At 44.3% G+C, this 68,660-nt stretch overlaps 9 protein-coding genes across 11 annotated transcripts; 4 read left to right on the forward strand and 5 right to left on the reverse strand.

The window, feature by feature from the left end:
• Window positions 1-3,015: 3,015 nt before the first annotated feature.
• Window positions 3,016-5,294, reverse strand: LOC120671590 (putative wall-associated receptor kinase-like 16). The gene is made up of 3 exons (XM_039951964.1): window positions 4,747-5,294; window positions 4,514-4,642; window positions 3,016-4,434 (listed from the first exon to the last, which is right to left on the reverse strand). The coding sequence occupies exons 1-3, from the start codon at window positions 5,195-5,197 to the stop codon at window positions 3,257-3,259; spliced, it is 1,758 nt and encodes a 585-aa protein (XP_039807898.1). The 5' UTR covers window positions 5,198-5,294; the 3' UTR covers window positions 3,016-3,256.
• Window positions 5,295-7,473: 2,179 nt separating this feature from the next.
• On the reverse strand, window positions 7,474-12,822 carry LOC120669857 (zinc finger CCCH domain-containing protein 40-like). Its single transcript, XM_039949727.1, has 4 exons — window positions 12,563-12,822; window positions 9,795-10,064; window positions 9,223-9,446; window positions 7,474-8,583 (listed from the first exon to the last, which is right to left on the reverse strand). Exons 1-4 carry the CDS (start codon window positions 12,665-12,667, stop codon window positions 7,692-7,694), a joined length of 1,491 nt encoding a protein of 496 aa, XP_039805661.1. The 5' UTR covers window positions 12,668-12,822; the 3' UTR covers window positions 7,474-7,691.
• A 128-nt stretch (window positions 12,823-12,950) lies between these two features.
• Window positions 12,951-17,105, forward strand: LOC120670329 (adenylyltransferase and sulfurtransferase MOCS3-1). Its single transcript, XM_039950417.1, has 11 exons — window positions 12,951-13,310; window positions 13,532-13,624; window positions 13,834-13,889; window positions 14,156-14,220; window positions 14,327-14,401; window positions 14,495-14,573; window positions 14,719-14,757; window positions 14,838-14,946; window positions 15,406-15,524; window positions 16,264-16,383; window positions 16,461-17,105. Exons 1-11 carry the CDS (start codon window positions 13,010-13,012, stop codon window positions 16,845-16,847), a joined length of 1,443 nt encoding a protein of 480 aa, XP_039806351.1. The 5' UTR covers window positions 12,951-13,009; the 3' UTR covers window positions 16,848-17,105.
• LOC120670328 (fanconi-associated nuclease 1 homolog) lies at window positions 17,105-35,234 on the reverse strand. 3 transcript variants are annotated; one of them, XM_039950414.1, is made up of 18 exons: window positions 35,059-35,234; window positions 34,828-34,984; window positions 33,808-34,343; window positions 33,627-33,731; window positions 32,545-32,794; window positions 32,392-32,454; window positions 31,780-31,854; window positions 31,584-31,702; window positions 30,628-30,698; window positions 30,465-30,552; window positions 30,204-30,344; window positions 29,898-30,121; window positions 29,278-29,551; window positions 28,942-29,175; window positions 28,328-28,750; window positions 28,074-28,136; window positions 24,315-24,421; window positions 23,823-23,950 (listed from the first exon to the last, which is right to left on the reverse strand). In XM_039950414.1, the coding sequence occupies exons 1-17, from the start codon at window positions 35,179-35,181 to the stop codon at window positions 24,338-24,340; spliced, it is 3,030 nt and encodes a 1,009-aa protein (XP_039806348.1). In that variant the 5' UTR covers window positions 35,182-35,234; the 3' UTR covers window positions 23,823-23,950; window positions 24,315-24,337. The 3 variants fall into 3 exon arrangements, with proteins under 3 accessions (XP_039806350.1, XP_039806348.1, XP_039806349.1); XM_039950415.1 differs by lacking the exon at window positions 35,059-35,234 and having other exon boundaries at window positions 33,808-33,991; window positions 34,828-34,954; XM_039950416.1 differs by lacking the exons at window positions 28,074-28,136; window positions 28,328-28,750; window positions 28,942-29,175; ... (11 more) ...; window positions 34,828-34,984; window positions 35,059-35,234 and adding exons at window positions 17,105-17,736; window positions 17,952-18,061; window positions 18,149-18,214; ... (8 more) ...; window positions 23,468-23,539; window positions 24,616-25,097.
• On the forward strand, window positions 25,203-27,929 carry LOC120670330. The gene is made up of 5 exons (XM_039950418.1): window positions 25,203-25,419; window positions 25,522-25,595; window positions 25,684-25,787; window positions 25,908-25,976; window positions 27,271-27,929. Exons 1-5 carry the CDS (start codon window positions 25,346-25,348, stop codon window positions 27,529-27,531), a joined length of 582 nt encoding a protein of 193 aa, XP_039806352.1. The 5' UTR covers window positions 25,203-25,345; the 3' UTR covers window positions 27,532-27,929.
• A 1,707-nt stretch (window positions 35,235-36,941) lies between the features above and the next one.
• LOC120669251 (uncharacterized WD repeat-containing protein C2A9.03-like) lies at window positions 36,942-42,677 on the forward strand. The gene is made up of 10 exons (XM_039949032.1): window positions 36,942-37,263; window positions 37,392-37,578; window positions 38,667-38,834; window positions 38,928-39,014; window positions 40,135-40,269; window positions 40,398-40,508; window positions 41,261-41,349; window positions 41,434-41,539; window positions 41,628-41,714; window positions 41,988-42,677. Exons 2-10 carry the CDS (start codon window positions 37,426-37,428, stop codon window positions 42,399-42,401), a joined length of 1,350 nt encoding a protein of 449 aa, XP_039804966.1. The 5' UTR covers window positions 36,942-37,263; window positions 37,392-37,425; the 3' UTR covers window positions 42,402-42,677.
• A 689-nt stretch (window positions 42,678-43,366) lies between these two features.
• Window positions 43,367-46,093, forward strand: LOC120669250 (pentatricopeptide repeat-containing protein At5g48730, chloroplastic-like). The gene is made up of 3 exons (XM_039949031.1): window positions 43,367-43,901; window positions 44,009-44,415; window positions 44,497-46,093. The coding sequence occupies exons 1-3, from the start codon at window positions 43,521-43,523 to the stop codon at window positions 45,188-45,190; spliced, it is 1,482 nt and encodes a 493-aa protein (XP_039804965.1). The 5' UTR covers window positions 43,367-43,520; the 3' UTR covers window positions 45,191-46,093.
• A 10,872-nt stretch (window positions 46,094-56,965) lies between these two features.
• LOC120670176 (dirigent protein 1-like) lies at window positions 56,966-58,049 on the reverse strand. The gene has a single exon (XM_039950243.1). It carries the CDS (start codon window positions 57,959-57,961, stop codon window positions 57,329-57,331), a length of 633 nt encoding a protein of 210 aa, XP_039806177.1. The 5' UTR covers window positions 57,962-58,049; the 3' UTR covers window positions 56,966-57,328.
• Window positions 58,050-65,056: 7,007 nt separating this feature from the next.
• On the reverse strand, window positions 65,057-66,125 carry LOC120670249 (dirigent protein 1-like). Its single transcript, XM_039950321.1, has one exon. It carries the CDS (start codon window positions 66,053-66,055, stop codon window positions 65,420-65,422), a length of 636 nt encoding a protein of 211 aa, XP_039806255.1. The 5' UTR covers window positions 66,056-66,125; the 3' UTR covers window positions 65,057-65,419.
• Window positions 66,126-68,660: the final 2,535 nt, after the last annotated feature.

Raw genomic sequence — 68,660 nt, forward strand, 5'->3', positions numbered from 1 at the left:
TTTTGTAACTATTTGTTTTATTTTTATTATATTGTTGTTTTTACACAACAACATAAAAATAATATACAAATAGTGATAAAATAGTATAAAGAACATTTTAAAAGATAAAGCTCACCATTACGAACGCGTGACCGCAAGAATGACCTAAATCGGAGGTACGGACAAAAAGTAATAATTATTTTAAGATCTAAGGACTTAATTGTAAATAAAAAATAAAATCACCCATCAAAACAGCCCCGATGGTCAAATTTGAACGGTTTTGATAGTTCGATGGCAAAGATAATCGGTTTTGGAGTTCGATGGCCAAAATCAAACTGAGACAAAAGTTGGATGGTCAAAAATGGACTTATTCCAGAAATCAAAGCCCTGTTCTTTCTCATCATGGGCTGCAGTGGACGGTCAGTATTGAACGAATTAGCTTTGTGTAATATTTAACCATTTACGCTGGAAAGATCAACAAATCAATGGAATGAGTGATGCTGAAGATGAAAGGTAGGTCATCGTATCATAAATCCCATTTGAGTGTGGAAATGTTTTTTTCACACGGGATAAAAAGGATGATAATTTGATTTTTTTCCCAAAAAACATTATGGATAGTTCTTTTTATAATTATGGAAATGTAAATATTGATAAGATTATGTATGTGTCAACTCATAAAGCTATGGCGGTGTGATCAATGAGAATCTGTCACTGGTAACGAAAACTCATCTTTAGAATATGCTTTATTTAAATCTCGAAAATCCCCACATGCGTATTTGTCCTTTCTTCTTCACTGAAACACTGCTGGCCACCCAATCAGGATTCTCTTCTTCTTGTATGAAACCAGCTTAATTGAGCTTTTTGTCTCGATGACAACCTTTTCTTCAAGCTCTCTATCCTCATAGGGTGAGGTGCCTGTTTAAAAGGCTGCACATTTGGATCAATCTTAATTTGATTAAGTAACACTGAGTCGATATACAATAAAATAGAAAGTTATGATTTTTTGTACCCTATAATATCTATCCAAATTCTGAGTTTTGCACAAAAAATGAAAATATAAATGGTGTTGCATATAATTTTGAGAACATGCAGTGCATATATTTCTATGAGAATAGATCAGCATTACATATATCTTTATACCAACCTGATTCAAACTTTCAGCGGCATCACACCAAGATGAAAGGTTACTCTAAGTACAGTAAATAACCTACGAGCAACTACATAGACAACAAAATTCTACTAGTTATCATATAGCGTACGACCTACAATCAACAATCTAGACAACAAACTAATACAACAGTAAAGCTATCCATTCGTGCAGTCTGCAAGACACTTCGAGGAGCCCTCCATGTCTGAGACGAGCACTTTGATGGAGTCTCATTTTCATGTGCAGGCAAACCTCCTTGCACCCCTACTTGTTCAGAATAAAGTTTGAATGGTAAGATGAACAATGGAAGATAAACACACGAGCAATCAATGTGTAGACCATAGTTTTTTTGTTATCTTAGCGTGAGGTTGTGGCTCCTTGACAACCCCAGATTGGCGATCCAACTTTTGCTCTTTTCTTATGCAGATAGCCTCAAACAATTTTCTTGTGTTATAGTGTTGCTCTATGTAGCTACTGATAGAACCTCTATTGTCCAGAAGAATTTCATTTAGCTGGAAGTGAGGAAGCTGAAAGCATGAAATGTGCTTTTAAGAAGCGTCTAAAAAGGAGTGCTGCCACTGCTTGAAATGGCAAATTAAGGGAACTGAAATCAGTCTCAGATGCGAATCAAAGATATCCAAACATAAAAGGTAGCCAGTTGGTTCAGAGATGGCCTTATCTGGGGAAAAAATGAGTGCATCAAAATGTACTACAGTTGGAGAATAAGAAACAGGAAAACTGCTGTGAATTTTAATACACTATAAGGAACTCTTAACAGGAAACTCAAGATACAGATGCATATCTCCTCACAACACGACTTTGTGAGGCCTGTAAGTTCAAGAAGAGTCAAGCTTATTAATCTCTAGTGAAAATTTGCAGCTTGAATGCATTGTAACTGTTGGTGTATATTGAGCCCATGTATAGAGGCCCGTCTAGAGGCCCATGTATAGGAACTATATATCCCACCCTTATAGGGTTTGGAGGAATAGATGGCAATTATTCTCTCCAACATGGTATCTATCATTCTTCCTCCTCTCCCACCCTCCCTCTAGCCGCCGCAGCCGGCACCACCTCCCCTCTCTTACTTCCCTCCCCTCTCCTCCCTCTCCTCTGCTCTGGGCGCTGCGGCTGCCACTCCCTCCTCTGCTCTGTGCGCAGGTGCGTCTGGCGCTCCCTCCTCTGCTCTGGGCGCGAGTGCTCTGGATCTGGGCCTGGGCGCCGCAGGACCCGGCTTGCGGCGGCCGCCGCCCGCATCCTCTGCCTGGGCCGCCCGCGGGGCGGTGGCGCTGCTCCTGCCGCAGCCGCCATTTTCTTCCCCACCGCCGGCCGCCCTCGATTCATCGTTTCCGGTGAGGCTCTCTTCAATTCCTTGCAAAGAGAGCTTCTCCTTCCTCTCCTCGATCGATTCTGGTCCTCACCCGATCGATTCCCCTTTCGCAGGTCCTCTCGGCGGAGCTCCATCGCCACCGTCGCCGGACATCGTCGCCCCGCCTCCTCGCCGCCGCTCCCCAGCTGCACTTGGCCGGTGAGCTTCGCCGCGCCCTTGGGCAGCTGGTGCGCGCGCGCGGCCGGCCTCCACTCGCCTCCTGGCCGCCTACCCCCGCCGAGCCGCCGCGGCGTCGTGCGGTGCGCGCCGGGTCAACGCAGCGGGCCGGACACGAACGAGGGCGGCGAGGCAGGGGCGGGCAAGCGGCAGAGCAGGAGCGGCGATAAAGGCAGGGGGCGGAGCGCGTGGTGGGGCTCGGGCGGGGGCGGAGCGTTGTGGCGGCGAAGGCGGGCGTGGGAGGAGGCAGGCGATTCCGTGGCCGTTGGATGGCCCGATCCGACGGCTGCTGTTTTTCTGGGTGACGTGGTCCTGTGAGGTGCCAGAGAATCCCCTAGGGTCGGCCGGCGTTTCGTGTCTTAAAGATTGCACTTTCGCAATATTTGTTCAGGCCTACTATACATATACTTTCTAGGAGTACAGAACAAGGGGACACGAAGTCCAGCAAAAAGCTAATAAGATTGGGCTACACATATTTCTCCTAGAAAGAGTGAAAGGACAAAACTAGACTAACCGAGCAAACCGAAACAATCAACTTTGCCTCTCAAAAGCAAATGGATAATCAACAAAATTTTATGGGTTCAAATCTACCGCCCAAACTCCAGTAAACCAACGCTCTTCTCCATGACAAACATAGTGCTGACCATCTCCACACCGGCCACCGCCGGCTCCCTGACTCCGAGCAAGCTCTCCATCTCCTCGGGGTCACGCTGCATCCACGGGTGCTGCATCACTTTCCTTAACCTGTCAAGCCTCTCAGCGACGTCTCTCATCGCCGGCCGGTTCTCACCGGCCATCTCCAGGCATTGCCTCGCAAGGTCGGCGACCTCCTCGAGAAGCCCATCGTTCTCCTCACCCTTGATGTGGTCATCTATCACGTCCACGAGCCTTCCCTCCTTCATAGCGCACAAGAACCTCATGGAAAGGCTCCTCTCGCTCTCAGGCCCTTCGAGGTTGAGAGCCTTCTTGCCCGTAATCAGCTCCAGGAGAACGACGCCGAAGCTGTAGACGTCGCTCTTATCTGTCAGTTGGCACGTCTGCATGTACTCCGGGTCCAGGTACCCACAGGTCCCTTGCACCAGAGTGACAAATTGGGACTCATCAGTTGGTGCCACTATCGATGCTCCGAAGTCTGATACCTTAGCGGAGTAATTATTGTCAAGAAGTATGTTGGAGGATTTTACATCACCATGAAGGATTGGCGGAGACGCACATGAGTGTAGGTAATCCAAGGCTAGGGCAGATTCATGGGCAATCCTCAAACGAGTGGAGAAGGGGATGTTATGGCTGCCATTGCTGCCATGGATGAAGTGAAACAGTGTGCCGTTGGGGATGAACTCATAGACTAGCATTGGCACCTCTACCTCGAGGCAGCAGCCAAGGAGCTTGACGATGTTCTTGTGGTTGACCTGGGATAGAATGAGCATCTCCTTGCCGAACTCTTTCTTGCGCTGCTCATCAGTCATAGATATGCACCTTTTGATCGCAACTGCACTGCCGTTCTTGAGAGTGCCTTTGTAAACAGTACCATGGCCACCACGGCCAAGAACATTCTTTTCATCAAACTGGTCCGTTGCCTCCATGAGCTCTGCTTCTGTGAAGATTGTGAATGTAGTGCCTTGCCCTGAGCTTATCTGCTCCAGCAGTAGCAGGCCCCCATGTTGTCGGAAGTATTTCTCCTTGATGTTGGCCAGTTTCCTCCTTTCACGGATCAAATACGAGCAGGTGATGGCAATGACCAGTGTGACAACTGTAACACTTAGGCCTGCATGTTTTCAGATTGTTAATGATACATTTTCTGTGTAAGAGAAAATCGTTAAGCCCACTGTACAAGAGGGATTTACCAACAGATATTATCGCTGCGCCAGAGTGTGAGAAGCTTTGATTCTTTGTGTTCTGGCAGTAGAAACCGCCTTGTGTGTTGATGCAACGCCCAGGGCATGGAGGTGTGCTAAGGGCACACTCATTGATGTCTGTGAAAATCATAATAGGGGTAGCACAATCTCAGAAATCAACAATTCAATTAGCTCCACAGAGATTGAATTATGTATGGATCAGTAATGTTTGTAATACAGACCTTGACATCCGCCATCACCAGGAAGGTAAGGATTGCCTTGGTAGCCTTCAGAGCAGTTGCAGAGATAACCAGAATGACTGGTTGAATTGATGCAGTAACTGTTGCTGCTACGGCAGGCGTAGGAAGCCGTATCGTTCTGGGCAACATCGCAAGTCTCATTGCCAACGGACCAGTTTAGAATCATCGGAACTTCACCTCTGTGCTCATCCCAGAAGGTTGTCGCGTTCAGATATGCTGTGTGGAAACTAAATTTGTTGGCCTCCACCACCATGGCATATCTGCACTGCCTTTCGCCATCCATGTCACTTGCATTAGCATCGCTGAAGGAAATATTGTGGTAGGACAGGCTGCTACTGAGTGCAACCTGGCAGCAGCCAACGCCAGTGCACAAGCCCTCTTGTGCTGCGAGGTAAGGTGAGGACTGCGTCAAGCACCCGATCACATACTGCATAATCAGGAAAGTACAACTGAGTTGTTAACAATGTATTGTATAAAATTATTTTAGTGCATCACATTGAAATCTATCTTTTGGGAACAGGGAATAGAACCATGTGTATTGAAGATGACCTGAACCCAACAATAACTTAGTGTGCGAGTGTGAGAGAGGAGGGGAGTTGCTCACGATGGCAGATTGCCTTGAGCCGGCCATGAGAGCGAGTGTGTCCGCTCCAATAACTGTGAACAAGTTCTCCTTCTCTGAGACCGTAAATGGCGTGCCCCGGAAGTCCAGGAGGTATGTGGTTGACCAGTTATGGCACATGGAAGCAATGTGACTCATCACCCGAACATGGCCTTGGAGCAGAGATATGTCAGCCACCGGCAGGTTAGAGAAGTAAGTCACATTCCTTTGGCCATCCTGAGACTTGTTGCAGTGAAGCTCAAATCCTTCTTCCATCGCACAGCCAGGGCCAATCCCAAACGGGTACACAATGTCTACGTCGCCACACTTGTCCGGGCAACCAGGGTGGGGCAACGACGAAGCACCCCTGACCACAGACTGCAATACAATCGCAAAGATGAAGAACAGCAGCAGATGCATGGGCAGCATCTTATGGTAGTCCATAAGAGTAGTCGACAGAGAGTTTGCTGTAGAACTTTCTGTATTGATGTGCGCACATCTGTGCATCTATATACATCAGTTGGCCCCTTAAAAGTCTGTTTGCGCGCTGAATTTTCTATGCAGATTAGGTGATGAATTTGACAATTTCTGAATGACTAGGCCAACACACGGGTTCCGTGCTGCTCCTCCATATGGCTGTTTCTACCAAACTGAAACTTGTACCGCGTATCAGTACATATTGTTTTGAGTTAAGCCTGTGAATCCTGACATTGACATTTTAGCTAACTATCCGAAAAAAATTGGTTTTGATTCGATGCGTTGAAGAAATAAAAGAATAACACCTTTCATCCAGCTATATACTATGCATTTGACTGGATCCGAAAAGAGGCCGGCATTTGCTTATTATGGACTACTGAGTGCACTGAAAGGGTCAATGGGGGAAAATTTCTTACTCCCTCCATGTTGGTAAAAGAAGTCGTTTTGAGTTTGTCTGAAGTCAAATATTTTAAACTTTGACTATAAATAATTTTTTTTTGGGTTGAGTTTGAAAATATAAATATAAAAGCGATGTAAATAGATTCATCTTAAAATGTAGTTTCGTAAAAATATATATTGATTATATTTTATAAATTTTTTATAGCAAAAATATAGTGGTCAAAGTTGTTTTTGGAGACTGTGTCGATGTCCTAAACGACTTCTTTTACCATTGAGAAGTTAGGTCAACGTGGAATGCTACAGTTTAGCACGAGACTCTAACCGGAGGATCAATCGCGCAGACGCTCCTAATCGGCGGACCATTTCGATCCCTGCTGCATCACACATTCACACCAAGGGCACCGAGAGATCACAGATCAGAGATGTGGGACATGGGACATGGGAGCGCTCTGACCCGTACCTTGCTGCTAGGTCTCGATGGTTCCACGGATGCCACCAGCGCGAGCCAGCGGCGGCGTCCATAGCCTCTTCGCTGCGTAGCGGACCTTTCCCCCTCTTGGTCTTCCTCCACCCGCTGCCATGACGCACCCTAGCGTAATTAGGGTACTGAGGGGAAATTACAAACTACTGTCTCTGTACCAAATTATAGATCGCTTGGAATTTTCTAGATGCATCATCTCTAGATACATCATTTATATATATATATATATATATATATATATATATATCTAGATATATTGTATATCTAAAAACATAACAGGTGCTAGTATTTATTTAGAAAAGGCAAATGATTTATAATTTGAAACAGAGGAAATACCTCTTATTATCCTTAATTGTAGTGACGTTATGAAACACTTTCTTCTAAGACTGAATAAACATGAGTACATAACTTGTCTCATAGCTAGTTAGACATCTCACTCTCATCTGCAGAGACTGATATTCTCTAGCCTCATAGCTAGTTGGAGATGGCAGCTACTAGAACGCTAAAAAAAAAACTAGGGGCTGCGCTTCCGCAAATTCCATTCAAATTTGTCAGCTCCTGCTTCCGCTGCCAGCACCGGGGCTGCGCTTTCCATCGAATAGTCATCTGAGGAGATTCCGTTAAGCAAGCCCAAGAGGTGTCCGTATCCAAAATCATTTTATACATTCGTGCTAGTAGGCAGTAGCTCAAACCGAAAAGGATTCTTGATGTTCGCATGCCAGAAGGCACGCTTTTACTGGATCTCCACAATAAACACAATGCCCGGGTGCCAGAAGGCTCGGTAGACAACAAAATCTTATGCTGGATAGATCCAGTATATCTCCGTTTTCAAAGTAAGATAAGCAATAACACGATGTGTTACTGTTAATCACAGATTAAGAAATTACAAAAGTTGGCGACCAACGAGGGTTTCATCCTCCCTCAGAGAGGAATTACAACAGTAGCAATATCCAATATCTTGCAAGTACCTCAGTTCTGGGATGGCTGCTGCTGCACTGAAGGGCCGGGCGCCGGCTGCTGTGACTGAGCGGGAGGGCCTTGAGGTGGCTGCTGTCCTGCTTGCACTGGTTGCTGAGATGAACTTGCGTGAGCTTGTGCTGGTGGTGCTAGCATCGGCTGGTATGGTGGATACTGGGGTGGGTAGGGCATGCGAGGTGGATGCATGTAGCTACCATATGGTGGAGGTGGATAGTATGGTGGATACTGACCATGGTAGTATGGTGGTGGCGCAGGATGGCCGCCCTGTCCTGAGCTGCTTGATGGCTGAGCTTGTCCAGCTTGCTGCGGCCCTGGGTTGCCTTCTCCATCCTGTGACTTAACTATAGCACCCATCCTCTGAGGATCCATGGACGGGTACAGAGTCCGCTCTGCTGCTGGTGGAGCTGGAATGTTGAAGTAGTATGATGCTGGTGCTGGTGGTTGATGCTGGCCCTCCATACCAGGAGGCTGAGGCTGGTCACTGCCTTGCTGCTGAGATATGACAGCCCTAGGGAGAAGTCCTCCGTGGGAAACCTGCCCCTGCCTTCCCGATTCATCCTCTTCGGGCTTTGGAGCCTGAGGCTTGCCCCACATGAGCTTCAGTCGCACACCCTTGATGACTAGTTTGTTAGCAAGCTCCTCTGCAGCCTTCTCAGCGCCTTCTCTTGTAGTGTATGTCACAAATGCACATGCACGCTGAAGCACCATCCTTACGGACTCGATCTCACCATGGGCATAAAACTGGTCCCTCAAATCCTGTTCAGTTACTCTGCTATCGAGTCCACCAATGTATAGTGTCCTTATAGTCTCATCATCTGGTGGTGTCAGGGATGGCATCTCACCTGCTTTACTCAAAAGTTTCATTGCAACTGGATCATTAACTCTGCATATAGTAAGAAGAGACTGTCAGAAACCAAGGCAGAGGGAAGAATTGAAAATTAAGGAAGGTGAATAGATACATTCACCCAACAATATGTAACAAGGTATTTCAGTTCAGCTCGTTAATTCAACCTAAAAAAGCATCACAGTTTAGCTTAACTAGACCAGAAGTTTGCCTGGGAAACTGCTTTGCAAGAAACAGATGTGAGAACCAGGTTAGGATGGTTTTTCATGCTAGAGCAATTCAGGTGCAAGCGCTAACTCTGCAAATGCTGCCTGATCACCGGAACATAGAGCAACTTAATTTTGGTGGTCACAATAAAGTAAAGTAAAAACTATAACAGAGAAAAAACAAAAGGTAACATGCATATTACATGCAATCTACAATTATTAAGAATAATACAGGGAGAGCATCGCATATTAGATAACTATCTGCTAGCTTCTGCTAGAAGAACATGAATGATGAGTAAAATAAAAGTATGCCACAATGTAACAATTGGCAAGCACTGAGACAAATTCAACCAGAGCCAAGACCATAGAAACAAAGCAATTCAATTCAATCATAATTTCGAAATGTTAAGCCAAGCTTTAAGTTGAATACAATAATATCTTTGACTGTATATGCATTGTCACCATCACATACCCATAGTAACGATCTTTGATGTTCTGTTGAGATAGCTCCCCGGTTTCAGGCATCTCATGTCGATATGGGCACTCAGCACCTCTAGTACATTCACCACGTACATAGAAACTGCAAACGTGAGCCCTGTTCCTCTTGTAATATGGTGCTGTCCTCTGAAGCTTCAGAATGGTATCATTTGGACGGGCCTTCCCATAGGAAGAATCATAGTCTATGCCAGCTCTGGCCTACATTTATAAACTTACTCTAGTTAGGAACAACTACTCATAGATAAAAGAGGAATTAGCGAGAATAAGTTTAACACTGGACCATATAAGCAGAGAATAAGTACAAAATATTTCAACTATGGGAGATCAGGCAAGTTACATATACAAATAGGGCATCAAAGAAATGACATTCTATTAGTATTTCCTAAGCACAATATGGTAGAACTGACCATCAATTTATTTACTATGTCATCATAGAAATGGTATTTGAATACATATGATAACTTCAGTATAAATGAAAAAAAATCTAAGAAATACAGTATTTGGATCCCAGCATTCAAATTTCAATGATGAAGAAACAAAACATACCCTTCGATCATGCTCTTCTGCAAAATATTCACGATTGACATCACTCCTTGGAATTGCATCGTTCGAATTGATGGCGAGCGCTGTATCCCGGACCTGAACTGGTAGACCATATTCAAGATCCAGCAGGCAAACCTGGCAGACATTTTTCAGCTTGCAACATGTCTGGCAGATCTCTGTTTTCTTGTACCTTGCATCCCGACCAGGTCTCCATCGGAAGACAGTAAAAGGACGTGCACATATTTTGCACTCTTTGTCATATTCTGCTCTTAACTGCCAGTAAAACAAGATCCTGTAAGACACTTAATCAAATATTTACATGAAGTACTGAAAGTGGTCGGGTGCTCTAGACTAAGAGGGGGAGGAGGTGAATTAGGCACTATTAAAACCTTAACCTATGGCACCAACTAGTTTGCACAAAACTTAAACTAAAACAAGCTAACTAGATGTGCAACTACGGTTCACCTTAGTGTGTTCATCCCAAAAGAGTTTTACAACCTATAGCCAATCCTAGCATGATACAACACTAAGAAAGTAAAGACATACAAGTTGCAATAAGAAATGCAGAAGCTTTAAAGAGAAGGATGAGAGGAAGCGAACTCTCGACACGAGGATTTATCCCGTGGTTCGGTTTGCCACAAAGGCGCCCCTACGTCCACGTTGTTGAAGCACTCACTAAGAGTATCGCTTCCCGGCAATCAAGTCTCTTCCGTGAACACAATCACGGTCACCTTGATCCCGATCTTCACTAAGGGAGATTGCCCACGAAGGAGGGGTCTCCGTCCCCCGCACAATGTCGTCGACGCCGCTCCACACCAAGCCGGAGGGTCGTTGACTTGCCGGCGAGCCACCAATTGCTCCAAGGGGCCGGCGCACCGTAATACAAGTGTGGTTCACTCTAGAACCAGCCACAAGGATCTCAACCTTGCTTGTTCACTCACTCAAGAGCTAATCTAGCACTCACACTTTACAAAACTAGTGCTAAAACCTAAGAATATGATCAATGAGCTCTTGTATGGCTTGGAGGTGTTCTTGAGTGTGTATGAGATGTATTGGGACTCCAACAATCTTCAAATGGCCGGGGGAGCACATATATATGGGCCTCCAAGTCGAACTAGCCGTTTGTAGCCGTTGGCAGAATTCTGCGTAGGCATCGAAACTTCCGGTGAAGAGGCGTCGGAACTTCCGGTCACTCACAGCAACTGAAGTAGCCGTTGTCTTGCTAACACAGTTGCAGCTACTCCAGAGACCATCGGATGAACCGATGCTATGGGCGTCGGTTCAACTGGTCACACCAGCAACTGGACTAGCCGTTGGACTTCTCTCTTCTGCTGACGTCATTATACCGGTGCTCTGCTCCGATGGACCACCGATTCAACCGGTGCTGAAGACTTGGCTCTTGCATGCTTGAAATCGTCTCTGAAACATAGTACATCCAATGCACCGATGCCTAGCTTGACGCCGTCGGTTCAACCGGTGACTTGGCTATCTTGATTTGGTTTTCGCTTGATCTCTATTTGGTGCTCAGATTTGCACCGATGCCAGGGCGTCGGAACTTCCGACAACCATCGGATGCACCGATGCAGCATGCATCGGTTCTTCCGGTGCTCCTGTTTTCTGCAGAACTCATCCAATTCAGCGTTTCTTTGAGTTCTTTCTTCGTGTATTGATTTGCATGGCCTTTTTACTTCATCCCTGGGATCTAGAAATGTTCACTTAATAAAACTATTAGTCCCATTGATTGCGTTGTCATACGATCACCAAAATCACTCGAAATGGCATAAATGGTGCCATGTTCGTTACAAGTACTATACTAAAGGAAACTACTAAAGGCAAATACTGAACATTCCACTCCAAGGGTATGCCCATCCATGTCCTTTTTTTTGCTCAATCTTCTACCTTGGGCCTCACCTCATACATCTCAATTTCCTTGCCAGTGTTTTTAAGGCGTCGCCTAGGCGACAAGGCAGTGATTGCTCGCCTCGCCTAAGGTGTCGCCTTAGTCCGCCTTACCCCGCCTTAGCCCACCTAGGCGTCGCCAAGGCAATAAGGAGGTGGTGGCTCGCCTTGCCTCGCCTTAACGCTTTAAAAACCATGTCCCTTGCTTTGCTACCTACTATAAATTCCATAAATCGAAGGTCTCATCTTGCTAACTATGGCCCAGTTTGTTTCATTCAGGCTTTCAGCCTGTAGGTTCTAACAATCCACAAGCTAGGGTGCAGCATATTGTTGGATTGTAACAATCTGACCTGTGAATTGTTACAACCCAATCCTTGTTTGTTTCAGCTTGTGATTGTAAAAGCAATACCACATTCAAAGATAAAACAAATGGCCTACACGATGGTAAAACCAAGCAAATCAACTCATATGCTTCTCTTGTAGAACCATGAACAAACAGAGAACTTTTACAAAATGGTACTTAGTCAAATTATTGATTATAAAACGTTCATGCACACTCCCAAAGCTAGTAACCGCCTTCATCGCGATCCATTCACAAACTCCCTGTCACATTGATCGAAGCTAACTAGTACAGAGCAGCAGCGACTTCAACTACAAGTGAAAACAGCTGACGCCATGCGTTCAAAAAACGCGACACGTAAGCAGATGCGCAACCTAGCCACCTAGGCCTTGATTCCATTCAGCATACGAAAATCACAAGTAAAAACCGAATCAAGCATGCCGCCGCGGCACACACCGCATCACGACGCCCCCGCCACGCCAACGAGAAGGCACACGAATCGGTCAGGTAGGGTTAGGGTTTGATGCGTTACCATCCGGACGTAGGGGTTGTCGCCGAGGCATGACTCGCAGATGATGGGGAAGTCCGACCGCTCCCACCCATCCGCCTGCGCGTCCCGCAGCAGCCGGTGTGCCATCCCCCTCCTGCTCTCCGGCAACGCCGCCGCCGCCGCCGCCGCCGACAAGCCGAGAGGTACGAGGCGAAGGGGGGCCGACGCAGGAAGACGAGACCGGATTGACAACGCGCAATCACTAGCAGGCTTGGATACCTCGCCTCTTAACCCAAGTGGTCTCTTACTGGGCCGGGCTTTAAAACACGTCGGCCTCGCCAGGCCTTTATTTATTTATGTAAGCGTCTACGTGGGCCGTGCTTTACGTATGTGCCTACGTTGGCCGGGCCCACGCGCGGTTGGTTAATTTCGGCGGCTGAGGCGAGACGGCAGCGGTGAGCAAAGGGCAAAGCGTCCAGGTGCGGCGGGATGGACGGCGGGCGCCGCGGCGGCGGGAGGAGGGAGGCGATAGAGAGGGAGCTGAAGAAGCTACGGGCGGAGCGGGAGGAGCTCGACGGCCGGATACGGCTGCTAGAATCGCAGCTCGAGGTGGGGCCTGAGGGAGTGGACGGTGCGGCGGCGGTGGAAGGAGTAGTGGACGGCTCGTGCGACGGAAGCGTCGCGTGCCGGCGACGCAGCGCGAACGGGTTTGCGCCGGACGATGGTCTCCCGGCGGACATGATCTACCGGTACAGCCGTCACCTCCTCCTCCCGGACTTCGGGGTCGAAGGTCAGTTGTTTCGTTTCCAATGTTTTAGACTTGCTTGTTGCTTCCATAGTTCCATTACTATGGCTGCCTGCGCCTGGTTATTTCATGAACTGCCTCCTTCTGCTTCGAATGTATTATCACAATTCACAAACTCGTATGCTCAGTTCAGTGGTGCGGTGTATTGCTCAAAAAAGGTGCAGCGCTTCGACTGAACCTCTGATGCTTTGTCATCTATCTGGCAGGCCAGCGGAAGCTGTCACAGTCTTCGATTTTAGTGGTCGGCGCCGGAGGTTTGGGCTCTCCCGCGGCACTGTACCTAGCAGCCTGTGGTGTCGGTAATGTTCACCTCTGCTGTGAAGTTGTGTTTAACACTTTAACTTTAGTTTCACAAGGAAGCAGTTAGATTTCTGAAACTCGAAGTTGATTCTTAGGCGTCACCCATCTCCTTTGGAGGAGTCTTTATGTAGCTTATATGTAAATTGAACATGTTATTGGGTTCAACCCTGATATTTTTGCATTTGCAATGCATTTGTTATCTTATTAGGTTGCTTGGGCATTGTGGATGGTGATGATGTTGAACTGAATAACCTTCATCGACAGGTAGAAATAATTTTGCGTGTTTTTTCTCCCTCTTATCTAGTGTTCTCAGTTTCTTGGGTTATTCTGATGTCTGAATTATCTGAATGATGCATACTTATTGGTAACAGAATTATAAGGGAAATCTATTCGTGCAATCATAAGCGACAAATGTAGTCAATTGGGAGAGAACAATCTTGAAAATAATTCACAATGAAAATCGGTAATTTCAATCTGTAACAGTCATATGGCGTATCAATGCTTATCTTGTTTTCTGTTCTTACTCTCAGATAATCCACAAAGAAGCATATCTTGGACAACCAAAAGTAAAGTCAGCAGCTGATGCTTGCCGTGAGTAAGAGTCCAACCTTTCAGCTGTTTCTCTACATTGATTACCAAGCAAATGTTGTAATATTTGATTCTATTATTTCACTAGTACCACATATGTTTCCTTAAATCAGGATTAATTCCTCTATCAAGGTGGTAGACCATCACCATACTCTGAAGCCGTGCAACGCTTTGGGGATTGTGCGGAAGTATCCTTACAGACTCTGATATCAGTGACATGACATGATTTTTTTTTCTGAAATGATATCCTCTTGCTTTCATCATTAACTAAACAACTACAGATATGATATAGTTGTTGATGCAACTGACAACCTTCCTACTAGGTATATGATCAGTGATTGTTGTGTTCTACTGAACAAGGTAACTTTCTTTTTTGTTTTTGTGAGTAATGCATGCTATACTTTGATATGGAATTCTGTCCTCAGTCCTCTGTCATGTTAGCCTTTTGTTGATTTCATGGCATCATTCAATGATCAATTGCTGGGATTTTACCTATTTTTTGCAGCCACTTGTATCCGGTGCAGCATTAGGTTTAGAAGGGCAGGTAAACATCTTCCTTATCAAAGATATTGTACTTTTTAACTTAACCTTATATTTTAATTCATTAATTGACTTCTCTAACAGTTGACTGTTTATCATCACAATGGAAGTCCATGCTATCGGTGCCTCTTTCCAAGTCCACCACCTGTGGCAGCCTGCCAGAGATGCTCAGACAGTGGCGTTCTTGGGGTTGGTAGGTGACTCTGTAAGCACCCTTCATCGCCATAACATATACTTTGCAGCAGACAAATATGAATAGAATATTTTTTGTCAACCTTCTTCAAATTCATACACAAACTTGTTTTTATGACGTGGACTTCAACCTAAATAGGAAATTAAATCATGAGTAAGGAGATCCAATGTTGTGCAATTTATTGTTTTTTTCATGTCCATATTCATCCTTAACTAATAAATGACTACAGGTTTTGGTAGGTTCACTCAATGATGTAACTCCTACAGTCGGTTCTTCTTCAAGATGTTCTTACTAAATATTGTGATATTATTGTGCATTTACCACAGATCAGTGTAGACACCTCATTTCCAGCTTCTTAGTTTATATAGTTAGCTGCTAGTTATTGTAATTAGCACCTTGTCAATTACTTTCTTAGACATAGTTTCGCACTGGTGGACTAACTACTCTTTTGTTGACTAGTTCCGGGAGTAATTGGCTGTCTACAAGCTCTGGAGGCTATAAAGGTTGCAACTGCCTTTGGTGAACCCCTCTGTGGAAGGATGCTACTCTTTGACGCACTTTCTGCCCGTATTAGAATTGTATGTGATATGTGACTTACTCTAAATTAGTTGTCATAAAATCACAACAGTCCAACACTGTGATGCATCCCACTCCTTGCACCATGTGGGGGGTGGCACCAATGTTGCATCCGCCTTTTCCTATCTACCTTTAACTTGCACGTTCTTTTTAGTATATTTACCGCAGAACCAGTAGCATGAATTACAATAGTGGTATGGCGTCAGTTTGTCATGTACTCATGTTGCCAATCATGTTTGAGCATAAAAGAAATTTAATTGGTCCTGAATGGAATGTAATTTTTACAGGATTATTCTCAGATTAATGAGAAACATTGACTCTTCTTGTTCTAGTTGGAAGAACCTTTACATTCTAATCTGTGGTATCTTCGCGATGGTCATGTCTTGGGTGTGTTTGCATTTTTTTTTTGCTTTTGATTAACAATTGAAATTCTGGGAACATAGCAATTGTTCGCAGGGTTTCAAGACTTCCCTCTTTTAATGTTTTCAGGACCTTTGCTGAGAGCTGGTACCTTGCCTATTCCTGTAGTAAATTTTCAGTTACCAGACCAACAGACAGTCAAATTCCACTGTTTCTTATCCTTACAAACCTTTTAACTTAAAAGAGAGTTCAATTGTTAAGTAGTGACCAAATGATTGGAAAAATAACCTTAGAACTTGTTTGTGTTGGTTGATTGCATAACTATACAATTCAGTATCTTAATATAGCTCATTTCAAGTCTGACTCTATGTATGTTTGCAGGTTAAGCTTCGTGGAAGCTTGCCAGATTGCACCATTTGCGGTGAAAATTCAATTTTCACAGAGCAAGATTTTCAGAAGTTTGACTATGAGCACTTCACACAATCACCAATGTCCGATAAGGTAATGTAAATGGATGCAATGCGCATCATAACAAGAATGATCTTGAATTTTTGTTGCCTCGTCTACTTTTACTGCAGACAGCGCCAAGTGTGAATCTGCTCCCCAAGAACGCCCGGATCACTAGTAGAGATTACAAAAGATTGGTTGATAATGGCGAACCTCATCTGTTATTGGACGTACGCCCCACGCACCACTTCCAAATCGCTTCTATTTCTCCGTCTCTGAACATCCCACTCCCCATGTTGGAAGAGAAGCTGCCCACACTCAAAACCTCGCTGAAGGAAACAGGAGCAGCATCAGCCTCGGGTAAAGAGCCTGCCTTGGTTGTTCTGTGCAGAAGGGGCAACGACTCTCAGAGAGCCGTCCAGCTTCTCCGCGAGAATGGGTTTGCCTCTGCGAAGGATATCATTGGTGGGTTGCAGGCATGGGGACAAGATGTTGATCCTGATTTCCCTGTGTACTAGCAAAATGGATGTAACAGTTAAGTGGTGTTTATGAGGCTTTACTTAAGGTCCAACCTTTACATAGTGCTGACCTTGTGGAGGTGAGTTTGAGAAGATTGTTTTGCCACACGATTAGCTGTCATTCTCAGCTTGGGAGCCATTGGCTTATTTGAGCTATCTTTGTAACAGTTTGAATGCAGCGAGAGATGCTGCTGTGCAAGAACAGTAATTCCAATTATTATCAATTGAGCAATAGCACTATTAAAAAATATTATGGAAGGGGTGAATGTTAAACAGTTCTCAAGACCTGTGATTGCTTACACCACAGAAAATAAATTTGGACTATAAAATAGCCTTTTGATCAATCAAATGGCAAAAATGTTCGGTAAATTGAGATCACGTGCATGGAAAATTTTGATATTGATCCCTAAGTCAATCACTGATATTCCTGCTGCATTTTACTTTACAAAATTTGAAGCGAGTATATTCTACACAAGAACAGAAGTAATAACTGCATCTGTTGGGACTTAGGGGCTCAAGCACACTGGATGGTGTGAAATGGACAGCAGATTTACGTGAGGTATCTTCAGACTTCAAAGGCGTGCAATCCAATTGTAACCCTCTGGTTTCTTATTCTTCTATGATCAAGTATGGTCTAGGATTTGCTGGCTTGCCATTCCAGTGTTTCATGTCAGACAAACTTGTGTCCCAAAACAATAGGCGGTATAGGTATGCTATCTCTGTTACTATGATCTTTTCAGGTCCAGCATGTCATTTTTCCTCTGACTTCGGTTGATCATCCATTCCTTCCTCGCATTCCTTCAGAAGTCTTTCTACAGTAGGATCATAAGCAATAGCCATCTGCAAATATTTGGCAGCCTCAGAGTTCCGGCCTTCTCTGGATAATATACTGCAAAAACCAATGTCAGCACCTTCAGAAACTTTCCAACATTATAAGAAAGCAGGGCTATGTAAATGAAATCAGTAATGGACTTGAATTACAATATGTATGTAGCTGTGTGTGGACCCGAGAGGACCCCTATCATAACTAATTGTAGGCTGTTGGTAGCTGTCGGGCGTCACACCAATGGAAGATTAACAAAATGATCTAAAAAGGACTATTACCTTCCCAAAATAACCATCCCTTGGAAGTAGCACGTTTTGTTAATGGGCTTTTCTGGTTCCTTGAGCTCTGCTATTCTCTGCAGGAGCTTGATTGCCATCTCATTATCCCCCTACATTGGTAAACGTCATGATGCTTATGCCGTTCACTGTTATTCCTAATGTTCTTATAAACTAAATCCAAATGTAGCACACTCTACCTGCCGCTCATGTGAAAGACCTGCCCCGAAAAGTGCAAGTACAAGAAGAGGGTCATCTTCTTGAATCTACACAAGGGATAGCATTAAGTCTTAAATTTCTGCCTCAGATCATAATTTTGAAGTGCTGAAAACCACCTGAGGTAACAACAGACCTTTTCTATAGCATGTTTAAAACATTCTGAGGCTTCAGGAAACAATCTGTTTGAGAACAGGGTTTGTCCCATTCCAATCAAAGCTGTAGACAGATCTGGGTTTCTCTCTACTGCTGTCCTGTGGGTAACATTGTTCATCAACTTCTCTTGTTTGCAAATGGAGATGGTACCCAACAAGTGAACAGACAAACCTTAACACAAACTTACCTGATCAGTGGAATAGCTTGATCTCGCCGACCAGTTCCCAGATACTGTAATGCTTGCTGATGATAAACATATAGGTATACGGTTCAGAATTCATTCTGGAATGACATTCCAAGATTAAAAAAATGTAAATATTCGTACTTCAAGTAGCTCTTCAGGTGAACTGGACATGGATATATTTTCTTCCATACTTTCCAGTACAAAATTAGGAGTTGTACTCTCAATGGCAGTTCCATTATCAGAAGGTGTCAATTCCGTTTGCAAGTCAGCGTCTTCAAGAAGTGACCGCTGTAAATTCATGTGTGAAAAGAGAATGAATGAAGGAAAAAAAAAGGAGGGCATTCCTCAGTGTCTTGTATTGTGGTGACGGTGAGTGCGTGGTTGGGTTTGTGGTGTGGGGGTGGGGAGTGTGGAGCATCATGATTCAATTGCACATAATGCAAATAACTAGGACATGTAAAGTAGATGGCTGTACCTGCATCGTCTTAGAGCCCTCAAGATGAGACTTTTCTGCTCTGCTACCAACCTGAGCTCTAATATATGGCAATCCCAATAGCTTGCGTACAGCACCATTTCTCAGGGACAATTGCTGCACTTTAATCATAAAATTAGAATTTAACATCAAGTACATAATGTTGGCTTCATCATATCAAGCTTGTTCAAATCAAAATACATGGAAGGTTTGCTCAAAGGATAAAAAACAGGAAAATACAAACAAAAAGGGGAATTCATAAGCATTTTTTTTTCTGTCGGAGCTTTATGTAAGAGCAATAGAGATTGGGATTCATCTATCCGTTCTAAGCAACCTCTTCTGAATTCTTGACAACCCATGCATTGTGATACCATCTGCTCTAGGTTATTTAATATCTCTTTCAAGGTGTTCTTAGGACCATTCAGGCCATACTTAGTCTACTTTAGCCTTTACTTATTGATTATTGCAACATAAGCATAAAAAAGGTGTTGCAACACATGCCTACTGGTCGATATTTGACTAATGGCAAACCAGGAAAAAGAAAAGGAATGAGATAATTCTACCGGGTCATGTGCCCTCATCTTCCCTATTTTTTCGATGAGGTGTATTATTACTTTACCATAAAATCATATTCAGATTTAGGCATAGAGTTACTACAAAAAGAATACAAGATTCTCACGATAACCCAAACTGAAATGACTTCATAATACAAGTAAAACAATTGCTCTAACCTGAGCTACAGAAAATAAACCATTTGTAGTCCAGTACACCAGGCTTCCCTGCCAATCAAAGATTGTAAATAATCAGGTTCCGGCATCTGAATTACTATTCTATTAAAACACAGTTGCAAACAAGTATTATTAGACTACATGCTTTTGATTGGGGGTAGCAAAAACATCATTGACTAAACACTTCAGTGCAAATTAGTATACATCATATCATAATATGAGTACAATGCTTTTAGTTTGTAACCCTGCACCCAAACCTGATTTCTGTGGGGTGTGTGGGTGTGTATTGTAAATGTTTTCCCTTCTGCTATTGATGCAATGATACACAACCCCTGCGTGTTTGAGAAAACAAAACTGTTTTCCAAATCAAGTCTGCCACAGTTTTGCAGAACCTGCTTTCCCCTCAAGCTGCAACATCTAAATTCATCCAAGTCTGTTAACTTCTGTTAACTTTGTGACAGCACATGCAGTATAGGTAGCATCAATCTGTCATTATTGTGACAAAGGATTCTAATCTGACCGTGGAACACTATGCCAAATAGAGCATGTTGCTGGAAACAATTGTAAACACAAAGTATCTGCAGTAATTAAAAAATCACAGTTCTTAATGAAATAGATCCACCATAATAGTTAGGCCAAATTATTTTAATTAATCTCGGACTGCCAAACTTGACAATAGATTTCAAACATGTTGTGCACAGCATTCATTCCTAACCAAATAAAACCGAAATGCAAGAATCTAACCTGAGGAATCACAAATGATAATAAGAACATAGGGAATATGCAAGTAGCTGACCTGAGGGATCACATACGCGATAAGAAACAAAGGGATAGTCAGTACATCCAAGTATATTCTATAGTACTGCAAACAAGAAAGAATTATTTTAGAACAGGGTAGATTTACATATAAAAAGTAAGGAGGGAGAAGGAAACATGTGCAAAGTAGAACTATCTTTAGAACAGGGCAGATTTACATATAAAAAGTAGGGAGGGAGAAGGAAACATGTGCAAAGTAAACGGTCAATCCAATATTAATTCACAGTTATTTCAATGGACCTTACCAAAGGGGAAATCCTTAATACCTAACTATAGACAGCAAGATTGGGAGCAGCCAACCGAACATAATTCATTCCTCTAAGAAAATTGTGCATATTCAATGTACCAACCATAGCTTGATTGTATCATATCAAAAAGTCAGTATAGCAACAAGTAAGCACAGGCATTTTAGCCAAAATTCTTCGCATCAGTGTAACATCCATCATATAAATGCAATATCAATGCCATCTGGCAGTGGTGGATCCAGTGCAATACAAGAACACAATGAAGACCTGTGGGACATCGTTGTAGTGGGACATCGTTGTAATACTAGTATAATTCCAAAACCTACAAGTATTAGTTTTCAAAAAAACCTACAAGTATTCCATTGACCTCAACTGGTTGCCACCATACAAGTATATAGTTCATCGTCATTAGTCCAATATTTACTTCACACGACATCATACTGCAGTGTGGGCCATGTCCACCACTTCATTCCATCAAGTGTAGATACCCACATGGACAAAGTAAGCTAATAACACTATATGGGCCATATTTCACAAGGCCAACTGCCCAAGTGTGGTACACGCATCACATACACTTGAACAAAAAAAAACACTTGATTTAATGATTGATGGACGAACCATCCATGTTCTTCACAACAAAATCTGAGTAATGGGTCACTCATATTGATAACTTACTAAGAATTTGTGACAGCTAGTCAACTAGCTACATGTATCCCTGTGACTGGTTTTATGGATCATACCTTTGCCAGCAAGCCGAAAATTCCTGGAAGGTGTTTGATCTGGGACCCCTGAAAAGAAATCTGAGGAAACAGACCAAGGAGTCAGAGTCTCACAGACAATTTAGCACAAACAAGTTCCTCATCCCAGTGCTGGAAAATAATCTTGTGTCCAGGTCCGTGCTAGTGTCTAGATGCATAGTCTTTAGAGCTAGCTAATTTTCAGCATGAGTATTTTGCAGATTATAGTAGTTATTTTCTGCATTAAATGATATTCGCAAGCTTTATTGTAGCTCTAATTCAGTAATATATAGTGGAGAAACCAGAAAAGCTGCCAGCATTCGGCAGCACCAAAACCAATTTATCCTACTGTGTTCGTGTGTGTTTGTGTGAGCATCCTGGCCTGACCACTTTGAGCCTTTGAAGGATGTGACTTTCACCCAGCTTCATAAAATTGCAAGCTATCATTTCTGAGCCACTTAGTGACAAAAGGAACTGAGAATGTTCTAGATTTCATTGAAAAGGTTTTATCAGAGCACGGACAAACATATTGCATTCCCCTCTACGTTTACTCATGAGATGGAAATATCTCTTGAACCTTTCCATCCATAGGACCAACAATAGACAGAAATCAAAATCACCACCAACTTATGATTGATTGATTGGTCATACCAACTTTCTTGCATGATTATTAACCAAAAATTATATATGCAAATTTAAATTAACAATCACATAACCTACCAAAGGAAAAATTAACTCAGCCACGAATTTTAACTTGCTACACTGTGTGTGTTGTCCCAGTACTAGAGACTAGACTTAAAGAGCAAAACGAAACACGGTAGGAAAGGAAAACTAGTAAACAAAAGCTTTCAAAACAGAAATCGGCTAGAAAAGCACCTGAACATTTAAATAATGGAGACCAGCAACTAAGATAGGAAAGATAGGACCTAGAGTGCCATGTGGAAACTCAGTCAAGTCATGGAACCACAGAATACCACCCTGTTTAGTAGTCCAGAAATAAACAGAAGGAACTGTCAAATTTACGTTAAAGAAAAATGAAGTTAACTATGCAGCGTAATAATAAAAATAATCACAAATATGAATATATGCTTCATAAACAGGATACACTTGCTATTAGACAATATATATCTGGGAAAAACGGTAACTATAGTACTACCAATACTAGCGTATAGCTTGATATGTTTTTGTTTTTGGCTTTTTAGCCCATCAAGTCTAAGTGTTGCCCATACATCCATTTATTTTCTTGTATATATACCAGGTTTCCTTATTGATTGAATGCCAACATGGCATCCGAGCCTTGCAATATCAAACCCCAGCCATCCATATTCTTTGTGGATCCCTGATGTCGGCACCGTTAGCTTACTAACTTCAGCTGAATCCAGCCCACAATCTCTTAAAGCACCACACCATGGCCCCAGGTATACAGTTCCACCACCAGCCCAAAATTTTCAACACCTCCAAATCTCCAATGTAACTGCTGCAACCTCCAGATATGCAACTTAACAGTATGCACGCAAGATATCTCTAGTAGCTCAGTAGTGCCCTAAAACACCTTGGGTCGCATGTACCAATCATGTACTACAGTAGTTCACACTTTGATATCTTTTTTTTCCTTCTCAGAGCCAGGTGAAGTACAAATAACTGCATTAAACTCTATCCAATCGTCCAACAGCGACATAGTAATTCTAGGATTGAAATCTGATCAATATGATTGCTTTCTTATACTTGCAATAAGTTGTGTCATAAGTGCAACTGACAAATGAATGCTTTAATGTTAGACATCAGCTGTCAAATGCAAAACAATACAACAAACAAAGAACATGAGTACATATAAAATACAAACAATATGAATAACAAATATGGTTGCTAGCATTATGACCTTAAGACATCATAACTCTCTGCAGGAAACTTGAGAATAGTAAAATGAATAGACGAGAATTAAGTACAGAGATACCTTGAACATACATTATCAAATGCTGGGTGATGATTCAAGCACATACTCCGGATGCTCATCATCCAAAGAATAAAGCAAGGGAACTGCAACATAAGTAGAGAGGGCAGAAGAGATCACAACATAACATTAATCTAGTTAGTTTTTTTTAGGGAAACTATGGCAACCCAGGGGTTGCCTGAACTTTATTGCCAAAGAAACAATTTACATAGTTGAGTAATTACAGAGGAGAAGTTCCAAAGTAGCTAGTTCGGTTTCAAATGCTATACCATACGGGAAAAGATAGATTAGGAACACCACAATATAGACTCCAAAATTAATTGTAGCATCAATCATTAGATCCACAACTACACCACAATATATCATTACCTGTACTGAAAAATAGGCAAAATTCCAAAAAAAGGAGGGACAGCCAAGCTCCTCCTTTTTCCTCCGGAACAGAAGGTACTGTTCACGGAAGTTACTTCCCGGCTGAGGAGGGGGTATTGAAGAGGACACTTAAAAAGAAGATATATGAGAATCAAATCAGAAACACATGATGAAATGCACAATATAAATTCAACGTTACAAATGCATGTTTGAAATTAAGGCACCCGTAAGTTAAGTATTTTGAGATAAATAATATACTAAGCAGTACGCACTACCATGCTATTACTGTATTACTACATCGAAAGGGGGGGGGGGTATTGACCATTAGTTGTCTGTACTGGGTAGTACTGCATATAAATAAACCTATTGGGAATTTAGAATGCGTTTCTACTCAAATTTTGATAGGTGGAGAACAATATTGATAAAATAATTTTACAGGATGCATCGCTGCATCACCAGGTAATGAGAAGTTTGCAGAACAGTACTGCTTACATTTTTGCATTATTTGGCCAATTTTAGCAGTCTTCTGAAGCTGAACTATGAGGGTAGGAAGTATCAACAGTCTCATGGCCACAGTTGAAAGGGAGATCGTTATCCACCTGTAATGAACAGCAACAATTACACTTAAACTAGACTCACGGCCTCGATGACTGGGGATAATTCATAAGACGTGCAAAAGTACGACAAACAAGACTCATTCAAAAGCCCAAGCAAGGCCTCAAATTGCCACAAGAAAACGTGTTGCCGAAAAATAACGGGAAATGGATAGCTTTTCCCGCTGCAAGGAGCCTACCACGGCAGTCCGGTGAGGTTATGGAACCCGTCCATGAGCTCCGACATTGTGCTGACAGCCAGTTCCGACACTCCTCCAACGCCTTTGGCCGTGGCGCCGGCGGCACCTCCCACGGCATCCGCTGCAGCGCCCGCCGCGCTGGCGACATTTTCCTCGCCATCAAAGATATGCGCGTTGTCCAAGAATACGCTTTCCTTATCAGTGTACGCTTCCTCTCCGGGAGTGTCCGCGGCAGCGGTTCTCGGACTGGGGCCGGACCCGGAGCTAGAGCGGGAGTACCACGAGAAGCTTCGCAATTGGAGGGCGAAAGGGGGGAGCTCGCGAGGGGGCAACGGGAGAGTGGGAGTAGGAAGAGGGACGTTGTGGTGGTGGTGTCTGGGGTTCTGGGTAGCGGCGGAGAGGTGGGCAACGGCGGCGGCGAGCGTCGACGGGAGGAGCCGGCGGCGGCCGAGGAGGCGGATGGCCAGCGCCATGGGGCGTTCGTATGCAAAGGGGAAGCAAGGTCTAAACCCACATGTGCGAACTACTAACCGTTCGATCAGCACCAGACGGCTCAGATCGACTGAAACAAGTTATTTGTCGGAAGACCCTCTTTATCTCTCAAATTGCCGTTCAAGGCCTACGCTTCTTCCCCTTCCTCTCCCCACTCCGAACGGGCGAACCCTAGCCACCCTGCTCACTTCCTCGGCATTGCGGAAGCTGATCCTGCGGTCAAGGCGGCGGAGAAGAGATGGTGGTGGTGTCCGGCGGCGGGGGGAACGCGTGGGCAAAGGAGATGACCATCCGCCGCAGGATAGCCAGCATGTGCGCCCCACAGCCTGGAAAAATTCTCCGTTCTCTATATCAAGAAGGGATATTTTTCTTTCAAGCTGCTAACTCGAATTATTTGTATGGATTTGGGTTCAGATTCAACAAGACGCAGGAACATTTCCCTACTCTGAAGGACTACAACGATTATCTGGAAGAAGTTGAGGATATGAGTGAGTTGGTTGTCCTGTTTGTAAATTTGTCATTCGTGAATCACACCTATTTGGGAAAACTTAGCAGGATTTGATTTTCCTTTTGAAGCTTTCAACCTGATTGAAGGGATAGATGTTGAAGCGATCGAAGCTAAAATTGCGAGATACCAAAAGGAAAATGCTGAGCAGATATTTTTGTCCCGAGCGAAAAGGGTGTGTTCTTCTTTGCCATTATCCTCTGGAGGCAGCAGCATTCCAGTTGAAATTTCTTGCTCTAGCCACATAGTGATATATTTTGACTGAGAACAGTTTATCTTTATGGCCGATTTATAGGCTGAAGATCTTGCGGCTGCACTAAAAGCAAGCAGGATGAACCCTGTAAAGACCGACGCCGATGATACGGTCAGTAGATATTTTTAAGTTATATGTTTCCTGTGAAATAATATTTTGTGAGGTTGTGGAAGTATGCTGTCTTCAACTTAGGGGTCTGAATATCTGATATTGTGCTTACATCAGCAACCCCTTAGGAATGCTGCCTGTTGGAGAATATTCGGCACAGCCATTAGTAGCTCAACTAGGCAAATTTCTAGTAAACGCCATCAGGAGTGAAGCTGGAAATGCCCTCCAACCCGGGCAAAATCAATGGACATGTATTAGATTGATTAAAATTATGCTAAATAATATTTCTTTAGGTCTAATTACTATGGAAATTTACAAGGGGTGAACTGAGTTGGGCCCGTGCTGCAGTACGCTCAGCATGGACCCTGGCTCCGCCCCTGAACACCATCAGAAAATGGTAGTGATTAAAAGATCTAACTGCTGAAGTGCCAACTTTAAGATTTTATCACCTTGACATCCTACCAACATGTTTTAGTCTAGATGGAAAATTTTTACCTATGCTAGAAGATGATTTGGTGATTAAAGGATCAACCCTTAGCAAACTGAATCCTTTGCTACTATGTTTCAGCCAAGGATGAAACTGCACTCCACCTTCATTATGTGTGTTTAATCTCCTTGGACAGTATTATTTTTTTATCAATGTCATGCATCTTCAGAAATTGCCTGCATAATTCGCTGACCACGTGTCATAACAACAGATGAAGGTTTTATCATTTCACTTTGGATCCTTATGACTATTCAGTTTCAACTGGTTTCACGCCCATGTAAAGAACTGCTGCTAGCTATATTTTCCTTTTGTTATGTCCAACGAATTGAGATGGTTTGGACCAATTGAGGAGAAATTTACCCAGCATTGGCTGAGATGGTTTGGACATGTCCAACGAAGGCCTCCTGAGGCGCCGGTGCGTAATGGGGTTCTTGAGCGGGTCGATAATGTAAAGAGGGGTAGAGGTAGACCTAAACTGACGTGGGACGAGTCGGTTAAGAGAGACCTTAAGGATTGGAATATTTCTAAAGAGATAGCTTTGGATAGGAGCGCTTGGAGACTAGCTATCAATGTGCCTGAACCTTGAACTTATTTCTTTCGGGTTTCATCTCTAGCCTACCCCAACTTGCTTGGGAAAAAAAGGCTATGTTGTTGTTGTTGTTATGTTTCTCTATTCTGTACTGCTTTAACTTAATACTGTTTTTCCTTAAATAAACTTTTTTGTGCTTAGATTGCTGTGGTACTCTGATTAAAAAAACAGGTTGCTATGGTATAAATGACAACAGTTAGTGCTCTTGAAATCTATAACAGGCTGCTGGGAGTTCCCAGGGTATTAGCGGTGGGGCAGGAGTTCAGGGCCAGTATGCGCCTGCTGCTGTCCCTGGCGGGGCTCAGCCTCGTCCCACAGGTATGGCTCCTCAACCAATCGGCGGTCGGTCAGATCCTCTTCAAGGAGATGATGAGGAGACCAGGAGACTACGTGCGGAGAGAGCAGCACGAGCAGGCGGATGGACTATTGAATTGAGTAAGAGGAGAGCGATGGAGGAGGCGTTTAGTGCCATATTCCTCTAGATCTGATCCAAAAGCAGCACCTGGCCTGGTCGAAAGCCAGTATATTTAAGATGGCCTTTGAACAACTACACGATATTGAATGATCTGTAATTTTATCATCTTTTGTTTATGGAGTTCTCGCTTAGGGTATTCAAGTTCATATATCAGTATCAAGCAAACTAGCAGTTGCAAAAGCTTACTTTCTTTGCAAGCTGGGAATTTGCAAATTGTTTTTCACCTTGTCAGTCTCAGGTCATCGTGACAGTCAGACAGGTAACTGTGCCTTACTGTCACTTGTAACTGTTCCTTCGTAAGGACAGGATATGCTTTACTAGCCTCGCCACCTCTCGAACATTTTTTTTGTTCATCTGATGTTTTTTTTAGAATTTAGTTGAATCAAATACTGTGGCCTGTTGCAACTGTTGGCTTATGAAAGTACTTCAAAAGCTCATATACAGGATAGTTTTGGTAGATTCTAACAAGCCAATTGCTGCTCTGTAACCAATTGCCAGCTTCCAATGATCTCAAGTACAGAGCTCAGAATATATAAGCAGGTAACTTACCATAAGAACCCGAAGAAAACTGATGGTTCCAATCTTTCCACCTGGAGCTTTGTTAGAACATCCCTGCCCAAATAAGTGACGAGAATGTTTTTACTTCTGTACAACATCACAACAATGTCACTGTTTACATGTTACAGTTTTGCTCTTCTAATTAATCAAAGGCTTATCTAATGCATAAATGATCAATAAAATGAAATTGTTACACTAGGTGCAACTTTGAAAGGGAGCTATCTCCGCTTGACAACTGGGCTTACTTTGCACACTTCCACATCAAATCCAAAATCCATGAGAACAAGAATCCATGCACGCTGTTGCTCTGACAGCTGGTCCCTTGGTCCTTTGACCTCCACAAGTTTAGCTTCACCTCCTCCTCTTTCATCAAGGAAACGCCATAGCAGTAGATCAGGCATTCCACTAGACCAGCTTCTGTAATCAACTGCTAGATGGCGGAGGAGCAATGCCAAGCGATGGCCGCCAATGCATGCAACAACAGCCCGTAAGTCAGTTAAGGAATGACGGTCCCAATTAACCCCGTGGCAGGTTGTGCCCTGATGCAGCTCCCAGGAGATGATAAGCATCTCTTCAGCCATCCCATCTTGTATCTTCTTCAGGTGGGATTCTGCAAGGTCCTTTCTTGATTTGTAGAAATCATCTGTTTCCAGATCAAGGGGAGCCATCTACATAAGAACGCACAAATCAAGTCACAGAAATGTGCCGTAAGGAACATGTAAAAGATTATGATCAGGTCCAACAATCTATCACAAAATCAATAGGGATTTAATGAGAATCCACTACAAGGTTCTGATGACTTTGCAGAAAATATGACTGCACCACTAATAAACAAAAGCGTTGTTCATAGGTCATATACCTGGAATTTAGACTGGAAAACATCTTGTATGTCTGAAAACATTATGTCCCACATCAGAAGGCCAAAGATAGTCATCCAAATGCCGCCTTCTGAATGGGTACCTTGCCAACCACCACCTTCATCAGCATAATATTGTAAAGCCAACTGCTCAACCCCACAAAGTTCCCCGTCATAACCATAAAATAAATTTTTTGCTCCTGTCTCACAATTTAAGGGCCTTCCTTCAATATTCACCTAATAATAGGAGAAGCATAACAAGCATAGATCATTTAGCATGAAAATAAAGTGGGCCAAAAGGTGAACTTTACCATCAATGACAATCATGGTGATATATACCTCTTTTATATTTCTTTTGACATAATTAGCATAACTGGGAATTTTCCAGCGTCGTGGAGGTTTGCTTAAACGCAGCACCCTCCTTTGCAGCGCTAACTTTGAACCAGCACGAACCCATGGATCAATTACTCCTCCTTCAGATATGGAAATGCTCTCATTTGGACGACCCATATGCTCCAAATCAACAGATAGCCTCAGTGTCCAATACCCTCGCCGTCTATCACAAGGAATTTTACTGAGTAGTATCTTTAGAATCCTGATTGCATCTTCATACCTATAAATTTCAGTTGGCATGAAGTCCAGATCCCCAGAGAATAACAAAATGACCAAGATGCTTTCTGGGGAAAGAACTTAATAATCCCTTTAACAGAAAATGTACGCGCAACCAACTATAATTTGTACTTGTGCTTGTGTCAAATGCCCATATATCTACCAGCTACATCACTAAAGCATCCTAATATGTAGCACGAGCCAGAAGGCATGTCAACACAACCTTAAGGGAAAAAGAATTCTAGTGTGCTTAAGGTTTCAGGTTCACCCAAAATTTTAAGAATCACAAAAATCATGCATCTGAAGAGAATTCAAGTTGATTCATAATTTTAGCAGTTATTGCAACTTACCTACGGTCTCGTTCATAAACAGAGACACCTAAGGTGAGTATTTTCGAATAGACCCAGGAAGCTGAAAAGCGTGAAAAGAACGATGGAGGATGTTCAGGTGAAGTTGCATTTTCGGGTTTTGACATAGCGCATAATCGGTTCTCAGATAAATCAATGCATCTTGTCACCAAGTCCATGTTATTATTATCAAGGGATTCATCCATCACTTGTGCAACTCGGATAGCCTGTTTGCAATGCAAGATATTAAAAACACAGCTGGCGAGTGGCTCACTATTCTTCTTTTTGAAAAGAGGATTGGATTTTTACCTCTTCATACTCAAGCATATCACTTCTTTCTTGAAAAGGGCGGTGAGAGATGCTGCGAGCATAGTCTGGGAACTTCACTACACCAAATTCCACTAATAGAAAGGAAGAAAGATCTTGATCGCCATTTAGAAAAAAGAGCCTCTGCATGATTGTACTTTGGTCATAGATGCAAATATAGGTGTTGGATGAAATGATAATGTTGCTAGAATAGTCAGTGCAAGCAATATTTAAGCTCTATGGTTAAATGCAGTAAGCTTTCACCTGGATACGCCACAGAAGTTCATCTGCCATCTTAGAAATTCTTATACAGGTTCCTGTTAGTTTTAGGATTCGCTCTGGTAGTGATGAACTGCATGTTCCCGAGATGAACTGTCATGACACTGAGGCCACAATTCTCAACAATGCAACAAGCAAATAGCCTTACCAGGTACCATTATGATATAAAGACAGAAGGGTGCACACAAGCTCGTGTCGACGTGTGCAGGTTGTCTTATCCTAAAAGGGAGAAGGTCAGTGAGAAAACAAGGTAGAGAATGAAAATCAACCCCCCTCTAACAACTAACAAAAAACCCAGATAGCACAAATCTGTTTCTGTACATGCACTTTTGTGTTGACATTATTTTAAAAAAAACTCGGCCGGGTGGAGAAAGACCGCCCCACCGGTATTGACTTTCTAGAAGAAGCCTCGGCTTCCCCGACCGAGAAAATCCCCGAACCCTGGCCCCGCCCTGACACTGGGGGCCGTAGCCCATGGGAACCCTGCCTGGGCCATGTAAGGGTCCTCAGGCCGACCTGGGCCGTCCACACCAGTGCATTGGCACCGGGGCCAGCGAGGGGATTTTTTTAACCTCAGCCTGAAATTCGCTCCCACGGGGAGTCGAACCCAGGACCTGAGGAGTGCCGCTGGGTTCCTCTAACCAACTCAGCTAGAGGCCCTTTGGCGTGTTGACATTATTTTCATCAAGTGCTTGTGGCCAAAAACTATGGATGGACGGATTTTATATTGCCTCATCAAGTTGTCCTATTCCTTAGAAGTAAAATCATTTCACGGATTATACACCTACCGTTGTGCATTGTTGTTTGGTGTTATAGGGACATCCCCATGCATTCTCAGATATTTTCAATTCCACAGTTCCATAATCAAATTTGATAGTTATCGGGGCTTATTATATGAGTATTCAAAAAATATGTGCCAATATGAAATCCTAAAGTAGTATATAGCTTCCAAATTGGTAACTACAAATGGTGATTCTTAAAATCAACCTTTCAAGGGACCAATGCTTGGGCAGCGGCTGAACCTCAGACAAACAATATATCGACTGATCAAAGTACGTGTACGTGTGAGTGATGATAAAAGGTATTGAAGACGAGATTGAAAACCTTCTGAAGCTCCTTTAGAATTTCTTTCATTTCAGGAACACTTAAAACATCAAGAATCTCCTTCATATCATATTCAGATGGATCAACTGTGCAAGAAAGCATGTCGATATAACCTGCCACTGAATAGAGAAACAGTTTTTCAATTCGACAAGCTAAAGGCACAATAGCAAGAAAAATTTAGATGCCAGGTTATTACCCTTCAGCTCCATTGCTGCATGCTCCAGATCTAATATCTCACGATACGAGATAGTGCTCTTTCGGAACCATGGCCCTGTACGAAAATTAGTTAAGCAAGTGCTAGGTTATTGGTTCAGTAAGTCTTATTTCAAAAATATTTCTTCACTAAGAGGCTCCATTTAAATAATTTTAATCAAGCTACTGAAGCTACACATGCCCTAAGCTTGATCAGTTGATTGTGAGTCGCTTCTATTAAAGAACATGTAACAAAGTCAGGACTCAGGACATCATTGCGACACCCAGCACACAAGCAGTGGCATCTCAGATATGAAAGCCCCGAGTCCTATGGATCAATCTTGACAACCTTATCACCTGAATGAGAATAAAATAAGTGTAGCAAATATTTGATAGTGCAGGGATGGGAATGTTCTTTCCAAAAATGCCCAGAATGGGCAAATTAAGTGGAGGAAGGTCCCTTTTGATAAATTAGTGCTGCTGATTGTATGTCATACATCCCCAATACTTGCTCAAGTGCATTAAATAAGACTCTACTTTAAGGTATGAGCATATGCAAGGTGAAGAAAGGAACCAATTAAAATTTTACTTATCACTGTTTGACAGGAAAGCTAACCTTTTCGAGTGTAAATCCTTACAAAAAGGTGTTGCCCATCATCTGACAACGACTTAAAAGAAGCTGTTAAATGACATAACATATAATAATCAATTAAGATGTGTTCAATGAGAAATTAAAGAACTAAGTGAGAGGGGAAGAAAAAATAACAACCTAAAAATGATTTTTCTATATCACTAAAAACATGTGTATGGTTGGCAATAACATCTGATATCATCAAATTAAAATTTTTCTGGTATCTTGCAATGGTAGGTCGCTGAAAATTTCCACTTTTAATGGTGCTGATGAACTTTTCCCATAAGGATTGCGAATACTTTGGATCATCATTCCTCTGATATTTCTGGACAGTAATCTGGATGAGAACATTGCCAAGCTGTTGTTCAGGCAAACCAACCACATATCCCTAATAAGAAAGCATAATGAAGCGTCAGCAGCTGAATGGCTATTTACTTACTATGAAAAGCCTATCTGCAAAATAGAAATGGATAATCAAAGACCTAGGCAACCTTAGAGCAGAAATCTTACAACCTTCCAACAGCAGGCTGACTGATTAATATCATCAGAAAGCTGGTATACAAGCTTTGCTGGTATACAAGCTTTTTTTATGGTCTGTTAACTGAGACAGAGCAGACCTAATGCCCTCTGTTTGAAAGAAACTCACAAAACTGCTCTACTGTCAAACATACCACTAAACCAAATAAGCATACAGAAATTATACTCATTGATCCCATCATCTCCCATAATTATTGATACAATCAAGTGGACATTGCTTGCATTTACAAAGATGAAGCACAGTAACTGTCCTATATCTCTCTTTTTTTGTACAACTGTTGGGTCTGAGGAGATGTAGCCAAAATTTCCTGGCACAAATATATAAAGTAATATTACTGGAGTTTAGAGGTGCTCAGCCTGTGAATGCAGCACTTAAATGATAATTCACAAAGGATTATTGACAATTGATTAATTGTGTTCAGTACCATCAGCTAGCATCCGTTCAGATTGCATTGGGTGAGATCTTATAGAGAAACTATTATGCAAACCAAGGCTACTTTATTCATCACCAATAAATGTTTACTTATTTAACTCAAAGGAATTTTAAAGAGATAGTAATAGAGGGAGTTTTGTCAGCATAGTGCAGTGCATTAAGCATTAAAAGCCACCTTCATATGTCTAATCAACAACAAAAACTAGTGGCAGAAGGGTAACATTCTAGCAAAATAATAACAGAACTTCACCTCGCATTCAACATACTGTCTATCCATTAGAGGAGCCAAAACTTTAGCAAGCTCTCGAGGCAAATATCCAAGCATCTCCTCGCATTCAGATGCTGCATAAAGCACCTACTGATGATATTAAGAAAAATCCACTATATGGAGGGTATTACCATATATTTTTGTAGTTGGAAAAGATGGAAACCTTTATAGCATCAGAGTCCTTAGCATTCTGAGGATCTCTCTGAAAAGTAATGCCTGCATCTTCTCTCAATTCAATGTTCTCATGAAACCTCCGGCCAACTATGACAGTGTCAACTGCTATGATGGTGCTAGAATCCAAGTCTGCACATGCATCAATACTGCGAGATGTTGCCATTGTTGGATGCCTGCTAGAAGAGTAGTGTTCCACTGGAACATTACTTACATCATCCTTAACATTTGGCAAGAGAGTATTTGAAGGTACATAGGTACTAATCGTCTTAGAAATGCCAAGTAAGCCATTCAGACAACCAGGTGATGAAAGAGAAGGTCCAGTCTTTGAACCCTCAATGTCAATATCCAGCGAAAAGAATGCTTGGTCTCTAGATAAATCCTCATCGATCTGTTTCACACTTTCTGTTTCAATCTCGTTTTTCAAATTGTTTGAAGCAGGCTCAGCGGAAACCTTTTTACTGAATCTAAAATTAAGAAGGGTGCTCTGTGTTAATTTTCGTTTTGTTCCTCTAGTAAGGCATATATCTGCAAAGATAATGCCAACACAATAGTCAATGTTAAGAATAGTATCGATACATATGGCATGCTCTTTATGCACCGAACACTAGCAATAGTATTCATAAGCAATCGTAAATGTGCAGTAGTACGTTTGTAAATTTCACTCAAGCTTGTTCGCCCACTGAACCAACCAAACCAAGAGAAGGAATGAAAGTGGCATGATGGATATACACATTTGGCTAGCTAGTTTTGACTGACAAACCACTGCAACACGAACAGGAACAGCCACAAATCATATGAATTTGTGATTTGAGATTAGCTAATCAAAGCATGAAGGTTTGTCTAGAGCCTCTACGCCTTTGTTTGTTTGTTCTGAGACGTCGCAAAATTTCACTAGAACTTTGGGACAAACCCAGTCAGAACAAGTAGCGACACTCTCTCCATCCAGTAAATGCAAGGGAGCACTCAACATTGCAGGTATTCAGGACAAGCGTTGGGTTCGTGCTCGTACCGAGGTGGGTGTTGACGCAGTAGTCCGACCCACGGATGGACTCGCCGCATACGGGGCAGGAGACCCATTCCGCGCTCACACCCACGCCGCCGCTTCCTCCAGACGACGGACCAGCCTCTGCCCCCGCCGCCTCGCCCGAGCCGCCCCCGTCGTCGGCCTGGATAAAACCCAGAGATGTCAATTACCGGCGCATTTTCGCGGGGTTCGGGGCGGCGGGGTTTGACTTTCAACCTGAGCGGTGGAGGCGGCAGGGAACGGTGAGGACGGGGATAGGACGGCGGCGAGCGAGGCCGGGAGAGGGGAGCGGCGCCGCCGGCCGATGAGGCGGACCAGGCTCTCCCGCCCTGTGAGCATGGCCGCTGGGGAGGCGCGCAGAGGTGGCGGCTCGCGACCGGGGCCCGGGGGCGGGAAGGAATGGGCGCTCCTTGGGCTGGCCGCGTCGCGGGCTTTGCGGGCCGCGGTGTGAACGCGCGGGTTGGGCTTCTGGCGTTTTCCCGCCGCGGGTAGCGCAGTGGTTTAGGTTGGCGCAGTGGGCATGGCAGTGGGTGTTGGGGTACTGTGGGGTGCACCCTGCAGCGTAACAAAGCCAGCTCAGATGATTCCGTTCCTCAGTTTTCACACTGTTTTTGACTCTAAGACGGGACGGGTCAAGTAGCAGTAGATCTGCAAGTTACACTTTTACTTGTGTTTTATATATAGTTGAGAATATTTTTTATCTATAATTGTACGTATATAACGCAAGTGAAAGTGAAAGTAAAATTAACATCACTCCTCGTTAGTCCTAGAATGAGTTTTTTTTTACACGTCTAAAATGACGTCTTCGTGAAGAGAACGGAAATATTAATAATAATAGAAAAAATCACCGGAGACATTAAAAAGACTTATTAAACTATACATCCACACATGAAAAGAAGTAAGATAGATTGTCATTCTCACATATTAACCTTTTCACAAATGCTAAAGGTCATTAACTTTGATATTACAACTACAATTTAACAACACTAGCTACAAAAAGATATATCACATCAATCACTATTTTTAGTAGTTCAATAGTACGCATATGAGATTAGCCATTTGGTAATTGGTATGCAACATAAAAAAAGGTGAAGTGAACTGTAGCATCATGTCATAGTTAAACACCATGTATGGAAACTCTAGGTGCATATAATAGCCACAAAAACCACAATGCAATGCAACATTAGCAACATAAATTCACGTGCGGCTGACTCTGTGCATCACACTTTCAATTTCTAAACACTAAAGCATGAAATTACTAGATCAAAATTTGTCAATGCCTACCTCCATTCAAATGCACTATTTGATACTTCCCTCATCTCTAGAAAAATAATTCATAGAAGGTTACTTTTTGTCCTCCATCCACTCAGTCAAGTTTGGCAGCTCACGTATCTTAGAATGGAGGAGAAATACGTTATGAAGATAACATGGTTTTAAATAGCGGGCTATGGTAAATAGCGGCATATTTTTTTCCGAGGCTAAGAAGCTATAGCGGCTATGACAAATAGCGATTTACTACTAAATCATAAAAAATACAAGTAATAGATGCACAACAATATAGTAATTAGCAAATTTCATAAACATAACTATATTTCTAGAGCTTCGGGAACATTACTTAAGTTGACAATATAATAAAATTCATACAGTCAAATATTCAGTTGTCCAAAAGACTAAAATAATAGCACTAAGCTAAGAATAAGACTATAGCGGCGTTATAGCTACGCCATTTAGCGCAGCTATAGCCCAATTTAGCAGTCATAGCTGTCATAGCGGCACAAATACAAATAGCGTAGCGACAACTCTCTAAAAAAAGCTATAGCGGGGCTATAGCCGGCTATTTAAAACCATAAAAGATAAATTACTCTTTGCCAAATTTATATTATTACAAGAATACACTTAGAAATCAACCGACCTCACGAGTAATTAACGGACACGATAACTACGCCACACAGGGCCCCATCCCACGTGTGTGCCCCTTGCAAAAATATCCCCTCCGCGCCCCCGCTGTCACGTCTTCTAGAAAACGCCGTTAACCCCCCGGACTGTGCCGTGCGTAAACCTAGCTATAGCTAATTATGCCCTTTCCCCGTCGCTATCCCGGGCCATCGCGTTGCCGGATCGAGCTCGCCTCTCTCGAACCTCGCTTCGCCGCACGGCACAAAAAAGCCCGGCCGCGCCCTGCCCCCCGCACCCTCATCCCCTCCACACGTTTCCGCCTCCCCGATCCACAGCCGCCGCCGCCGACACAGCACCGCCCCCCTTCCCCTCGCAGCCCTCGCCGCAGCCGCAGCCGCAGCCGAGGCCGACCGACCAACCAGCCAGCCAGCCCCGCTCCTTCGTCGCCAGGCGGCGCGGGCGCTGCGGGGCGCACGCCGGGAGCGAGCGGGGGGCCGCGAGGCGCGGCTATTGTTGTCGTCTGTGGTAAGGAGCGCGGGCGCCAGCTCATCCCCTGATTGTCGCGCCCCGTGAGGCGCGAGGTTTCGGTGGTTACGTACGCGCGCCGCTTCGCGTGCGTGATCTGATGAGGTGTGTCTGGTTGGTGCGCGCAGGGAAGGCGGTTCGGGGGCGTGCGCGGCGCGGAGGATGGCGTCGAGCGCGGCGGAGGCGGCGGGCCGAGTGGCGGACGACCACGACGGCTGGGCGTCGGACGGCGAGGCGGACATGGAGATGGAGGCGGGCGGCGAGGCCCACGGACGCGATGCCGGCGCGGACGACGTCGACGACGCGTACTCGCTGGTGAGTGTAACCTCTGTGCTGGTGGCGGCGATGTGGGTGGGTGCCTGTGTTGCTGTCGATCTCGCAAATCTGAGGAGCCCGGCGCGTTATGGCGCTTCTGTGCTCTAGATTGGTGATTGCCTAAGGTTCCTGCCGTTTTTTTATTCGCCTGCGAAAATCGAGCTTGAGATCCTTCGGTTCAGGGCTTGGTGGGTACCATGTCCGCGCCGGATCGTTGAAACATTGATAGATCTTCACCCGTACTAGGTTTAGTTCTATCAGGATAGAAGTTTGTATGCTATAATTTATGGTTAGTTTTGTGAAGTAGGTGTGCTGCTAACATTAAGGGTGAACCGCGTGGTAAAGCACACGTGGAGAAGGACAAAGTAGAGAATGTTACTTGCCACCAGACTAGCAAATTAGCTTATAGTAAGCAGTAATTCTACTAAATTTCAAAGCGAATGCCAAATTGCAAAGAAACCTTAGTTTAGTGGTAGTACACACGAACATGTGAAAGGAGCTACTTTATTTTGCTGGCTGAGTTGCGGTGTTGAACTTTCCTCAATTAGTCCTTGGTTGCTGAATTATTTATGGGATAAGTTGACTTGATGTCAACTAGGCTTGTGGAGCAGATTTGTTTTGGCCAATCATGTAGCTGTAGATTGCTATCTATTTTTTTTGTGCTTATCTTCAGCCAATAATGACTTAGTGTACCATCCGCTCTGATAGGTCGCTTTCGTACAATGCATGTGTTGCATAATTTCCTATGCCCAACATGACACGGTGTTGCAGATGCATTCTTTCACTGCTCTTTGAATTGCCTTAGACCAAAGAGCATTGAAAATGGATTTCAATTGGTAGATAGGACTTATGTCTTATCCTTTCTATTGGAGCTAAGGCTAATTCACCTTTAGAATTAACTGTTCACTTAGTGTTTTCTTTTGGGGGGATGGGGGAGATAATCAATGATTAAAAAAATCGTTTGATGTACTTGTAGGATTATTTCTAGATTTTGATACACAAATTGAGGCATGATGAATTTTGCTTGAAGCCCTAAGATTGTTCGGACCTCGTTGTTGACCTATTGATATTTGGCAATGTTTCTGCAGATCACTAGGGTAAGTGACACATCAGCAGCTGAAGCAAGGATAGGAAAGGATATACAAGGTATTCCATGGGAGGGGCTAAACATAACTAGGCAGGACTACAGAAAAGCTAGGTTGGAACAATATAAAAACTACGAAAACTTCCCTCAATCTGGAGAGCTCATTGATAAGGTATCTTCACTAACATCCATGCTTATTTATCAAAATTTGTTTTATTATTTCAATTGGTCTAATTTCCTAATTATTTAAAAACAATTTTCTTAGTTGTGCAAGCAAGTGGAGCCGTGCAGCAAGTATTACGAGTTTCAGCACAACACTAGATCGGTGAAGCCATCAATTCTCCATTTTCAGGTGATTCATTGTGACTTCTTTTGGGTGCAGGATATGCAGTAATCATGTGTAATCTATCTTTTCGAGAACAAATTGCTATGAACTATCTTTTTTCCTTCGTTCTTGTCATAATTTATTTATACGCTTTATTTGGTAACACTTTTTACCTGAAGTGACCATTGTTCTTAAGGCGTTAAGGCGAGGCACGGCGAGCGACTCCGTCGGCATGGCGAGGCGACGCCTAGGCGGACGCCTAGGCGAGCAAGGCGACGCCTTATAGCAGCAGGATGTAGGGAGAAAAAGAAAAAAGAGAAGGAAGGAGAAGGGAGAAAAGGAAAAAGAATAAGAGAAAGGAGACAACTTGGCCCAGCCCACTAAAAGCCCAAGCACCACCCCACATCCCCACCAGGCCTGACCTAGCTCCCCTCTCCCGAACACTCAAACGCGCCCACCCTTCGCTCGCGAGTCACTGCCGGCGGCGGCGGCTACCTTCCGCTCCGCTCCCTCCTCGCCCTCTCCCTCCTCCCTCCCTCACCGGAGCTAGCAGGAAGCTTCCCCCTCCTCTCCCTCTCCCTTCTCCTTCCCTCAAGTTCTCCAGATGAGCCGCTACCTGCTGGATCGGCGCCAGCCGCCAGAGCCAGCAGGGAAGCCTTCCCTTCCTCTCCCTTCTCCCTCCCTTCCTCACGCTCTCCAGATGGCTGCTGTCCGTCGGATCGACGCCAAAGCTAGCAGAAAGCTGTTTCTCCTCTTCCTCCCCCTTCTCCCTCCCTCCCTCTCTCACTTTGCTGCTGTTATGGTAAGGCGTCCATGGACGCCCAGCATTTTTTTTCGCCTGGACGACTAGGCGACGCCTAGGCGACGCCTTAAGAACCATGGAAGTGACAAATAAATGCATAATGACAATTATATCCAACAATAACAACGAAGCCTAGTCATAAAGAACTTTTCTCAGGTAATAAATGTATCCAAGAGCTGCAAACAAAGAGGATAGGTCATAGGTATAAAAGGATAATAACAGGCATAAAAGCATAATCAGTTTCATTCTCTGCTACGAAATGGAGACTATTTAATATGTTTTCTGCACAATCTTGTCATATGATTCCTATGGCTGCTCAATACTGACTAACTATTTCTTCTGTAGCTTAGGAATTTGTTATGGGCAACCTCAAAGCATGATGTCTATTTTATGTCGGAGTCCACAGTAGGCCACTGGTCATCACTGTCTCACAAATTGTCAACGGTTCTCGACTTCTCAGGGCACATTGCTCCAGCAGAGGTATTCCCTTCCTGCTTGCAACCTTGTGATCGAATATTCATTTTATTTTTTTAATGTCTTCGTCTCTAAAATTAAACAGTTACCATTGCTAATGCAAGTCTGGTCCTCTGTTATTTTTTTTTCACCAGAAGCATCCTGGCAGTTTACTAGAAGGATTCTCTGGGGTTCAAGTCAGCACACTTGCTGTGAATGAGGGTTTATTGGTAGCTGGTGGTTTTCAAGGAGAACTAATTTGCAAGGTAAGGTACCAACTATGACATGGTTGAGTATTTGCCTAGGTTGTACTCCATCCCAAATTATATGTTGTTTTGCAAACGACCCTCTAGCTGACTTGGTTAGATGGGCTCAAGTAGCACCTCCCCAGGTCCTAGGTTTGACTCCCCGTCGGAGCAAATTTCAGGCTGGGGTTAAAAAAAATCCCCTCGCCTGCCTCCATGCCAAAGCACATGGAAGGTTCGGCCTGCTTTCGACCCATACTCTCACATGGGGAAACGGTACGGGCAACGGTACCCCTATGTAAAGGTGGGGCAGGGGTTCGGGGATTTTCTCGAACTGCGTGAGAAGACCTTATTCTAACGCTCGGGGGGCGGCTTGCCCCTTGCAGACCAAGTTTTTTTTACTATGTCTAGATACAGTCTAAATTATGTATCTACAAAAATCAAAACGACCTATAATTTGGAACGAAGGGAGTATTTATTAATGAGTTTCCTTTTCCAACTAACTACGATGTAGTTTTTAACAGTTCATTTTCCTTTCAGTTTCCTATATACAATAGTATTCCGTATATTAAAGATCTAAAATGGAATATGAAAGTTGAAGGATCTAAAATGGAATATGAAAGTTGAAGGATTTTTATACTCCGTATTTCTTATATGTATCCACTGCCAGCAGGCTTTCTTTTTTTTTCTTCTTATTAACAATCTTGGTGCTGATTGAGTTAAAAAATGGAGGTGCTGCTTGCTTGCTCAGCAAAATTTTTATGTTGTTACAGGGTTTAGCAGACCGCAATGTGAAATTCTGTACAAGGACAACTTTGAGCGATGCTATAACGAATTCCATAGATATACACAGATCTACAAGGTAATTTTTTTTTTTGACTTTTCACAATTGATATGAAGATGTACATTATCATAAAAATCTGAAGGTTTCCAAATTGCTTTGCAGTGGAAGCTTGTGCATTACAGTATCCAATAATGATTGCGGTGTCCGTGAATATGACATGGAAAGATTTCAGCTCTTGAATCACTTCCGTTATAACTGGCCAGTGAATGTAAGTTCAGTTCATTTGGACCATATTAGCTATTTCTTGTTTCATCATCCATACATGACTGTTCGGAATTGCTTTCTTAATAAAACAGCACACATCTGTGAGTCCGGATAGGAAACTTTTGGCTGTGGTTGGAGATGATCGGGACGCACTTCTTGTGGATTCACGAAATGGGAAGGTATTGAGCTAAACTGGTTTATTCACAACCATCGTTGTTTAACTGCCATTCTGTCATTGCATTAGCAAAGTAAGCTTTCTTATTCTTTTGTATCTCTAATACAGTAGGCCAGTAGGGCTTCCTCTTGTTCTGTGGAAGACTTTGTTCATCTGTCTTTTGCCATCACAAAATTTCCGTATCAGTGACAAGGCCCAGTTTGGAGGCATTATTTTCCTGTTTTCTTACTGAAAAGAAACATGAGGGCTGAAATACTGAGTAAACGGTGCTTTGCAGGTAACCTCTACCCTAGTCGGCCATCTGGACTACTCATTCGCAACGGCATGGCACCCAGATGGGCGCACCTTCGCAACAGGGAACCAGGACAAAACCTGCCGTGTCTGGGACATGCGCAATCTGTCGACCTCCCTTGCAGTCCTTCGGGGCAACATTGGTGCGATCCGGTGCATCCGCTACTCCTCCGACGGGAGGTTCCTGGTGTTCTCAGAGCCCGCCGACTTCGTGCACGTGTACAGCACTGCCGCAGACTACAAGAAGCGGCAGGAGATCGACTTCTTTGGTGAGGTGTCTGGGATCACGCTCAGCCCTGACGATGAGTCTCTGTTCGTTGGGGTGTGCGACCGTGTCTACGCCAGCTTGATGCAGTACAGGATGGCCCATGCGTTCAACTATCTTGACTCGTACGTGTGAAGAACTGAATATCTGGTGTTCTCTGTCTGATGCTGGCTATCGGTCACTGCTCTCAGTGGCGGTTCTGGTGTGCGGTTCAGGTAATGTATCCGCCTGTTCTCGTGCGCCTGTTCTCGTGCGCTGTTCCATGGTGTACGGCGAGTTGAGGCTCGGGCGAGTCTGCCGTGTAAATAGTTTTGTAGTTGAAGTATAATGTCAAGGACCGCTACTGTCTGAACATGACTATATGAGCAATGTATGTTTGTGCGGTTAGTTTCAGACTCTAGAATCCGAAAATATGTTGTCTCGACCAATTCCTAAGGCCTAACGCTTGTTCACGCGTGGTTACTAAAAATAGCTGCTACTACTTTCATTCACAATGGGCATGTTTGGATTCTAGGGATTATTTCTAGCCCATCATTTTTAGTCCAAAATTCTCAAATACGAGGGTTAGTTTTTCGCTATTTATAAATATCCTATCCTAAAAAACTATCACATCCAAGGTGTGATTATTTGGATTATTTTAGGTGGGGTTTATCGTAGTAAGAGAGGTAATGGGGCTTCAATGATTAGAAAAATGTGCTTTAAAGGCCACATAGTCTTTGGATTTAAATATGTGAAGGGCTATTTTATTGGAGAGCTATTTGCTTGAGCTAAATAACTTAGCCAGCCCAGAGCTAGTTCTCTAAACACGCTCAATATATGTTTTTTACTAAGCCCTACTTTTCTAATTTTAAACATATTTATTTATTTATTGATTATTGAAAGGTGTGCCAGCATCTAAATATAAAATCAATATGTATTTATAAGTCAGAGTGATTTGATTTAAAACAAGATCAAACGTCCCGCCTTTTTTTTGAATTGAACATCCACTTTTTGAAACAAAGGTCATCTGTGATTCTCAATTAAGGAAGTGCTAACAGTCTGGGAGATCTCGACCGTTGAGTCGTCATCCAACTACCGCCGCAGCCCCTGTACTGCGCATTACACGCTTGCCGCCACGGCAGACGGTACTCGAGCTCGGAATCTCATCCTGTCCTCTCCGCCGGGTCGGCCCTCACGGCGAAGACAAAAATCCCTCCCACTCAGCAGTTCAGCAGCAGCAAGGCTCCCTCGGTCCCTCCAGTTCCAAGCTCGCCAATGGCCGCGGGGCCGGTGGCCGCGCCCTCCTCCATCGTGGTCCCCTCCGCGCGCCGTCACCGGGCGTTCCCGCCGGCGGCCGCCTCCGCCGCGGCCCGCGAGCCGCCGCGCGCGTGGGGAGCGGCCGGCGCGGAGGAGAGGGCGCGACGCGGGAAGGAGGCGGAGGTCGATGACGAGGAGGCGGAGAAGCGGCGGAAGGAGGAGGTGAACCGGAAGATCGCGTCCCGGAAGGCGCTCTCCGTCATCCTCCGGCGCGAGGCCACCAAGGCCGTCCTCGACAAGCGCAAGCCCGGCAAGGGCACCCGCCGCCTCCTGCCCCGCACCGTCCTCGAGGCCCTCCACGACCGCGTCGCCGCCCTCCGCTGGGACTCCGCCCTCAAGGTCCTGCTCCCTTCCAGACCCCAAACCACCTCCTCCGTTGCAGTTGCAGCAGACCTTCTTATCCGGATGAAACGTTGCTTAATCCTGCTGCACCCATTGTCGCGCAGGTGTTCGAGCTGATGCGGGACCAGGTGTGGTACAGGCCACACATCGGCATATACATCAAGCTCATCACCATGCTCGGCAAGTGCAAGCAGCCGGAGAAGGCGCACGAGCTGTTCCAGGCGATGATCGACGAGGGCTGCGCCCCCAACCTCGAGTCCTACACTGCCCTCGTATCCGCGTACAGCAGGAGCGGTCGCTTCCGTGAGGCGTTTGAATTGCTTGATCGGATGAAGGACACCCCTGGTTGCCGGCCGGATGTGCAGACGTACTCTATTCTAATCAAATCCTGCTTGCACGCCTATGATTTTGAGAAGGTGAAGAGTTTGCTAGCGGATATGGCGCGTGCGGGTATCCGCCCCAATACAGTCACGTACAATACATTGATTGATGCATATGGGAAAGCAGGAAAGTAAGTGATAGCAACAACCTGTGCTTTTTATAATCTAAACTTGTAACAAGCTAGTTCAGTTCATGCTGCTTTGTTTTTCAGGTTTGCTGAGATGGAATCAACTCTTCTGAAAATGTTGTCACAAAATTGCAAGTCTGATGTATGGACAATGAATTCTACTCTTAGAGCTTTTGGCAGCAGTGGTCAGATTGAAACTATGGAAAGCTGCTATGAGAAGTTCCAGGCCTCTGGTATCTCCCCAAACATTAAGACCTACAATATTTTGCTCGACTCATATGGTAAAGCTAAAATGTATGAGAAAATGGGAGCTGTGATGGAGTACATGCAGAAGTATTACTACTCCTGGACAATTGTCACATACAACGTAGTTATTGATGCATTTGGAAGGGCAGGAGACCTAGAACAGATGGAATATATATTTAGACTAATGAAATCCGAGCGCATAAAACCCAATTGTGTTACACTCTGTTCACTGGTTAGAGCATATGGAAGGGCCGAGGAAGTTAAGAAAATAAAGACAGTATTGAGAATTGTCGAGAATTCAGACATAACATTGGATATTGTGTTCTTCAATTGTTTGGTGGATGCATATGGGAGGGTGGGTTGCTTGGCAGAGATGTGGGATGTTCTTGATTTAATGAAGGAGCATCGATGCAAACCAGACAAGGTGACTTGCACCACAATGATCAAATGGTTTCTTGTCAAAGGGATTGATGATCATCGTGTTCAGTATCTACGTGATCTTAAAGATGGGCGAGTTACAGATGATACATAGGTGTGAACACAAAAGCTGCTGATTGAAGTAGTGGCTTTTATCTGCAACTTTCAAGGAAGTGGAATCAATCTTACAGAGCCTTGGTTTACATAGATGCATTTATCTCACCTGCCCTCCACATCATGAGTTGCTGAATGCTACTGAATCAAACATTCCTCTGATATCATGAGTTGTTGTCATGAATGCTGCTGAATCAAACATTCTTATTATATGCCCTATGATGGCGATTGTTTATGGAGCACATGAAAACTCAGCTTTGCAATTTCAGTAGCAGATCTATCTGGGAACATCTTAGCACAGCTAAGCTACTAATGGTACTGGGTGGGGCATGCCATTAATGAAAAGTTTCTGGAGAAGATAGAAGCAAATTTTGGTGATTGAAGAATAATGGACATGTTTTAGAAGCAAGGGGGACGATGCTGGTGAAACTGGTTAGATTCTGATATGCTGTTGTGACTTAAAAAAATTGATCATGGAGAGAAAACTTCCCCTTCGGTGGATGCATATGGAAGGGTGGGGTATTCTTCACTTGATGAGGTGCAGACCAACCAAGGTGACATGCACTACATGATCACATGATCTTTAAAGGAAATGGCAAACAGTGGGTTGCTGATCAGCACCTATACGTGAGCTCAAACATTAGCAACATACAGATGATCCATAGCACAAAAGCATCCCAGGAACCGACTTCTTTCTGCTTTTCTTTCCAAGGATGTGGAATCAATCTCTGTTAGAGCATTGGTTTACAGAGATGCATGACTCGCATCTTGCCACTGATATTCCCCATGGTGTGATGTTTATATAAGAAACAATTGCAATTTTTGTAGCTTATGGATGGACCAAGGATTTCCTTGAGAACGAAGATCATACTTGGCATTTACATAGCAATGGTTCCAAAGGTTATGTAATGGTTATCCTCCTCGTCCCTCGTCCTTGGACTCCGCCTGGCCCGGAAGAACTCGTCGGCGAGGTCATCTCTCATCAATGCCGGCGGCAGGAAACAACAATGAGCGACTCGAATTGGGTCCCGAATCTTATTCAATAATTCGATAATTTTTAATAACTCGCTAATCGGATATGTTTCAACAAATCGTTGTTGGAATTTTGGAAAGTGATATTCACTGTTAAGGAAAACTAAATAATATTAGGAAAGCATTTAATCCACCTAAATGTGATTAATGAAAGTTATTGGGTTGTAATCGATGGGCTTAGATTAGTTTTCAAACTAAGGGCAAGGCTCTGCACTCGCAGTACTATAAATCTAAGGGGGTGGCTGACTTCTTTTGGCATCCAAAAACCCTAAACATGATTAGTCATCTTAAATCCGATTGCTAAGCGTGCAAGAGGCGAGCAGAAGCTCTCAGCCTGCTGTTCATCTACATCTACAGCAAGTTCTTCTTCAACTAGGGCTACAAGCTCTAAATCTAGTGAAGATTCAAGTCTGCTTCACCTACATCATCACATTTACAAGATCAGAGGCGTCTATAGCATTGCAAGGCTCTAGTTAGTCCTAAGTTTTATGATTTCCGCATTAAGTTAATGATTAGTAATCATGATTAGGCTAAGCTAAGATCTTGTTCAAGTTCATAATCTATTTATGGTTAATTAAATCTAACAATCGTGAGATGACCAATCACTTTCTCATTACCAGAAAAACGACGCTCATTTCTGAAGCAAACATTGTCATAGAAAGAACAACGTGATGATGCTTCGAAGCCAGGAAGCTTTAGAAAGGAGAAAAGACCAGGTCGACGCGACGGCAAGCTGCCCCCGCGCGGCTGCCGCTACGGCCGTGAATCCACCGCCTGCCCTGCTTAATTGGCCGCCGTGCTCTCCGGTCTCTATTGGCTGGCTGCTCCTATGTGCTGCAGCTCTGCGCCGTGCAAGCTCACCGGCACTGTGTTGATACAGAATCGCGCCAACACACTCGAATGTGCTAGAACGCACAGGAGATCGTCAAAACGATCTGAACCAGCGATGCCCTGGCGGACCGGTCTGACTGGTTCCGCAGACCGGTCTGACCGGTGTGGAGCAGAGAACTGCGGAGACCTAGAAACACGAGCTCGGGAGGGACCCCGTCGGAGCTTGCGCGGCTAGGGTTGCTCTCAGGTCGGCAGGCCACTCAGAACGTCTTCAAACGTCGTCGAGACAAAAGAAGAAAGCAATCTAGGGTTGGAAAAGACTAGAGTTTGAGAGATAAAAAGTAATGCGATATTTTGATTGATTCGATTGGGAATACCTCAATCGGCCTTAGCCGTTATATTTATAGGCCGGGGAAGTCGTACCCCTCTCCAAGTCGGTTTATATAAGAATTTCCAAAATAAAACGAAGTCTACTCGGATTACAACTGGACAGACCGGTCGGCCCGACCGGTCAGACCGGTTGGCCTCTGAACTACCAGAATTGGCTGCCAACATATGCCCTCCTGCTTTTTGGTGAGTTTCACAAGCCAAAAAGCAAGAACTATCCTGATGTACATGTTTTACACAGAGCATACAAGTCTAAAAAATAAAACTAAGGGCGATATCCAATACCGGCCATCTTCGTCCTCATGCACTTTGTCATACGCTAGGATAGAACTTCTTCAAGTACCTCCCATTGATAGCGCTTGGTAGACGCTCACCTTGCACCGTCTCCACCATATACGAATTACCGGAGATAACTTTGATAATCTTGTATGGACCCTCCCAACTTGGCGACCATTTGCCAAACTTGTTGCTTTTCATCCCAAGTGGCAAAATTGTCTTCCAAACCAGATCGCCAACCTGAAAAGATTTAAGTTTTACCTTTTTGTTGTAAGCTCTGGCCACCCGAAGCTTGTCTTTCTCAATCTCCTTCAAAGCCTTCAAACGCTTGTCGGTCACCTCATCAATATTATCCATCATCAATTCATGGTAATCAACAGCGGAGATGTCATTTTGCTTTGCCAATCTATATGTGTCCAGATTTACCTCAACGGGTTAAACAACCTCTAGACCATACATAAGCTCAAAAGGAGTAACCTTAGTAGCACCATGTCTAGATATACGATGAGCCCACAATGCTTCGGATAACACTTCATGCCACCTCTTAGGATTTTCTTCTATCTTCTTCTTGACAAGTTTGATCAAAATCTTATTACTAGACTCGGCCTGCCCATTGGCCTGAGCAACTTAATCTTATAAGTTTCGGCAAAGTCACGCACCTCTTTTGATATAAATGAAGAACTTTGATCCGCTGTCAAAGTTTGTGGAATGCCGAATCTATGAATAATATGCTCAGTAATAAACTCAATTACCTCCTTATGTGTCATATTCTTCAAAGGAACCGCTTCGGTCTATTTAGTGAAATAATCCGTAGAAACCAACACGAAGCGATGCCCCTTCGAAGATGGAGGATTAATTTGTCCAATGAAATCCAACCCCCAACCTCGGAACGGCCATGGTTTAATAATAGGATGCATTAACACAGCAGGCACCAATTGCATATCACCAAACCGCTGACATTCTTCACACCCTTTATAGTATTTGAAACAATTGGATATCATGGTGGGCCAATAGAAACCGGCCCTTCTAAGTAACCACTTTATTTTGGGAGCCGATTGATGAGTACCACAAATACCTACATGAACCTCACCCATAGCAACCCGGGCATGATCCGAGTCTAAACACTTGAGAAGCAAATCTTCGGCAGTTCGACGATAAAGCTCATCGTCAATTAAAACATACTTAAAAGTAAAATGCCGAATATTTCTCTCCGCTCCACGACCAGGATCTCTCAAATATGATATAAGAGGGACCCTCCAATTCTGAGTTTCGGCCGAGACAATTGAATCGTCTTTCTTGGCCGAATCAGAACCAACAGCAGCATTACCGGTCAGACCGGTCTCTGAACCGGTCAGACCGGTCTCGCTGACCGGTCGGACCGGTGCATCCAGAACTAGACACTCGGCTTTCGTTTGCATCGGCTTGCGAATGTTGAAATATTTTTTCGTAACATTATAGCCAGATGCTTGCTGAGACAGAGTATTTGCCTTTCCATTCTCTTCTCTCAGAATATGTTTGATAATAAATTCATTGAAAGAAGAAATAATATCGAGGCATTTATCAGGATATGCATTTAGAGAACCATTATAGCACTGGCATACCTTAGACACTTGCTGCACCACCAGAAGAGAATCTCCAAAAGCTTCAACATGATTCACGCCCATGGATTGCAAGAATTCCAAGCCAAATAGAAGAGCCTCATATTCAACTTGGTTATTTATGCACTCTTCTTCCAATCGGTTTGAAAATTCAAAAACAACACCATTCGGAGAAATAAGAACAGCACCAATCCCTTGACCATCATCACAAACCGATCCATCAAAGTACAACTCCCATGGTGTGCAAGTAATATAGCCGACTTCTAGATCATACTTGTCATTAATCCGATGCTCAACAATAAAATCCGCACGGGACTGGACCGGTCTGATTGATCGGCACAAGTGGTCTGACCGGTCGCTTCTGGAGCTTCTGTTGTACTCATCTGATTTACATTAAATGATTTAGCCGATTATCCATTGTTGGCGCTTCTTAAGTACCTATTTTATTATACAATTAGGAGAGGTTTTGGTAATTTCTTCGGGATGATTCATATACTAACCCACCACTTGGCACCCGAACTTGACCGTTTTCGATTTTGTCCTGGATTTTGGAGCATGTTGTGTTTTGGCAGAAAATTGGATATTTTCGGAGATGTTTTGACGCATGGTCGCAACTGGGCTAAGATGAGGAATAAGGAGAAGAGGCCGCACGCGAAAGATGGGACCGAAATGGGCCAGAAAGGGCCCAGGCCGGCCGGCCTGGGGCCCTCTGGGCCGGCCGGCCTAGCCCATTCCGAGGCCCAATCGGCCTCAATTTTCTTCAGCGCGAAGTATGCGTCAACCCTAATCTGTGTTTTACCAAAACCACCGACCAGAACCGCCTATATATACCCCGAAGCCGCCGTCAAAGAGGGGGGGATCAGAGAGGAAGCATCCAGAGACGATTTCCAAAGTTCCATTTGAGTTAGACACAAGAGAAAGACGACATCAGAGGCCTCATCGTCCATCGACGCAGCTGCTAGTTGGAGGACAGCAAGGGATCCATCCCTTGCTGGAGATTTCGTCACCATGATCGACTACACTTCGCTTAGCTTCATGGGGGTAAAGTCCTCATTTGTTCATGGGGTTGTAAGGAGATCTTGAGTTGTAATTGTCGAATCCTTTATGAGATTGATCTATCACGATTCTTGTTGATGATGTTTTGATGCCTAATAGTTCGCGACTTGGCTTTGGGTTTGCTTTGCTCTTGCATGGTTTACTTAGATTACATCAACTATCGTGTTCTTGTTGATTCGTTACCGATTATCCTCGTGTAGTGACAATATGCGGGAGGGAAAGATTTTGATCTTGGAACACACCTTTGGTACATTAGATCTGTTCTTCGTTGCTTGGCGATTACATCTCTAGTGATCCTAGACCCTATGGACAAATGCTCTTCATATCTTGTGCACACACCTATCATTGCTCACTAGTCTAGATTAGATTAGATTGGTTAGATTAGATCTATTTCACACTCAATCATTCAATATAGATCTTTTACCAACATCATTAGTGCTTAGTTAAGCATAGTAATACACTTGTTCCGTGGATTGATAAACCTTGTGGGAATACTCTAAGGGAAAAGCTACACGATCCGTGCGCTTGCGGTACGTAAATTGGCGCTCTAAGGAGCGTCAACATCCATCGGCTTTAGTACAGCAGAAACAAAACCATCCTTATTGCAACTAATCAAATCATAATCGGACAGATCCACGCCCGATAAACACTTGACGTTGTCGTGTGCACTAATAGAATCCGAATCGGCTAAAGCAACAAAGGATGAAGTGTCCCCATGAACAATCTCAACCTCATCGCCGATCCACTGAACAAGAAACTGATACAAGGTAGAAGGAACACACTGATTTGCATGAATCCAATCCCTCCCAAGAATCAAATTGTAGTTACCTTGCACCTCCGAGACGAAGAAAGCCGTAGCAAGCGTCTTGCTCCCAATGGTGAGCTCCATGGAAGCAACTCCCTTGGCGCTAAGGGGCTCGCTCCCTCCAACACCACTGACCATCATGTTTGTCTTGATCAAGTCCTCGTCTTGGCCACCGAGCTTCTTGTATAGCGAGTAGGGCATAAGATTTACAATGGCCCCACCATCCACTAGCATGCGAGTCACCGGCTTCCCGTTGATGTGTCCCCTCAGGTAAAGAGCCTTCAGATGGTTGTCCTTCTCGCTTGGCTTCTGGAACACAGCTTCACGGGGCCCAAACTGAAGATGAGCCAAATCCTCTTCCGGAACCACGAAGTAATCCGAAGACAAGTGCACCACATTAATCTCCAAGTTGGTGCGCTCCGGAGACGCTTCATAATCCACCAATTCCTCGTCTTCTGCTGTTAGAGGAACTGCTGGGGCTTCGTCTACAAAAGTAACCGAAACGGCGGTGCCGATTCGGCTGTTGGCTCTGCAGTAGGCTCTACCGGTCTGACCAGTTGGTCAGAGCGGTCTGACCGGTCTATCTGACCAGTCTGACCGGCCGACTGCCACGGTCCGACCGGTCTGGCTGGCTGATCAGCTATCTTGTCCTTCCAAACCTTGCTCTGAGGAAACATGGGCCTGTATCTGTTGAAGTCCTCATCCCTCATGTTCTCTTTTTCCTGCTCCTTCTTTTCTTTGTTGCGAAGGCGCTGCAATTTCCTCTTCTGTGTATGAGTTAAACTTGAAGGGCACCACCTAGGCTGATGGTACTTGTCCGCTGCGCTCTTGCTGCTACCGGACTCATGATCATTGGCCATGACCGGCTTTTGTGAAGGAACCTCAACCGATTTCTCTATGTCCATCGGCTTGTTGCTCGTATCCTTTATGGGCACCTTGACTTCACCGATTTGAACTACATCGGTTTTAGGCTTCTCTGGATCAGCAACAGGCTTCTGCTCCTCTTTCTTTTCCTTGATGCGATACTCGAATCTTGGAGCAGGAACCTGGCCCGGCCTCTGGTGGGACCGGTCTGACCGGTCAGAGGTGACCGGTCTGACTGGTGCAGCCTGCTGCACTGGACCAGATTGGCGTGGTCCCAATCGGTTGTGCACGGGCACCCTGGAGCTTTCCCCTTGATAATGTGGAGGATAAGGCATCGGGAAACACTGCATCCATATCCCTTCATGCTCCCATGCCGGATTTGTTGCACATGACGCCGGTGGCACCCATGGCATGGTAGCATACATCTTCTGGGGAGGATACAATGTGACAACATCACCTCTGTGCCTGCTGGATTCTCTTCTTGGGGACACTGGACGGTCTTGACGCGGTGGTGATCGCGGTCTCTTTTTTAGCGGCCGATCGTTTTGAACGGCCTTTGTGTACTTGTTCAACAACTGGTTGAAGGTGGGCTTCTGATTAGCAGTTCTTCCCTGCACCTTCACCTCGTTGGTCTTCCAAGTACCCACTTCCGGACGCTTTGGCTTGAAAAACCAGGGACGGACACCAGAGCGGTCTGACCGGCTGGAACCGGTCGGACCGGTCAGAGACACCGGTCTGACCGGTCGTGCTTGATCAGCAGACCGATTTTCTGGTGGAGAGCTTTCTTGCCCCCCAGTCTGGAATTTCTGACAATAATCTTCAGAGTATCCTTGCCATCATCAGTCTTTTCTTTGATAACTTCCCGGGCAAGGATCTTGTCACTTGTATTTATCGGTCTTGGATCACCGGTGACAACATGCTTCCCCTTAGTTCCTTCGGCTTGTTCCGACCGAATGAGCACCTTTGGATTGTTCAATTCCAGTGTATGAACAGGGAAAGGAGCCTTGTCAATTTGCGTCTCAGAAAGTACCAATCGTCCTTCATTAATGGCCGATTGTATCTGTCGACGAAAAATATTACAATCATTAGTAGCATGAGATGTAGAGTTATGCCACTTACAATATGCATGTCGTTTAAGTTCGTCGGGAGATGGAATAGCATGTGACAATCGGATGTTACCATTCTTAAATAATTCATCAAAAATCCGATCACACTTAGAAACACCAAAAGTAAATTTCAGCTCCTCTTGCCGATTGTTTTGAATCGTCTTGAGAGACGGAACTGAACCGGGTTTGGCCTTTGATGGCCAAACAAACTTAGCAGCATATACTTCCTTGCTATCATCGTCCGAACTATCCGAATCATGATCAAGAATATGTGTGTTGGACTGATGAAGCTTGAAAGTATCTTTGGCATTTTTAAGTTTAAACTCTAAACCCATGACATTGACTTGCAAGAAATTCACAGTATGATATTCGAAGCCCTCGAGTTTCTCTTTCAAATAAGAACGTAAACCATTAAACACCAAATCCGCCAAATTCTTTTCGGAAATTGTCAAACTAAAACACCGATTTTTAATTTCTTTAAATCTTTTGAAATAATCTGAAGAAGATTCATCACGTCCTTGCTTAATCGATGTTAAGTCCAACAATTTTGCTTCGGTTTCCCCACTAAAGAAGTGATCATGAAACTTATGCTCCAACTGAGCCCAATTGTGAATAGAATTTGGAGCTAGCGAGGAAAACCAAGAGAAAGCCGTTCCAGTCAAAGATAAAGAAAATAAACGCACACGCAAAACATCATTGAAACCGGCTTCTCCTAATTGCAAGACATATTGACTAACGTGTTCCCAAGTTGTACGAGAATTATCACCATTAAATTTAGTAAACTCAGGAATACGCCAACCAGCAGAAAAAGGAGTAAAATCAAACTCAGCGGGATAAGGTTTTTGATATAAACGTGTAGTACCCATATCCACCCCAAGCTTACTTTTAATCGCATTTGCCAGATCCTCTTTGAACTTAAGGAGATCGGCCTGATAGTGCTGGCTGGTATAAAACTCAGAAAAATGATGTGCATTAGAATTTCCATGCGCCATCGTCTGTGAAGAAGTCGGGATCGGCCCTTGGTTAGGCCCAGATCCTCATGGCCCTCCCGTTACAGGTAGTAGTGCGAGGTGGTGTATACAGTGACAATTCATTAGTTCGGCTAGGGGCAGCCGAACCTGGAATTGTCTCGAGAGGCGTCAGCGACGGTACTGAGTAACCGGTCTGACTGGTTTGATAACCGATCTGACCGGCCTGTGGGTCTGGTCCGGCTGGTGCTGTGTGCACGGTCGACGGTGGCGGGGTTTGCCCTGAGAACGAATTTGGCGGCATACCATAGAGTGGTTCAGATGTGAACTCAGGGGTAGCCGAACTCGGATCTAATGAGTTAGGATCTGACATGGGTTGTTTACCTTTAAGTGCATCAACATCACTACTCAATTTAATCAAAATGTCACCCGCAGCAGCTTGTGCAGCAACAATCTTTTGATCCATTATGGATGACATTCTATCAAACATATCAGAGGGAGAGAGGCTTACATTGGGGATCTCTTCAATCTTATCCTTGCTAAGCTTGAGAGACGGCAGTACGAACTCCTCCACCCTCTTGACGAGGCCACCACGATCCTTCTTGAAGCCTTTCAAGAATTGTGCCTTGACGTGCTCCTCCACAAGAAGGTAGGCATTGCGCTCCTCTTCGGTGAGCTCCTCCATTGTAGCCGTGATGTTGTTTTCCTTGTCTATCTCTGAAGAGCCCATCTTCTTCAAGGAGTAGATAAGATCGGTTTTAAAACTAGATTAATCTGTCCCCAGCAGAGTCGCCAAAAAGTGTGTTGACACAGAATCGCGCCAACACACTCGAATGCGCTAGAACGTGCAGGAGATCATCAAAACGATCTGAACCAGTGATGCCCTGGCGGACCGGTCTGACTGGTTCCGTAGACCGGTCTGACCGGTGTGGAGCAGAGAACCGTGAAGACCTAGAAACGCGAGCTCGGGAGGGACCCCGTCGGAGCTTGCGCGGCTAGGGTTGCTCTGAGGTCGGCAGGCCACTCAGAACGTCTTTAAACGTCGTCGAGACGAAAGAAGAAAGCAATCTAGATTTGGAAAAGACTAGGGTTTGACAGATAAAAAGTAATGTGATATTTTGATTGATTCGATTGGGAATACCTCAATCGGCCTTAGCCTTTATATTTATAGGCCGGGGAAGTCGTACACCACTCCAAGTCGGTTTATACAAGAATTTCCAAAATAAAACGAAGTCTACTCGGATTACAACTGGACAGACCGGTCTGACCGGTCGGCCCGACCGGTCAGACCGGACGGCCTCTGAACTGCCAGAATTAGCTGTCAACACACTGCTCGAGCTCTGCGCTCGGGCCGCCACGCATCGCCTTGGCTCGTCGTCCACTATCTGGCGACGTCCACGTCGAAGAGGGAGCTTCAGCCTTCAGACGAGGGAAGCGGTCAAGAGGAGTGGAGAGGAACCAGCAGCGCGTCAGAGGGTGCCGTGAGCTGACAAATTCACCGACGTTACCTCCGCCATCGCCGTGGCTTCAGAATGGCAACGGGGAGGAAGAGGAACAGTGTTGGGAGGGGGTTTTATGAATAAATGTTAGCCCATTGAGTTTTTTTTCACAAATAATTGGGGGTTCTTTTGTAAACTTACAATCCAGTATTTTACACAAGACCCCTGAACCGGATCCCGATTAATAATTGCTATCCGTTTTACAGGGTTTTGTATAATTTGTTGAGTACCATATGGTGATCCATTTTAGAGGGTTTTTTGCAGGGGCGGATCTAGCTGTGGGTCTAGGAGGCTCCAGCCCTCTCTAGACCTCCACAAACAATGGAGCCCCTCTCTCCCCCTCCCCTGCCTCCATTTTTGAGGAGAAATAATGAGGAAGAAGGGGAAGAAGAAGAAATAAAGCAAGAGGAAGAAGAAACTCAGCTCCACTTGATCTATTTTGGATCCGCCACTGATTTTGTGTAAGCTTTGTTGAACGGCTCCCACCGGCGGCTGCGAGCGCGCCATGGCGGCTCCGGTCATCCACCTCGGTTCTTGGACAGTACGTAGGACTGGCTGCGCCGCCAGTTACTGCGCTGTTTCCTGCACCGCGAAGCCTACCTTGACGAAATGTGAAGAGAGATGGCGTCGTCGGCCATGGATTTCGATCTTGTCTAGTCAGTGTCCACCACGTAGGGCAGCCGCAACGCAGACAGCTTCCGTTCCAGCGGCGTGTCAAACGACTCTACGAGTGAGGAGTCCCGTTCCCTCCTCCCTATGCAGCAGGGATAGCACCCGTGGATGCGGGTGCAGGTGAGACGAAAATCCGTCCGCAGACAGACCTGCAGGGTTGGGAAAAAAAACACCCGGACCCATGGATGGAATTTTGCATCCGCTCCCGCATCGGTCGGGTTTCGGATGCTCACGGGTTTGGCAATAGACATAATAAATATGCACATATCTATTAATTTAAACAGTCAAATAACACATTTCTATAAATAATAAGAGCAAGTTAACATAAAATTCATAAGTCCAAAGTAACAAATAACAATTTAGTATAATAGCACCACCTCAAATCAACAATTAAGTGTTACATCCACATATTTATATGCTGGACATTGTTAAATGGGTTGGGCCGATGCTATCTGATTTGGGGTTTATAAGTATGATGCGGATATGGCGCGGGTGAACCCGCATCCGCACTCGCATATTAGGGGCGCCATCCATTCTCGAACCACAACTGGCACGGAGAGATGGTTCTAATGCTACTTGTCGGAGATATATTGCCGGAGAGACGCTGCCGACCACAACGCCGGCGAGCTCACGAAAGCGCACACACGAGCTGGAACACGACGAGCACAAGAACACGGTCTCGTTTGTGCCGCAAACTTAGCAGCATTTTTCACCCTTGATCATTGCTTAATTATATATAAAGGAAAAGTTTACAACTGAAGGCAGCGCGACTCAGAGCTCCACAAACTGCATGGCCTAACAACCAGCCATGCCTACATCTTGCAAAACCGAAAAACTAGCAAGACACCAAGGGGGACAAGAATTATTCAACCGGAGCTCAGCTGCTTGGGTGGAGGAGGCGAAATATATTTATTTTATTTCTCACCTTGCTTGTTGGTGTAGCAGCACGAGAGAGGCGCAGCGCTAACACGTACGTACCCATCGAAGCAAAGGGCAGTAGGGCACAATGCAATGATCGATTATTGAGTAGCAAGCTAGTGGTGGATCACTGGTCGGTTATGAGAGGGGAGGCAGCAGCCGCTCTGGCTTTGGGCCTCGGCACCGGCACCGGCACGGTCATGTAAATGTCCAGCTCCATCACTACGTACGAGGACGTAAACGGCTTGACGATGCCAAACACGTAGCCCTCGGCGCCCCGGAGCGCGCCGGTGCCGCCCACCACGGCGTGCTCCCTGACCCCCATGTCGTCGTCGTCGATGCCGGCCATCACGATCGTGCTCCCGTTGTAGGGCCCCGCGGTGAGATGCAGCGTGAAGCTCACCGTGTACACCGGGCGGGTCATGGAGGCCGTCATGTAGATGCCGTACACGCGGCCGATGGGCTTGGAGTTGTTGGCGACGGCCTCGGTGACGAGGTCGTCCATCACGATCGTGTCGCCGAAGTAGTTGTGCGGGGGCCACAGGGACGGGTTCGCCGGGCCGGGGCCCTTGATCAGCAGCTTCTCCGTCTGCCCCGGCCCGTCCAGGATCTCCTGGACGTACACCGTCAGATGCACAGCGCGGCGCCGTAGTGCCGACACAGGCGGCGGCGCCAGGATCGTCAGAGCCACGGCGGCGGCGAGGAGCAGGAGGAGGCGGCGGCGCTTGCTACTAGTAGTGTTTGCAACCGAGCTGGCCATTGCTGCTGCCTGATCTCTGGAGCTTTGCAACTGCGAGCTTACTCTCTGCAGCTGTTGTTGCGTAGTATAAGTAGGTGAGGTCTTAATATAGATATCATCCACTAGTAGTGTTTGGTTTGCAGCTGATGAAGAACTAGTGCAAGGACATTAACGAGTGGTTGAGGTGGTTGGATCTGCAGCCTGTGTTTGATGGACAGTTAATGAGTGGTGGACATTAATTGTTCGTTGAGATGTCAATTCCTCGGTGTAGTGGCCTTGTGGATCACACGCGTGGAGAAAACTTCAGTGCATAGTGGCCTCGTGGATCACACGGGTGGAGAAACCTTCAGTGTGCAAAGCCGTGCTCCACGTGTGCATTTGTACCCAACCTCGACATGTATGTGTTGTTTTAGATCAGTCTCAATGAAAATTTTATGGGTACACTTTATCTAGACTGCAAATTAGATATTTTATGGTGAGAAATTTTCCTCATATTCTATGAAACTTCATCATTTTCTCTTCTTGTCATGTTCATCATTCTCTCTTCTTGTCATGTCAGCAAAATTGATGATATTTAATACTACGAAATCCCTCATAAAACTCCATTGAAACTGGCCTTAGAGCAACCTAAATAGGGAACATATCTAGTGCAAACTATAATCTTCGTGAAAACTCGTGCAAACCACACCAAAAAAATTGTCTAAATTCACCAAAAAATCACACATATAGATGATATGATGATACACAATCTTGTAAAATATCTTGTCCAAACTCGACTTCGTTTGTGAGATATAAAAATAAGTTATTTTTATATCTCACAAACGAAGTCGAGTTTGGACAAAATATTTTAAAAGGTTGTGTATTATCATATCATCTACATGTGTGATTTTTTGGTGAATTTAAACGACTTTTTTGCCGTGGTTTGCACGAGTTTTCACAAAAATTATGATTTGCACTAAATATGTTCCCACCTTAATATGTATATGTTGTTTTAGTGCGAGTATTATAACAAATAGTAGGTAAACTGAATGCTGAGGTGGAGAAGAGATGAGAAGAGAGAAAGAAGCGGGATTACAAGCTGTTTCGATATAAGAAACTTTGTGAGAAAGACAAGTGGCCAATATATTAATGATAAAAGACTAACCACTGTACAAGTGGGCTAAAAAATAAGATGGAAAAATTCTTGCGGCCAGCAGCACACTAAATTATTAACCTTGCTGTTACAAGATTTTGTTGTGTGGACCACACCACCGTTTTACAATCTCAAACAAACAAGGTTGTGTTTGGACCCACATAACATGTAGAAATGCGCTTTGTTCTAACATGACAATCATACTCATTCGTCTTTGGCTGCTGCACTAATAGGCGGACGGTAACATGTAGATTACCCGGTACATTCGTCGCAAAATATGGGTTTGTTTAGTACCAAAAATTTTTTGCCAAATTTTTTTGGCAATTTTTACGACGCTAATTAGGAATATTAAACGTAGACTAATTATAAAACTAATTACATAGATGGACGGAAAATCTCGAGGCGAATCTATTAAATTAATTCATTATTAGTGGTTGTTTACTTAGCACGACATTGTCTAATCATGTATTAGATTCATTATTAGCTGAGCCGCGTGCGAGCCCCGCTGTAAGGATCACCGGGGTGTCCGACCCTAGAGGGGGAGCGGGTGAATAGGGTCGCTAATCGCTTTTTGTCCTAGGGCTCAAACTAGTCGCATAAGATAAACCTAACACGCCCTACACATGCTAGTTATGACTAAGATTTATCTATGCTACTATATACTTACCCCTAAAAACTTGCAACCTATAGCCAATCCTAATCAAACTAACTAGGAAAGTAAAGGCATGCAAGATAGAGAAAATACGGAAGCGTAATACGATAAGTAAAGAGGTAAGTGCAAGAGGGATGCAAACTCCCGAGTAGACACGGTCATGTAACGTGGTTCGGCACAAACGCCTACGTCCACGGGACACCGAGGCTCTTCCGATCACGTCTTGCACTACGCCACCAAGGCAATGCCGGCAAGCAAAGGCAAGTGCCCACAAGACTGCCCACAAGACACTAAGTCTCATGCACCGCCACCGTCTCTCTCGGTCACCCGGCCGAAATCCACTACGGAGCTTCTCCACCAAGGAGGGGGCCTCCTCTTCCCCCGCACAAAGTGTCGTTGCCACTCCACACCAAGACGGAGGGTCACACGACGGATCACAAGTTGCTTGCCGCAGCAAGACTTCTCTCAAGGGAGCTCTCACAAGAACTAATCCCTATTACAAGCACTAAGCACTCTCACAAGTGTGCTTAAGCCTATATGATGTACAATGAAGCTCTAGGATGGTTGGAGATGATCTTTTACTCTTGTATACTTGTATGATCTCCAGCACTATCAAATGAGCCGTGGGGTGGCATGTATATAGCCCACACATCCCAAACTAGCCGTTGGAAAAAGGCTGAAAAAAAGTGCTATCACCGGTTAAACCGATGCTCTCATTTTTGTCATCACCGGTTTAACCGGTGAGTGCAATTTCCAACTAGCCAACGGCTACTTCAATCGACCGACGTAATCAACCGGTGAATGTAATATAAACGTCGGTTCAACCGGTGAGTGTAATTTCTTCTCCTTCCTTGGAAAACCATCCTTCTGGACAACTGCACCGATGTGTTTGACCGGTGATACATCGGATCAACCGGTGTATGTATTTTTCCTGATCTTCATTTGGCAATGCACCGACGTATGCATTTTATTCAACGTCGGTTTAACCGGTGAGTGTATCTTCAGTTTCCAGCTTCTGGACAATTACACTGGCGTGTGTCTTTTCCTTAACATCGGTTCAACCGGTGTATTGAATTTCTTCACAGTCTCTTCGATTCTTGTCCTTTGGACCTCCGCCATCGCCGTGGCTTCAGAATGGCAACAGGGAGGAAGAGGAACACGAGTGTTGGGAGGGGGTTTTGTTAATAAATGTTAGCCCATTCAGGGTTTTTTTTCACAAATAATCGGGTTTTTTTGTAAACTTACGATCTAGTATTTTACACAAGACCCCTTAACCGGATCGCGATTAATAATTGCTATCCGTTTTACAGGGTTTTGTATAATTTGTTGAGTACCATATCGTGATCCATTTTAGAGAGTTTTTTTGCAGGGACGGATCTAACTATGGGTCTAGAGGGCTCCAGCTCTCCCTAGACCTCCACAAACAATGGGGCCCCCATTGAGCCCCCATCTCCCCGCCTCCATTTTTGAGGAGAAATAACGAGGAAGAAGAGGAAGAAGAAGAAATGAAGCAAGAGGAAGAAGAAATGAAGCTCCACTTAGATCTATTCTTGGATCCGCCACTAGTTTTGTGTAAGCTTTGTTGAACGGCTCCCACCGGTGGCTGCGAGCGCGCCATGGTGGCTCCGGTCATCCACCTCGGTTCTCGGATGGTACGTTGGATTGGCTGTGCCGCCAATTACTGCGCTGCACCACGAAGCCTACCACGATGAAATGTGAAGAGAGATGGCGTCGTCGGCCATGGATTTCGATCCTGTCTAGTCAGTGTCCACCACGTAGGGCAGCCACAACGCAGACAACTTCCGTTCCAGCGGCTTGTCAAACGATGCCACGGGTGAGGAGTCCCGTTCCCTCCTCCCTAGGCAGTAGGGATAGCACCCGTGGATGCGGTGCACCCGTGGATGCGGGTGCAAGTGCGACGAAAATCCGTCCGCAGACCTGTGGGGTTAGAAAAAAAACACCCGCGACAGACCCATGGATGGAATTTTGCATCTGCTCCCGCATCAGTCGGGTTTCGAACAGGTTTCGGATGCTCGCGGGTTTGGCAATAGACATAATAAATATGCACATATCCATCAATTTAAACAGTCAAGTAGCACATTTCTATAAGTAATAAGGGCAAGCTAACATAAAATTCATAAATTCAAAGTAACAAATAACAATTTAGTATAATAGCACTGCCTCCAATCAACAATTAAGTGTTAAATCCACGAATTTATATGCTGGACATTGCTAAATGGGCTAGGCTGATGCTATCTGATTCGAGGTTTATAAGCGGGTGCAAGTTCACCCGCGGGCGAAATTCTAGACCGGCATCCGCACCCGCATATTACGGGGTGCGGGTGCACGCTGGATCAAATTTGGGATCCGCACCCGGACCATCTGGTCTGAAATCCGTGGGTACCTGCATGGTGCAATTGTCATCCCAACCAGACAATGATCCGACTGTGTTTAGTTCCTCCCTAAATTTTTTTTGAAAGAGAATCTTACCATTTAGGAGTATTAAATAAAATTTGTTTATAAGATTTTTTGACGGATGGGTTGTAAATCGCGAGACGAATCTAATGAGGTATATTAATATATGATTATCAGATAGTTACTGTAGCATCACTATTGCAAATCATAGATTAAGTAGGCTAATTAGATTTATCTCGCGATTTATAACTCATCTGTGTACAATATTTTGTAAACATATTTTATTTAAAATTCTTTTTGACGTGATGTGGTGCATAATTTTAAGGAGATCAAGGCTGCTAACATTGACCCACACGTTGGCTTGCAGCTGTCCATCGATCTGAGTAGTAGTATTTGACATTCTTAATTTGCGTGCCAATTGCTGGTCAAAGTTCAGAAAAAGTTGATTATTTTTTTGGCTAGAATGATATCATATTTGAAATCAAATGGACACTAGCTAGTACTTCAGAAAGCTTAAGGCAGTGTTTAGATTTCAAAAAAATTTCAGCACTACAGTAATTTCAAATATTTGACGAAAATCCGTCCGCAAACAGACCTGCGGGGTTGGGAAAAAACACCTGCGACAGACCCATAGATGGAATTTTGCATCCGCTCCCACATCGGTCGGGTTTCGGATGCTCGCGGTTTGGCAATAGACATAATAAATATGCACATATCTATTAATTTAAACAGACAAATAACACATTTCTATAAATAATACGAGCAAGTTAACATAAAATTCATAAGTCCAAAGTAACAAATAACAATTTAGTATAATAGCACCACCTCAAATCAACAATTAAGTGTTACATCACATATTTATATGCTGGACATTGTTAAATGGGTTGGGCCGATGCTATCTGATTTGGGGTTTATAAGTATGATGCGGATATGGGTGCGGGTTCACCTGCGGGCGAAATCCTAGATCGGCATCCGCACTCGCATATTACGGGGCGCGGGTGCACACCGGATCAAATTTGGGATCTGCACCTGCACCCATCGGGTCTGAAATCCGTGGGTACCTGCATGGTGCAATTGCCATCCCTAGACGGTGATCCGGCTGTGTTTAGTTCCTCCCTAATTTTTTTAAAAAGAGAATCTTACCATTCGGGAGTATTAAATAAAATTTGTTTATAAAATTTTTTGACGGATGGGTTGTAAATCGCGAGACGAATCTATTGAGGTATATTAATATATGATTATCAGATGGTTACTGTAGCATCACTGTTGCAAATCATAGATTAAGTAGGCTCATTAGATTTATCTCGTGATTTATAACTCATCTGTGTATAATATTTTGTAAACATATTTTATTTAATTTTTTTTTGACGTGATGTGGTGCATAATTTTAAGGAGATCAAGGCTGCTAACATTGACCTACACGTTGGCTTGCAGCTGTCCATCGATCTGAGTAGTAGTATTGGCTTGCGTGCCAATTGCTGGTCAAAGTTCAGAAAAAGTTGATTATTTTTTTGGCTAGAATGATATCATATTTGAAATCAAATGGACACTAGCTAGTACTGCAGAAAGCTTAAGACAATGTTTAGATTCCAAAAAATTTTCAGCACTACAGTATTTTCAAATATTTGACGACTAATTAGAAGTATTAAATGTGGATAACTGACAAAATCCATTTCATAACCCCTGAGTATAATTACGAGACGAATGTTTTAAGTCTAATTAGATCATAATTAAACAACCTCTAATGATTAATTAATAGTCTTAGTAGATTTGTCTCGTGATTTTCCTTCCATCCGTGTAAATTATTTTATAATTAAATTATATTTAATTCTTCTTATCTTCGATTAAAAATTGCTACAGTGAATCTCATCATTTTACCGGATCTAAACAAACGTGACATATTAATTATTGCATCATCGTTAGCAGGGTCGGACTGACCGCCGATGCACATGCACATGTTCATATTATTACACACGCGATCGAAGCGTCGACTCTGCACTACTCTGCAGCTACCCACGGATCCATCATCGATCGCCGTACTCTGATCCAAATCCAACGAGTTGATCGGTCGAGTTGGTACGGTGTTACCTTCATTATATCCGATCCGATCCGATCCACAATGCAGAACGTCATCAGTAGCTAGCCGTTGCCCACCTTGTAGTACAGTTTAACTAATCTCTTGGGAAGGAATGGATGGATATATCGGGACTAAGGACCATCATCATTTTTTTTTTGAACGGGATAATGACCATCATCATTCCCTGACCCAACGCTGGTCCATGCCTTCGAATCTTCTATCTCGATCACTCTGCAACGCATGCATCGCGTGCATCTATATAATAATATAATATACTCTAATCATGCATGCATGCATTGGTTTCTTCCATTGCAGCTACCGCTTGCCAGCAAGTTGCTTTGCAACTGCTTAGTCGTATTAGAGCAACTCCAGCAGATAGTCTAAACAGCCGCATATCATAAATTTAGAATATTAAACATAAAAAATACACTCTAGCAGACTTTCTATTAGACCTCTATTTTGAGCCATTTCTAAGAGTGTCTAGAAAACCCTCCATTATAAATTATATTTAAAGGTTATTTTTAGAGTTGAAGCAATTTTGAAACCTCTAGTATACAACAGAGGCCTCCCTTATTTAATATTTAGAGTGTCTAATTTAAGTGCTATTGCAGAAGATGCTCTTATATTATACTCAGCGCCCGCTCGATTGCACGGTCTCGATTCTAACGGCGATAACGTGCTGCCATCGATTCTCGAACCGCAACTGGCACGGAGAGATGGTTCTAATGCTACTTGTCGGAGATTGCCGGAGAGAAGCTGCCGACCACAACGCCGGCGAGCTCACGAAAGCGCACAAACTCGCACGAGCTGGAACACGACGAGCACAAGAACACGGTCTCGTTTGTGCCGCAAACTTAGCAGCATTTTCCCCCCTTGATCATTGCTTAATTATATATAAAGGAAAAGTTTACAACTGAAGGCAGCGCGACTCAGAGCTCCACAAACTGCATGGCCTAACAACCAGCCATGCCTACATCTTGCAAAACCGAAAAACTAGCAAGACACCAAGGGGTACAAGAATTATTCAACCGGAGCTCAGCTGCTTGGGTGGAGGAGGCGAAATATATTTATTTTATTTCTCACCTTGCTTGTTGGTGTAGCAGCACGAGAGAGGCGCAGCGCTAACACGTACGTACCCATCGAAGCAAAGGGCAGTAGGGCACAGTGCAATGATCGATTATTGAGTAGCAAGCTAGTGGTGGATCACTGGTCGGTTATGAGAGGGGAGGCAGCAGCCGCTCTGGCTTTGGGCCTCGGCACCGCCGGCACCGGCACGGTCATGTAAATGTCCAGCTCCATCACTACGTACGAGGACGTAAACGGCTTGACGATGCCAAACACGTAGCCCTCGGCGCCCCGGAGCGCGCCGGTGCCGCCCACCACGGCGTGCTCCCTGACCCCCATGTCGTCGTCGTCGATGCCGGCCATCACGATCGTGCTCCCGTTGTAGGGCCCCGCGGTGAGATGCAGCGTGAAGCTCACCGTGTACACCGGGCGGGTCATGGAGGCCGTCATGTAGATGCCGTACACGCGGCCGATGGGCTTGGAGTTGTTGGCGACGGCCTCGGTGACGAGGTCGTCCATCACGATCGTGTCGCCGAAGTAGTTGTGCGGGGGCCACAGGGACGGGTTCGCCGGGCCGGGGCCCTTGATCAGCAGCTTCTCCGTCTGCCCCGGCCCGTCCAGGATCTCCTGGACGTACACCGTCAGATGCACAGCGCGGCGCCGTAGTGCCGCCACCGGCGGCGGCGCCAGGATCGTCAGAGCCACGGCGGCGGCGAGGAGCAGGAGGAGGCGGCGGCGCTTGCTACTAGTAGTGTTTGCAACCGAGCTGGCCATTGCTGCTGCCTGATCTCTGGAGCTTTGCAACTGCAAGCTTACCTGCAGCTGTTGCGTAGGATAAGTAGGTGAGGTCTTAATATAGATATCGTCCACTAGTAGTGGCCGTGTTTGGTTAGTTTGCGCGAAATTACTGTAGCATCTTTGACCGTTAATTTAGAGTATAAAATGAAGTCTAATTACAAAACCACCTCCACAACCCCCGTGTAAATCGCGAGACGAATCTAATGAGGTATTTGACCGCGCAATTAGAGGATGGTTACTGTAGCATCATTGTAGCAAATCATCAATTAATTACCGTCATTAGATTCGTCTCGAAAAGTTACACTCATCCCTGAAAAATTTTTGCAAATAGACTTCATTTAGTACTCCATACATACGAGATTCTCTTTTCGAAAAACATGAGCAAAAAATTTTCAATGTAACCAAACACGTGTTTGGTTTGCAGCTGATGAAGAACTAGTGCAAGGACATTAACGAGTGGTTGAGGTGGTTGGATCTGCTGCCTGTGTTTGATGGACAGTTAATGAGTGGTGGACATTAATTGTTCGTTGAGATGTCCTTCTCACTCTGCTGTGGCTCACTAGTGGCCTCGTGGTCGTGGACAGGGTTAACCATTTCGTTTTCGTTGCAAATCCCGGTGTTTAGCGGAAACGAAATTTCGTTCCGAAATTTCGGTAAATTTCGGCGAATTTCGGTGACTTTTGGCCGAAATTTTTTGAATTTTGAATTTTCAAACGAAATTTTCCGAAAAATACCGAAATTTTTTTTCCCGGTAAGTAGCGAAAACGAAATTTTTCGCCGAATTTCGGCGAAATTTCGCCGAAATTTAAAACCCTGGTCGTGGATCACACGGGTGGAGAAAACTTCAGTGTGCATAGCCGTGCTCCACGTGTGTATTTGTTGTTGGATAGGTACCGCAGGACAGCTGTACCCAACTTCCACATGTACTCCCTCCGCATTGGTAAATGAAATCGTCGAGGACACGAGTCTCCAAAACACAATTTTGACCTCTTATTTTTTAAAAAATATTTATAGAAAAGTGCATATCTTATTTTTTAAAAAATATTTATAGAAAAGTGATAGATGTAAATTTTTATGAAAGTATTTTTCAAGAAAAATCTATTCATATAATTTTGACATTTGTAACTCAACAACTTAAAAATTATTGATGATTTATATTTCCAATGTTTGACCCAAATCTTGTCCAAAACGACTTCCTTTACTAATCGGGAGGGAGTATGTGTTGTTTTAGAGCAACCTCGACATGTACTGTATGTGTTGTTTTAGTGCGAGTATTATAATACATCGTAAGTAAACTGAATGCTGATGTGGAGAAGAGATGAGAAGAGAGAAAGAAGCGGGATTACAAGCTGATTCGATACAAGAAATTTTGTGAGAAAGATAAGTGGATAATATATTAATGATGAAAAACTAACCACTATATAAATGGGCTGAGAGATAAGATGAAAAAATTCTCGCAGCCAACGGCAGACTAAATTATTAATCTTGTTGTTACAAGGTTTTGTCGTCTGGACCACACCACCGTTTTACGATCTCAAACGAATAAGGTTGTGTTTGGACCCACATAACATGTAGAAATGCACTTTGTTCTAACAAGACAATCATACATGTTCTGTAGGAATATGGGGTAGCAAAAACAAAAATTTTCTACCACATAAATAAGGATTACTGCAGTTATAAATCACGGGCTTACCATTAGACGCATGGTTGCGGAACTTCTGTTCATCCACGTGAATAGTAGCAAGGGTTAGGGTTTTTAGGCGCCCCCTCCTCTGTTTATATAGCCCCTTAGGTGGGCTGCCTTGGGCCCCACCTTGGGTGCCCCCTTTTGGGCCTAAATGGCCCATTAGTGCACCTAAGCCCAGTCTAATTCGGATCTCATCCTTATCAAGCTTCTTTCCCTTGTGTGACCCTATGAGCTCACATGCGAATAGACATGGCCCGAGTACTCTTACTCGGCCCAATAGTAGACAGTGGCCTCTACCAAGACATGTCAACTCTTATACGCACACAAAGATCATATCAGACGAGCCGCCACAATATCATATACATGATGTTCCCTTTGACTCACGATATTTGGTCTAGCTTAAAGCCGACCACTCTTTCTCGATCCTGTGATTCGGAATCCTTGCTTAACTCTTAACCCCAGCATGGCCATACATTTCCTGATCCGAATCACTCGATGGGCCCAGAGATATCTCTCTCTTGTAGAGAGGGGCAAATCTCATCTTGACCGACTATATCTCACAGCATGCTTCTTGACAGACCCGAAAGGCACATTTATGACTACCCTGTTACGGTGCAGCGTTTGATGGCTCCTAAGTAAGTCGGTTCACATCTTGAGTACATACGACGATCTCAGGTCTTAAGACACAACGTACATATTGTGTAATGAGAAGTCATCATCTCGTGTTGGGTCAGTTCAATCTCATGTCTCACATGAGCCCACATTATTAGTTTGACATCCCCATGTACATGACTTGTGAAACGTAGTCAATCAACTAATACATGTGCTAGTCTAATATTCATGTGTGTCCTCACATGAACTCCGACTAGGAACACTTTAGAATATCCATACAAG

Source organism: Panicum virgatum, chromosome 4N (genome assembly GCF_016808335.1).
Source record: "Panicum virgatum strain AP13 chromosome 4N, P.virgatum_v5, whole genome shotgun sequence".
In the NCBI taxonomy this organism is placed as follows: domain Eukaryota; kingdom Viridiplantae; phylum Streptophyta; class Magnoliopsida; order Poales; family Poaceae; genus Panicum; species Panicum virgatum.

Coding starts and splice junctions, on each gene's coding strand:
- LOC120671590 (XM_039951964.1), bottom strand. CDS start 5,197: ATGCAGTATGTGATCGGGTGCTTGACGCAGTCCTCACCTTACCTCGCA. Junction 4,643..4,746: donor TGGTGATGGCGGATGTCAAG/GTCTGTATTACA, acceptor TGATTTTCACAG/ACATCAATGAGTGTGCCCTT. Junction 4,435..4,513: donor CGCAGCGATAATATCTGTTG/GTAAATCCCTCT, acceptor GAAAACATGCAG/GCCTAAGTGTTACAGTTGTC.
- LOC120669857 (XM_039949727.1), bottom strand. CDS start 12,667: ATGGCACACCGGCTGCTGCGGGACGCGCAGGCGGATGGGTGGGAGCGG. Junction 10,065..12,562: donor ACAACCCCTACGTCCGGATG/GTAACGCATCAA, acceptor TTTTACTGGCAG/TTAAGAGCAGAATATGACAA. Junction 8,584..9,222: donor ATCAAAGATCGTTACTATGG/GTATGTGATGGT, acceptor TACTATATGCAG/AGTTAATGATCCAGTTGCAA.
- LOC120670329 (XM_039950417.1), top strand. CDS start 13,010: ATGGACGGCGGGCGCCGCGGCGGCGGGAGGAGGGAGGCGATAGAGAGG. Junction 13,890..14,155: donor TGAATAACCTTCATCGACAG/GTAGAAATAATT, acceptor TCTTACTCTCAG/ATAATCCACAAAGAAGCATA. Junction 14,574..14,718: donor GTTGTGTTCTACTGAACAAG/GTAACTTTCTTT, acceptor TATTTTTTGCAG/CCACTTGTATCCGGTGCAGC.
- LOC120670330 (XM_039950418.1), top strand. CDS start 25,346: ATGGTGGTGGTGTCCGGCGGCGGGGGGAACGCGTGGGCAAAGGAGATG. Junction 25,596..25,683: donor GGAAGAAGTTGAGGATATGA/GTGAGTTGGTTG, acceptor TTCCTTTTGAAG/CTTTCAACCTGATTGAAGGG. Junction 25,788..25,907: donor TTTTGTCCCGAGCGAAAAGG/GTGTGTTCTTCT, acceptor GCCGATTTATAG/GCTGAAGATCTTGCGGCTGC.
- LOC120670328 (XM_039950414.1), bottom strand. CDS start 35,181: ATGCTCACAGGGCGGGAGAGCCTGGTCCGCCTCATCGGCCGGCGGCGC. Junction 31,855..32,391: donor AAGGATTTACACTCGAAAAG/GTTAGCTTTCCT, acceptor ATTTTCGTACAG/GGCCATGGTTCCGAAAGAGC. Junction 30,122..30,203: donor ATATGCTTGAGTATGAAGAG/GTAAAAATCCAA, acceptor CATTGCAAACAG/GCTATCCGAGTTGCACAAGT.
- LOC120669251 (XM_039949032.1), top strand. CDS start 37,426: ATGGCGTCGAGCGCGGCGGAGGCGGCGGGCCGAGTGGCGGACGACCAC. Junction 40,270..40,397: donor GGCACATTGCTCCAGCAGAG/GTATTCCCTTCC, acceptor TTTTTTCACCAG/AAGCATCCTGGCAGTTTACT. Junction 41,715..41,987: donor TGGATTCACGAAATGGGAAG/GTATTGAGCTAA, acceptor GGTGCTTTGCAG/GTAACCTCTACCCTAGTCGG.
- LOC120669250 (XM_039949031.1), top strand. CDS start 43,521: ATGGCCGCGGGGCCGGTGGCCGCGCCCTCCTCCATCGTGGTCCCCTCC. Junction 43,902..44,008: donor GCTGGGACTCCGCCCTCAAG/GTCCTGCTCCCT, acceptor ATTGTCGCGCAG/GTGTTCGAGCTGATGCGGGA. Junction 44,416..44,496: donor GCATATGGGAAAGCAGGAAA/GTAAGTGATAGC, acceptor TTTGTTTTTCAG/GTTTGCTGAGATGGAATCAA.
- LOC120670176 (XM_039950243.1), bottom strand. CDS start 57,961: ATGGCCAGCTCGGTTGCAAACACTACTAGTAGCAAGCGCCGCCGCCTC.
- LOC120670249 (XM_039950321.1), bottom strand. CDS start 66,055: ATGGCCAGCTCGGTTGCAAACACTACTAGTAGCAAGCGCCGCCGCCTC.